General features: G+C 47.3%; 15 non-coding genes across 15 annotated transcripts; all 15 read right to left on the bottom strand.

Annotated features, from left to right (window-relative positions):
* Window positions 1-4,205: 4,205 nt before the first annotated feature.
* TRNAK-CUU (transfer RNA lysine (anticodon CUU)) lies at window positions 4,206-4,278 on the bottom strand. Its single transcript has one exon. It is a non-coding gene; the product is annotated as a tRNA-Lys (tRNA).
* A 1,985-nt stretch (window positions 4,279-6,263) lies between these two features.
* On the bottom strand, window positions 6,264-6,336 carry TRNAT-GGU (transfer RNA threonine (anticodon GGU)). The gene has a single exon. It is a non-coding gene; the product is annotated as a tRNA-Thr (tRNA).
* Window positions 6,337-34,742: 28,406 nt separating this feature from the next.
* On the bottom strand, window positions 34,743-34,815 carry TRNAT-GGU (transfer RNA threonine (anticodon GGU)). The gene has a single exon. It is a non-coding gene; the product is annotated as a tRNA-Thr (tRNA).
* A 3,601-nt stretch (window positions 34,816-38,416) lies between these two features.
* On the bottom strand, window positions 38,417-38,489 carry TRNAT-GGU (transfer RNA threonine (anticodon GGU)). Its single transcript has one exon. It is a non-coding gene; the product is annotated as a tRNA-Thr (tRNA).
* A 956-nt stretch (window positions 38,490-39,445) lies between these two features.
* Window positions 39,446-39,518, bottom strand: TRNAT-GGU (transfer RNA threonine (anticodon GGU)). Its single transcript has one exon. It is a non-coding gene; the product is annotated as a tRNA-Thr (tRNA).
* A 2,573-nt stretch (window positions 39,519-42,091) lies between these two features.
* On the bottom strand, window positions 42,092-42,164 carry TRNAT-GGU (transfer RNA threonine (anticodon GGU)). Its single transcript has one exon. It is a non-coding gene; the product is annotated as a tRNA-Thr (tRNA).
* A 956-nt stretch (window positions 42,165-43,120) lies between these two features.
* On the bottom strand, window positions 43,121-43,193 carry TRNAT-GGU (transfer RNA threonine (anticodon GGU)). The gene has a single exon. It is a non-coding gene; the product is annotated as a tRNA-Thr (tRNA).
* A 10,595-nt stretch (window positions 43,194-53,788) lies between these two features.
* Window positions 53,789-53,861, bottom strand: TRNAK-UUU (transfer RNA lysine (anticodon UUU)). Its single transcript has one exon. It is a non-coding gene; the product is annotated as a tRNA-Lys (tRNA).
* A 529-nt stretch (window positions 53,862-54,390) lies between these two features.
* Window positions 54,391-54,463, bottom strand: TRNAK-UUU (transfer RNA lysine (anticodon UUU)). The gene has a single exon. It is a non-coding gene; the product is annotated as a tRNA-Lys (tRNA).
* A 375-nt stretch (window positions 54,464-54,838) lies between these two features.
* Window positions 54,839-54,911, bottom strand: TRNAH-GUG (transfer RNA histidin (anticodon GUG)). The gene has a single exon. It is a non-coding gene; the product is annotated as a tRNA-His (tRNA).
* A 1,557-nt stretch (window positions 54,912-56,468) lies between these two features.
* On the bottom strand, window positions 56,469-56,541 carry TRNAH-GUG (transfer RNA histidin (anticodon GUG)). The gene has a single exon. It is a non-coding gene; the product is annotated as a tRNA-His (tRNA).
* Window positions 56,542-57,338: 797 nt separating this feature from the next.
* TRNAN-GUU (transfer RNA asparagine (anticodon GUU)) lies at window positions 57,339-57,411 on the bottom strand. The gene has a single exon. It is a non-coding gene; the product is annotated as a tRNA-Asn (tRNA).
* A 1,538-nt stretch (window positions 57,412-58,949) lies between these two features.
* On the bottom strand, window positions 58,950-59,022 carry TRNAK-UUU (transfer RNA lysine (anticodon UUU)). Its single transcript has one exon. It is a non-coding gene; the product is annotated as a tRNA-Lys (tRNA).
* Window positions 59,023-59,397: 375 nt separating this feature from the next.
* Window positions 59,398-59,470, bottom strand: TRNAH-GUG (transfer RNA histidin (anticodon GUG)). The gene has a single exon. It is a non-coding gene; the product is annotated as a tRNA-His (tRNA).
* Window positions 59,471-60,267: 797 nt separating this feature from the next.
* On the bottom strand, window positions 60,268-60,340 carry TRNAN-GUU (transfer RNA asparagine (anticodon GUU)). The gene has a single exon. It is a non-coding gene; the product is annotated as a tRNA-Asn (tRNA).
* Between the last annotated feature and the right edge of the window lie 11,749 nt (window positions 60,341-72,089).

Here is a 72,089-nt window from a genome sequence, read left to right as displayed (position 1 = left end):
CCATTGAGCCACGGAAGCTCAAAATTTGAATGGTTGTCAGGTATTGTGGAAAAGTTATGACATTTCACGCTACATCTGAGACCCCACAACACCTCTCCCGGGTGGGCTCGAACCACCAACCTTTCGGTTAACAGCTGAACGCGCTAAAAAATGCGCCACGGAAGCCCAAAAATTAAATGTTCGTCAGGTATTGTGGAAAAACTCTGACTTTTTACGTTACATTTGAGATCCCATAACACCGCTCCCGGGTGGGCTCGAACCACCAACCTTTCGGTTAACAGCTGAACGCGCTAAACATTGCGCCACGGAAGCCCAAAAATTAAATGTTCGTCAGGTATTGTGGAAAAACTCTGACTTTTTACGTTACATTTTAGATCCCATAACACCGCTTCCGGGTGGGCTCGAACCACCAACCTTTCGGTTAACAGCTGAACGCGCTAACCATTGCGCCACGGAAGCCCAAAAATTAAATGTTCGTCAGGTATTGTGGAAAAACTCTGACTTTTTACGTTACATTTTAGATCCCATAACACCGCTTCCGGGTGGGCTCGAACCACCAACCTTTCGGTTAACAGCTGAACGCGCTAACCATTGCGCCACGGAAGCCCAAAAATTAAATGTTCGTCAGGTATTGTGGAAAAACTCTGACTTTTTACGTTACATTTGAGATCCCATAACACCGCTCCCGGGTGGGCTCGAACCACCAACCTATTGGTTAACAGCCTTACGCGCTAACCATTGAGCCACGGAACCTCAGAAATTGAATGGTTGTCAGGTATTGTGGAAAAGTTATGACATTTCACGCTACATTTGAGACCCCACAACACCTCTCCCGGGCGGGCTCGAACCACCAACCTTTCGGTTAACAGCTGAACGCGCTAACCATTGAGCCACGGAAGCTCAGAAATTGAATCGTTGTCAGGTATTGTGGAAAAACTCTGACTTTTTACGTTACATTTGAGATCCCATAACACCGCTTCCGGGTGGGCTCGAACCACCAACCTTTCGGTTAACAGCTGAATGCGCTAACCATTGCGCCACGGAAGCCCAAAAATTAAATGTTCGTCAGGTATTGTGGAAAAACTCTGACTTTTTACGTTACATTTGAGATCCCATAACACCGCTCCCGGGTGGGCTCGAACCACCAACCTATTGGTTAACAGCTTAACGCGCTAACCATTGAGCCACGGAAGCTCAGAAATTGAATGGTTGTCAGGTATTGTGGAAAAGTTATGACATTTCACGCTACATCTGAGACCCCACAACACCTCTCCTGGGTGGGCTCGAACCACCAACCTTTCGGTTAACAGCTGAACGCGCTAACCATTGCGCCACGGAAGCCCAAAAATTAAATGTTCGTCAGGTATTGTGGAAAAACTCTGACTTTTTACGTTACATTTGAGATCCCATAACACCGCTCCCGGGTGGGCTCGAACCACCAACCTATTGGTTAACAGCCTAACGCGCTAACCATTGAGCCACGGAAGCTCAGAAATTGAATGGTTGTCAGGTATTGTGGAAAAGTTATGACATTTCACGCTACATCTGAGACCCCACAACACCTCTCCTGGGTGGGCTCGAACCACCAACCTTTCGGTTAACAGCTGAACGCGCTAACCATTGCGCCACGGAAGCCCAAAAATTAAATGTTCGTCAGGTATTGTGGAAAAACTCTGACTTTTTACGTTACATTTGAGATCCCATAACACCGCTCCCGGGTGGGCTCGAACCACCAACCTATTGGTTAACAGCCTAACGCGCTAACCATTGAGCCACGGAAGCTCAGAAATTGAATGGTTGTCAGGTATTGTGGAAAAGTTATGACATTTCACGCTACATCTGAGACCCCACAACACCTCTCCCGGGTGGGCTCGAACCACCAACCTACGGTTAACAGCTGAACGCGCTAACCATTGCGCCACGGAAGCCCAAAAATTAAATGTTCGTCAGGTATTGTGGAAAAACTCTGACTTTTTACGTTACATTTGAGATCCCATACCACCGCTTCCGGGTGGGCTCGAACCACCAACCTTTCGGTTAACAGCTGAACGCGCTAAACATTGCGCCACGGAAGCCCAAAAATTAAATGTTCGTCAGGTATTGTGGAAAAACTCTGACTTTTTACGTTACATTTTAGATCCCATAACACCGCTTCCGGGTGGGCTCGAACCACCAACCTTTCGGTTAACAGCTGAACGCGCTAACCATTGCGCCACGGAAGCCCAAAAATTAAATGTTCGTCAGGTATTGTGGAAAAACTCTGACTTTTTACGTTACATTTGAGATCCCATAACACCGCTCCCGGGTGGGCTCGAACCACCAACCTATTGGTTAACAGCCTTACGCGCTAACCATTGAGCCACGGAAGCTCAGAAATTGAATGGTTGTCAGGTATTGTGGAAAAGTTATGACATTTCACGCTACATCTGAGACCCCACAACACCTCTCCCGGGTGGGCTCGAACCACCAACCTACGGTTAACAGCTGAACGCGCTAACCATTGCGCCACGGAAGCCCAAAAATTAAATGTTCGTCAGGTATTGTGGAAAAACTCTGACTTTTTACGTTACATTTGAGATCCCATACCACCGCTTCCGGGTGGGCTCGAACCACCAACCTTTCGGTTAACAGCTGAACGCGCTAAACATTGCGCCACGGAAGCCCAAAAATTAAATGTTCGTCAGGTATTGTGGAAAAACTCTGACTTTTTACGTTACATTTTAGATCCCATAACACCGCTTCCGGGTGGGCTCGAACCACCAACCTTTCGGTTAACAGCTGAACGCGCTAACCATTGCGCCACGGAAGCCCAAAAATTAAATGTTCGTCAGGTATTGTGGAAAAACTCTGACTTTTTACGTTACATTTGAGATCCCATAACACCGCTCCCGGGTGGGCTCGAACCACCAACCTATTGGTTAACAGCCTAACGCGCTAACCATTGAGCCACGGAAGCTCAGAAATTGAATGGTTGTCAGGTATTGTGGAAAAGTTATGACATTTCACGCTACATTTGAGACCCCACAACACCTCTCCCGGGCGGGCTCGAACCACCAACCTTTCGGTTAACAGCTGAACGCGCTAACCATTGCGCCACGGAAGCCCAAAAATTAAATGTTCGTCAGGTATTGTGGAAAAACTCTGACTTTTTACGTTACATTTGAGATCCCATAACACCGCTCCCGGGTGGGCTCGAACCACCAACCTATTGGTTAACAGCCTTACGCGCTAACCATTGAGCCACGGAAGCTCAGAAATTGAATGGTTGTCAGGTATTGTGGAAAAGTTATGACATTTCACGCTACATCTGAGACCCCACAACACCTCTCCCGGGTGGGCTCGAACCACCAACCTACGGTTAACAGCTGAACGCGCTAACCATTGCGCCACGGAAGCCCAAAAATTAAATGTTCGTCAGGTATTGTGGAAAAACTCTGACTTTTTACGTTACATTTGAGATCCCATACCACCGCTTCCGGGTGGGCTCGAACCACCAACCTTTCGGTTAACAGCTGAACGCGCTAAACATTGCGCCACGGAAGCCCAAAAATTAAATGTTCGTCAGGTATTGTGGAAAAACTCTGACTTTTTACGTTACATTTTAGATCCCATAACACCGCTTCCGGGTGGGCTCGAACCACCAACCTTTCGGTTAACAGCTGAACGCGCTAACCATTGCGCCACGGAAGCCCAAAAATTAAATGTTCGTCAGGTATTGTGGAAAAACTCTGACTTTTTACGTTACATTTGAGATCCCATAACACCGCTCCCGGGTGGGCTCGAACCACCAACCTATTGGTTAACAGCCTTACGCGCTAACCATTGAGCCACGGAAGCTCAGAAATTGAATGGTTGTCAGGTATTGTGGAAAAGTTATGACATTTCACGCTACATTTGAGACCCCACAACACCTCTCCCGGGCGGGCTCGAACCACCAACCTTTCGGTTAACAGCTGAACGCGCTAACCATTGAGCCACGGAAGCTCAGAAATTGATTGGTTGTCAGGTATTGTGGAAAAGTTATGACATTTCACGCTACATCTGAGACCCCACAACACCTCTCCTGGGTGGGCTCGAACCACCAACCTTTCGGTTAACAGCTGAACGCGCTAAAAAATGCGCCACGGAAGCCCCAAAATTAAATGTTCGTCAGGTATTGTGGAAAAACTCTGACTTTTTACGTTACATTTGAGACCCCGCAACACCTCTCCCGGGTGGGCTCGAACCACCAACCTTTCGGTTAAGAGCTGAACGCGCTAACCATTGCGCCACGGAAGCCCAAAAATTAAATGTTCGTCAGGTATTGTGGAAAAACTCTGACTTTTTACGTTACATTTGAGATCCCATAACACCGCTCCCGGGTGGGCTCGAACCACCAACCTATTGGTTAACAGCCTAACGCGCTAACCATTGAGCCACGGAAGCTCAAAATTTGAATGGTTGTCAGGTATTGTGGAAAAGTTATGACATTTCACGCTACATCTGAGACCCCACAACACCTCTCCCGGGTGGGCTCGAACCACCAACCTTTCGGTTAACAGCTGAACGCGCTAAAAAATGCGCCACGGAAGCCCAAAAATTAAATGTTCGTCAGGTATTGTGGAAAAACTCTGACTTTTTACGTTACATTTGAGATCCCATAACACCGCTCCCGGGTGGGCTCGAACCACCAACCTATTGGATAACAGCCGAACGCGCTAACCATTTAGCCACGGAAGCTCAGAAATTGAATGGTTGTCAGGTATTGTGGAAAAAATCTGACTTTTTACGTTACATTTGAGATCCCATAACACCGCTTCCGGGTGGGCTCGAACCACCAACCTTTCGGTTAACAGCTGAACGCGCTAACCATTGCGCCACGGAAGCCCAAAAATTAAATGTTCGTTAGGTATTGTGGAAAAACTCAGACTTTTTACGTTACATTTGAGATCCCATAACACCGCTCCCGGGTGGGCTCAAACCACCAACCTTTCGGTTAACAGCTGAACGCGCTAACCATTGCGCCACGGAAGCCCAAAAATTAAATGTTCGTCAGGTATTGTGGAAAAACTCTGACTTTTTACGTTACATTTGAGATCCCATAACGCTGCTCCCGGGTGGGCTCGAACCACCAACCTGTCGGTTAACAGCCGAACGCGCTAACCATTGCGCCACGGAAGCCCAAAAAATAAATGTTCGTCAGGTATTGTGGAAAAACTTTGCCTTTTTACGTTACATTTGAGACTTCACAACACCGCTCCCGGGTGGGCTCGAACCACCAGCCTTTCGGTTAACAGCCGAACGCTCTAACCATTGCGCCGCGGAAGCCCAAAAATTAAATGTTCTTCAGGTATTGTGGAAAAACTCTGACTTTTTACGTTACATATGAGATCCCATAACACCGCTACCGGGTGGGTTCGAACCACCAACCTATTGGTTAACAGCCTAACGCGCTAACCATTGAGCCACGGAAGCTCAGAAATTGAATGGTTGTCAGGTATTGTGGAAAAACTCTGACTTTTTATGTTACATTTGAGACCCCACAACACCTCTCCCGGGCGGGCTCGAACCACCAACCTTTCGGTTAACAGCTGAACGCGCTAACCATTGAGCCACGGAAGCTCAGATATTGAATTGTTGTCAGGTATTGTGGAAAAACTCTGACTTTTTACGTTACATTTGAGATCCCATAACACCGCTTCCGGGTGGGCTCGAACCACCAACCTTTCGGTTAACAGCTGAATGCGCTAACCATTGCGCCACGGAAGCCCAAAAATAAAATGTTCGTTAGGTATTGTGGAAAAACTCTGACTTTTTACGTTACATTTGAGATCCGATAACACCGCTCCCGGGTGGGCTCGAACCACCAACCTTTCGGTTAACAGCCGAACGCGCTAACCATTGCGCCACGGAAGCTCAGAAATTAAATGGTTGTCAGGTATTGTGGAAAAGTTATGACTTTTCACGCTACATCTGAGACCCCACAACACCTCTCCCGGGTGGGCTCGAACCACCAACCTTTCGGTTAACAGCTGAACGCGCTAAAAAATGCGCCACGGAAGCCCAAAAATTAAATGTTCGTCAGGTATTGTGGAAAAACTCTGACTTTTTACGTTACATTTGAGACCCCACAACACCTCTCCCGGGCGGGCTCGAACCACCAACCTTTCGGTTAACAGCTGAACGCGCTAACCATTGAGCCACGGAAGCTCAGAAATTGAATTGTTGTCAGGTATTGTGGAAAAACTCTGACTTTTTACGTTACATTTGAGATCCCATAACACCGCTCCCGGGTGGGCTCGAACCACCAACCTTTCGGTTACCAGCCGAACGCGCTAACCATTGCGCCACGGAAGCCCAAAAAATAAATGTTCGTCAGGTATTGTGGAAAAACTTTGCCTTTTTACGTAACATTCGAGACTTCACAACACCGCTCCCGGGTGGGCTCGAACCACCAACCTTTCGGTTAACAGCCGAACGCGCTAACCATTGCGCCACGGAAGCCCAAAAATTAAATGTTCGTCAGGTATTGTGTAAAAACTCTGACTTTTTACGATACATTTGAGATCCCATAACACCGCTCCCGGGTGGGCTCGAACCACCAACCTATTGGTTAACAGCCGAACGCGCTAACCATTGAGCCACGGAAGCTCAGAAATTAAATGGTTGTCAGGTATTGTGGAAAAGTTATGACTTTTCACGCTACATCAGAGACCCCACAACACCTCTCCCGGGTGGGCTCGAACCACCAACCTTTCGGTTAACAGCTGAACGCGCTGCGCGCTAACCATTGCGCCACGGAAGCCCAAAAATTAAATGTTCGTCAGGTATTGTGGAAAAACTCTGACTTTCTACGTTACATTTGAGATCCCATAACACCGCTCCCGGGTGGGCTCGAACCACCAACCTTTCGGTTAACAGCTGAACGAGCTAACCATTGCGCCACGGAAGCCCAAAAATTAAATGTTCGTCAGGTATTGTGGAAAAACTCTGACTTTTTACGTTACATTTGAGATCCCATACCACCGCTCCCGGGTGGGCTCGAACCACCAACCCTTTTGGTTAACAGCCTAACGCGCTAACCATTGAGCCACGGAAGCTCAGAAATTGAATGGTTGTCATATATTGTGGAAAAGTTATGACTTTTCACGCTACATCTGAGACCCCACAACACCTCTCCCGGGTGGGCTCGAACCACCAACCTTTCGGTTAACAGCTGAACGCGCTAAAAAATGCGCCACGGAAGCCCAAAAATTAAATGTTCGTCAGGTATTGTGGAAAAACTCTGACTTTTTACGTTACATTTGAGACCCCACAACACCTCTCCCGGGTGGTCTCGAACCACCAACCTTTCGGTTAACAGCTGAACGCGCTAACCATTGCGCCACGGAAGCCCAAAAATTAAATGTTCGTCAGGTATTGTGGAGAGACTCTGACTTTTTACGTTACATTTGAGATCCCATAACACCGCTTCCGGGTGGGCTCGAACCACCAACCTTTCGGTTAACAGCTGAACGCGCTAACCATTGCGCCACGGAAGCCCAAAAATTAAATGTTCGTCAGGTAATGTGGAAAAACTCTGACTTTTTACGTTACATTTGAGATCCCATAACACCGCTCCCGGGTGGGCTCGAACCACCAACCTATTGGTTAACAGCCTAACGCGCTAACCATTGAGCCACGGAAGCTCAGAAATTGATTGGTTGTCAGGTATTGTGGAAAAGTTATGACATTTCACGCTACATCTGAGACAACACAACACCTCTCCTGGGTGGGCTCGAACCACCAACCTTTCGGTTAACAGCTGAACGCGCTAAAAATGCGCCACGGAAGCCCCAAAATTAAATGTTCGTCAGGTATTGTGGAAAAACTCTGACTTTTTACGTTACATTTGAGACCCCGCAACACCTCTCCCGGGTGGGCTCGAACCACCAACCTTTCGGTTAACAGCTGAACGCGCTAACCATTGCGCCACGGAAGCCCAAAAATTAAATGTTCGTCAGGTATTGTGGAAAAACTCTGACTTTTTACGTTACATTTGAGATCCCATAACACCGCTCCCGGGTGGGCTCGAACCACCAACCTATTGGTTAACAGCCTAACGCGCTAACCATTGAGCCACGGAAGCTCAAAAATTGAATGGTTGTCAGGTATTGTGGAAAAGTTATGACATTTCACGCTACATCTGAGACCCCACAACACCTCTCCCGGGTGGGCTCGAACCACAAACCTTTCGGTTAACAGCTGAACGCGCTAAAAAATGCGCCACGGAAGCCCCAAAATTAAATGTTCGTCAGGTATTGTGGAAAAACTCTGACTTTTTACGTTACATTTGAGACCCCACAACACCTCTCCCGGGTGGGCTCGAACCACCAACCTTTCGGTTAACAGCTGAACGCGCTAACCATTGCGCCACGGAAGCCCAAAAATTAAATGTTCGTCAGGTATTGTGGAAAAACTCTGACTTTTTACGTTACATTTGAGATCCCATAACACCGCTCCCGGGTGGGCTCGAACCACCAACCTATTGGATAACAGCCGAACGCGCTAACCATTTAGCCACGGTAGCTCAGAAATTGAATGGTTGTCAGGTATTGTGGAAAAAATCTGACTTTTTACTTTACATTTGAGATCCCATAACACCGCTTCCGGGTGGGCTCGAACCACCAACCTTTCGGTTAACAGCTGAACGCGCTAACCATTGCGCCACGGAAGCCCAAAAATTAAATGTTCGTTAGGTATTGTGGAAAAACTCTGACTTTTTACGTTACATTTGAGATCCCATAACACCGCTCCCGGGTGGGCTCGAACCACCAACCTTTCGGTTAACAGCTGAATGCGCTAACCATTGCGCCACGGAAGCCCAAAAATTAAATGTTCGTCAGGTATTGTGGAAAAACTCTGACTTTTTACGTTACATTTGAGATCCCATAACACCGCTCCCGGGTGGGCTCGAACCAACAACCTATTGGATAACAGCCGAACGCGCTAACCATTGCGCCACGGAAGCCAAAAAATTAAATGTTCGTCAGGTATTGTGGAAAAACCCTGACTTTTTACGTTACATTTGAGATCCCATAACACCGCTCCCGGGTGGGCTCGAACCACCAACCTATTGGTTAACAGCCTAACGCGCTAACCATTGAGCCACGGAAGCTCAGAAATTGAATGGTTGTCAGGTATTGTGGAAAAGTTATGACATTTCACGCTACATCTGAGACCCCACAACACCTCTCCCGAGTGGGCTCGAACCACCAACCTTTCGGTTAACACCTGAACGCGCTAAAAAATGCGCCACGGAAGCCCCAAAATTAAATGTTCGTCAGGTATTGTGGAAAAACTCTGACTTTTTACGTTACATTTGAGACCCCGCAACACCTCTCCCGGGTGGGCTCGAACCACCAACCTTTCGGTTAACAGCTGAACGCGCTAACCATTGCGCCACGGAAGCCCAAAAATTAAATGTTCGTCAGGTATTGTGGAAAAACTCTGACTTTTTACGTTACATTTGAGATCCCATAACACCGCTCCCGGGTGGGCTCGAACCACCAACCTATTGGTTAACAGCCTAACGCGCTAACCATTGAGCCACGGAAGCTCAGAAATTGAATGGTTGTCAGGTATTGTGGAAAAGTTATGACATTTCACGCTACATCTGAGACCCCACAACACCTCTCCCGGGTGGGCTCGAACCACCAACCTTTCGGTTAACAGCTGAACGCGCTAAAAAATGCGCCACGGAAGCCCCAAAATTAAATGTTCGTCAGGTATTGTGGAAAAACTCTGACTTTCTATGTTACATTTGAGACCCCGCAACACCTCTCCCGGGTGGGCTCGAACCACCAACCTTTCGGTTAACAGCTGAACGCGCTAACCATTGCGCCACGGAAGCCCAAAAATTAAATGTTCGTCAGGTATTGTGGAAAAACTCTGACTTTTTACGTAACATTTGAGATCCCATAACACCGCTCCCGGGTGGGCTCGAACCACCAACCTATTGGATAACAGCCGAACGCGCTAACCATATAGCCACGGAACTTCAGAAATTGAATGGTTGTCAGGTATTGTGGAAAAACTCTGACTTTTTACGTTACATTTGAGATCCCATAACACCGCTCCCGGGTGGGCTCGAACCACCAACCTTTCGGTTAACAGCTGAACGCGCTAACCATTGCGCCACGGAAGCGCAAAAATTAAATGTTCGTCAGGTATTGTGGAAAAACTCTGACTTTTTACGTTACATTTGAGATCCCATAACACCGCTCCCGGGTGGGCTCGAACCACCAACCTATTGGATAACAGCCGAACGCGCTAACCATTTAGCCACGGAAGCTCAGAAATTGAATGGTTGTCAGGTATTGTGGAAAAAATCTGACTTTTTACGTTACATTTGAGATCCCATAACACCGCTTCCGGGTGGGCTCGAACCACCAACCTTTCGGTTAACAGCTGAACGCGCTAACCATTGCGCTACGGAAGCCCAAAAATTAAATGTTCGTTAGGTATTGTGGAAAAACTCTGACTTTTTACGTTACATTTGAGATCCCATAACACCGCTCCCGGGTGGGCTCGAACCACCAACCTTTCGGTTAACAGCTGAACGCGCTAACCATTGCGCCACGGAAGCCCAAAAATTAAATGTTCGTCAGGTATTGTGGAAAAACTCTGACTTTTTACGTTACATTTGAGATCCCATAACACCGCTTCCGGGTGGGCTCGAACCAACAACCTATTGGATAACAGCCGAACGCGCTAACCATTGCGCCACGGAAGCCCAAAAATTAAATGTTCGTCAGGTATTGTGGAAAAACTCTGACTTTTTACGTTACATTTGAGATCCCATAACACCGCTCCCGGGTGGGCTCGAACCACCAACCTATTGGTTAACAGCCTAACGCGCTAACCATTGAGCCACGGAAGCTCAGAAATTGAATGGTTGTCAGGTATTGTGGAAAAGTTATGACATTTCACGCTACATCTGAGACCCCACAACACCTCTCCCGGGTGGGCTCGAACCACCAACCTTTCGGTTAACACCTGAACGCGCTAAAAAATGCGCCACGGAAGCCCCAAAATTAAATGTTCGTCAGGTATTGTGGAAAAACTCTGACTTTTTACGTTACATTTGAGACCCCACAACACCTCTCCCGGGTGGGCTCGAACCACCAACCTTTCGGTTAACAGTTGAAAGCGCTAACCATTGCGTCACGGAAGCCCAAAAATTAAATGTTCGTCAGGTATTGTGGAAAAACTCTGACTTTTTACGTTACATTTGAGCTCCCATAACACCGCTCCCGGGTGGGCTCGAACCACCAACCTATTGGATAACAGCCGAACGCGCTAACCATTTAGCCACGGAAGCTCAGAAATTGAATGGTTGTCAGGTATTGTTGAAAAAATCTGACTTTTTACGTTACATTTGAGATCCCATAACACCGCTTCCGGGTGGGCTCGAACCACCAACCTTTCGGTTAACAGCTGAACGCGCTAACCATTGCGCCACGGAAGCCCAAAAATTAAATGTGCGTTAGGTATTGTGGAAAAACTCTGACTTTTTACGTTACATTTGAGATCCCATAACACCGCTCCCGGGTGGGCTCGAACCACCAACCTTTCGGTTAACAGCTGAACGCGCTAACCATTGCGCCACGGAAGCCCAAAAATTAAATGTTCGTCAGGTATTGTGGAAAAACTCTGACTTTTTACGTTACATTTGAGATCCCATAACACCGCTCCCGGGTGGGCTCGAACCACCAACCTATTGGATAACAGCCGAACGCGCTAACCATATAGCCACGGAACTTCAGAAATTGAATGGTTGTCAGGTATTGTGGAAAAACTCTGACTTTTTACGTTACATTTGAGATCCCATAACACCGCTTCCGGGTAGGCTCGAACCACCAACCTTTCGGTTAACAGCTGAACGCGCTAACCATTGCGCCACGGAAGCTCAGAAATTGAATGGTTGTCAGGTATTGTGGAAAAAGTTATGACTTTTTACGTTACATTTGAGATCCCATAACACCGCTCCCGGGTGGCCTCGAACCACCAACCTTTCGGTTAACAGCCGAACGCGCTAACCATTGCGCCACGGAAGACCAAAAAATAAATGTTCGTCAGGTATTGTGGAAAAACTTTGCCTTTTTACGTTACATTCGAGACTTCACAACACCGCTCCCGGGTGGGCTCGAACCGCCAACCTTTCGGTTAACAGTCGAACGCGCTAACCATTGCGCCACGGAAGCCCAAAAATTAAATCTTCGTCAGGTATTGTGCAAAACTCTGACTTTTTACGTTACATTTGAGATCCCATAACACCGCTCCCGGGTGGGCTCGAACCACCAATCTATTGGTTAACAGCCTAACGCGCTAACCATTGAGCCACGGAAGCTCAGATATTAAATGGTTGTCAGGTATTGTGGAAAAGTTATGACATTTCACGCTACATCTGAGATCCCACAACACCTCTCCCGGGTGGGCTCGAACCACCAACCTTTCGGTTAACAGCTGAACGCGCTAAAAAATGCGCCACGGAAGCCACAAAATTAAATGTTCGTTAGGTATTGTGGAAAAACTCTGACTGTTTACGTTACATTTGAGATCCCACAACACCGCTCCCGGGTGGGCTCGAACCGCCAACCTTTCGGTTAACAGCCGAACGCGCTAACCATTGCGCCACGGAAGCCCAAAAATTAAATGTTCGTCAGGTATTGTGGAAAAACTCTGACTTTTTACGTTACATTTGAGACCCCACAACACCTCTCCCGGGTGGGCTCGAACCACCAACCTTTCGGTTAACAGCTGAACGCGCTAACCATTGCGCCACGGAAGCCCAAAAATTAAATGTTCGTCAGGTATTGTGGAAAAGTTATGACATTTCACGCTACATCTGAGATCCCACAACACCTCTCCCGGGTGGGCTCGAACCACCAACCTTTCGGTTAACAGCTGAACGCGCTAAAAAATGCGCCACGGAAGCCCAAAAATTAAATGTTCGTCAGGTATTGTGGAGAAACTCTGACTTTTTACGTTACATTTGAGATCCCATAACACCGCTCCCGGGTGGGCTCGAACCACCAACCTATTGGATAACAGCCGAACGCGCTAACCATTTAGCCACGGAACTTCAGAAATTGAATGGTTGTCAGGTATTGTGGAAAAAATCTGACTTTTTACGTTACATTTGAGATCCCATAACACCGCTTCCGGGTGGGCTCGAACCACCAACCTTTCGGTTAACAGCTGAACGCGCTAACCATTGCGCCACGGAAGCCCAAAAATTAAATGTTCGTTAGGTATTGTGGAAAAACTCTGACTTTTTACGTTACATTTGAGATCCCATAACACCGCTCCCGGGTGGGCTCGAACCACCAACCTTTCGGTTAACAGCTGAACGCGCCAACCATTGCGCCACGGAAGCCCAAAAATTAAATGTTCGTCAGGTATTGTGGAAAAACTCTGACTTTTTACGTTACATTTGAGATCCCATAACACCACTTCCGGTAGGGCTCGAACCACCAACCTTTCGGTTAACAGCTGAACGCGCTAACCATTGCGCCACGGAAGCTCAGAAATTGAATGGTTGTCAGGTATTGTGGAAAAGTTATGACATTTCACGCTACATCTGAGACCCCACAACACCTCTCCCGGGTGGGCTCGAACCACCAACCTTTCGGTTAACAGCTGAACGCGCTAAAAAATGCGCCACGGAAGCCCCAAAATTAAATGTTCGTCAGGTATTGTGGAAAAACTCTGACTTTTTACGTTACATTTGAGACCCCACAACACCTCTCCCGGGTGGGCTCGAACCACCAACCTTTCGGTTAACAGCTGAACGCGCTAACCATTGCGCCACGGAAGCCCAAAAATTAAATGTTCGTCAGGTATTGTGGAAAAACTCTGACTTTTTACGTTACATTTGAGATCCCATAACACCGCTCCCGGGTGGGCTCGAACCACCAACCTTTCGGTTAACAGCTGAACGCGCTAACCATTGCGCCACGGAAGCCCAAAAATTAAATGTTCGTCAGGTATTGTGGAAAAACTCTGACTTTTTACGTTACATTTGAGATCCCATAACACCGCTCCCGGGTGGGCTCGAACCAACAACCTATTGGATAACAGCCGAACGCGCTAACCACTGCGCCACGGAAGCCCAAAAATCAAATGTTCGTCAGGTATTGTGGAAAAACTCTGACTTTTTACGTTACATTTGAGATCCCATAACACCGCTCCCGGGTGGGCTCGAACCACCAACCTATTGGTTAACAGCCTAACGCGCTAACCATTGAGCCACGGAAGCTCAGAAATTGAATGGTTGTCAGGTATTGTGGAAAAGTTATGACATTTCACAATACATCTGAGATCCCACAACACCTCTCCCGGGTGGGCTCGAACCACCAACCTTTCGGTTAACAGCTGAACGCGCTAAAAAATGCGCCACGGAAGCCCCAAAATTAAATGTTCGTCAGGTATTGTGGAAAAACTCTGACTTTTTACGTTACATTTGAGACCCCACAACACCTCTCCCGGGTGGGCTCGAACCACCAACCTTTCGGTTAACAGCTGAACGCGCTAACCATTGCGCCACGGAAGCCCAAAAATTAAATGTTCGTCAGGTATTGTGGAAAAACTCTGACTTTTTACGTTACATTTGAGATCCCATAACACCGCTCCCGGGTGGGCTCGAACCACCAACCTATTGGATAACAGCCGAACGCGCTAACCATTTAGCCACGGAAGCTCAGAAATTGAATGGTTGTCAGGTATTGTGGAAAAAATCTGACTTTTTACGTTACATTTGAGATCCCATAACACCGCTTCCGGGTGGGCTCGAACCACCAACCTATTGGTTAACAGCCTAACGCGCTAACCATTGAGCCACGGAAGCTCAGAAATTGAATGGTTGTCAGGTATTGTGGAAAAGTTATGACTTTTTACGTTACATTTGAGATCCCATAACACCGCTCCCGGGTGGGCTCGAACCAACAACCTATTGGATAACAGCCGAACGCGCTAACCATTGCGCCACGGAAGCCCAAAAATTAAATGTTCGTCAGGTATTGTGGAAAAACTCTGACTTTTTACGTTACATTTGAGATCCCATAACACCGCTCCCGGGTGGGCTCGAACCACCAACCTATTGGTTAACAGCCTAACGCGCTAACCATTGAGCCACGGAAGCTCAGAAATTGAATGGTTGTCAGGTATTGTGGAAAAGTTATGACATTTCACGCTACATCTGAGACCCCACAACACCTCTCCCGGGTGGGCTCGAACCACCAACCTTTCGGTTAACAGCTGAACGCGCTAAAAAATGCGCCACGGAAGCCCCAAAATTAAATGTTCGTCAGGTATTGTGGAAACACTCTGACTTTTTACGTTACATTTGAGACCCCACAACACCTCTCCCGGGTGGGCTCGAACCACCAACCTTTCGGTTAACAGCTGAACGCGCTAACCATTGCGCCACGGAAGCCCAAAAATTAAATGTTCGTCAGGTATTGTGGAAAAACTCTGACTTTTTACGTTACATTTGAGATCCCATAACACCGCTCCCGGGTGGGCTCGAACCACCAACCTATTGGATAACAGCCGAACGCGCTAACCATTTAGCCACGGAAGCTCAGAAATTGAATGGTTGTCAGGTATTGTGGAAAAAATCTGACTTTTTACGTTACATTTGAGATCCCATAACACCGCTTCCGGGTGGGCTCGAACCACCAACCTTTCGGTTAACAGCTGAACGCGCTAACCATTGCGCCACGGAAGCCCAAAAATTAAATGTTCGTTAGGTATTGTGGAAAAACTCTGACTTTTTACGTTACATTTGAGATCCCATAACACCGCTCCCGGGTGGGCTCGAACCACCAACCTTTCGGTTAACAGCTGAACGCGCTAACCATTGCGCCACGGAAGCCCAAAAATTAAATGTTCGTCAGGTATTGTGGAAAAACTCTGACTTTTTACGTTACATTTGAGATCCCATAACACCGCTCCCGGGTGGGCTCGAACCAACAACCTATTGGATAACAGCCGAACGCGCTAACCATTGCGCCACGGAAGCCCAAAAATTAAATGTTCGTCAGGTATTGTGGAAAAACTCTGACTTTTTACGTTACATTTGAGATCCCATAACACCGCTCCCGGGTGGGCTCGAACCACCAACCTATTGGTTAACAGCCTAACGCGCTAACCATTGAGCCACGGAAGCTCAGAAATTGAATGGTTGTCAGGTATTGTGGAAAAGTTATGACATTTCACGCTACATCTGAGATCCCACAACACCTCTCCCGGGTGGGCTCGAACCACCAACCTTTCGGTTATCAGCTGAACGCGCTAAAAAATGCGCCACGGAAGCCCCAAAATTAAATGTTCGTCAGGTATTGTGGTAAAACTCTGACTTTTTACGTTACATTTGAGACCCCACAACACCTCTCCAACCACCAACCTTTCGGTTAACAGCTGAACGTGCTAACCATTGCGCCACGGAAGCCCAAAAATTAAATGTTCGTCAGGTATTGTGGAAAAACTCTGACTTTTTACGTTACATTTGAGATCCCATAACACCGCTCCCGGGTGGGCTCGAACCACCAACCTATTGGATAACAGCCGAACGCGCTAACCATTGAGCCACGGAAGCTCAGAAATTGAATGGTTGTCAGGTATTGTGGAAAAACTCTGACTTTTTACGTTACATTTGAGATCCCATAACACCGCTTCCGGGTGGGCTCGAACCACCAACTTTTCGGTTAACAGCTAAACGCGCTAACCATTGCGCCACGGAAGCCCAAAAATTAAATGTTCGTTAGGTATTGTAGAAAACCTCTGACTTTTTACGTTACATTTGAGACCCCACAACACCTCTCCCGGGTGGGCTCGAACCACCAACCTTTCGGTTAACAGCTGAACGCGCTAACCATTGCGCCACGGAAGCCCAAAAATTAAATGTTCGTCAGGTATTGTGGAAAAACTGTGACTTTTTACGTTACATTTGAGATCCCATAACACCGCTCCCGGGTGGGCTCGAACCACCAACCTATTGGATAACAGCCGAACGCGCTAACCATTTAGCCACGGAAGCTCAGAAATTGAATGGTTGTCAGGTATTGTGGAAAAAATCTGACTTTTTACGTTACATTTGAGATCCCATAACACCGCTTCCGGGTGGGCTCGAACCACCAACCTTTCGGTTAACAGCTGAACGCGCTAACCATTGCGCCACGGAAGCCCAAAAATTAAATGTTCGTTAGGTATTGTGGAAAAACTCTGACTTTTTACGTTACATTTGAGATCCCATAACACCGCTCCCGGGTGGGCTCGAACCACCAACCTTTCGGTTAACAGCTGAACGCGCTAACCATTGCACCACGGAAGCCCAAAAATTAAATGTTCGTCAGGTATTGTGGAAAAACTCTGACTTTTTACGTTACATTTGAGATCCCATAACACCGCTCCCGGGTGGGCTCGAACCAACAACCTATTGGATAACAGCCGAACGCGCTAACCATTGCGCCACGGAAGCCCAAAAATTAAATGTTCGTCAGGTATTGTGGAAAAACTCTGACTTTTTACGTTACATTTGAGATCCCATAACACCGCTCCCGGGTGGGCTCGAACCACCAACCTATTGGTTAACAGCCTAACGCGCTAACCATTGAGCCACGGAAGCTCAGAAATTGAATGGTTGTCAGGTATTGTGGAAAAGTTATGACATTTCACGCTACATCTCAGATCCCACAACACCTCTCCCGGGTGGGCTCGAACCACCAACCTTTCGGTTATCAGCTGAACGCGCTAAAAAATGCGCCACGGAAGCCCAAAAATTAAATGTTCGTCAGGTATTGTGGAAAAACTCTGACTTTTTACGTTACATTTGAGATCCCATAACACCGCTCCCGGGTGGGCTCGAACCAACAACCTATTGGATAACAGCCGAACGCGCTAACCATTGCGCCACGGAAGCCCAAAAATTAAATGTTCGTCAGGTATTGTGGAAAAACTCTGACTTTTTACGTTACATTTGAGATCCCATAACACCGCTCCCGGGTGGGCTCGAACCACCAACCTATTGGTTAACAGCCTAACGCGCTAACCATTGAGCCACGGAAGCTCAGAAATTGAATGGTTGTCAGGTATTGTGGAAAAGTTATGACATTTCACGCTACATCTCAGATCCCACAACACCTCTCCCGGGTGGGCTCGAACCACCAACCTTTCGGTTATCAGCTGAACGCGCTAAAAAATGCGCCACGGAAGCCCCAAAATTAAATGTTCGTCAGGTATTGTGGTAAAACTCTGACTTTTTACGTTACATTTGAGACCCCACAACACCTCTCCAACCACCAACCTTTCGGTTAACAGCTGAACGTGCTAACCATTGCGCCACGGAAGCCCAAAAATTAAATGTTCGTCAGGTATTGTGGAAAAACTCTGACTTTTTACGTTACATTTGAGATCCCATAACACCGCTCCCGGGTGGGCTCGAACCACCAACCTATTGGATAACAGCCGAACGCGCTAACCATTGAGCCACGGAAGCTCAGAAATTGAATGGTTGTCAGGTATTGTGGAAAAACTCTGACTTTTTACGTTACATTTGAGATCCCATAACACCGCTTCCGGGTGGGCTCGAACCACCAACTTTTCGGTTAACAGCTAAACGCGCTAACCATTGCGCCACGGAAGCCCAAAAATTAAATGTTCGTTAGGTATTGTAGAAAACCTCTGACTTTTTACGTTACATTTGAGACCCCACAACACCTCTCCCGGGTGGGCTCGAACCACCAACCTTTCGGTTAACAGCTGAACGCGCTAACCATTGCGCCACGGAAGCCCAAAAATTAAATGGTCGTCAGGTATTGTGGAAAAACTCTGACTTTTTACGTTACATTTGAGATCCCATAACACCGCTCCCGGGTGGGCTCGAACCACCAACCTATTGGATAACAGCCGAACGCGCTAACCATTTAGCCACGGAAGCTCAGAAATTGAATGGTTGTCAGGTATTGTGGAAAAAATCTGACTTTTTACGTTACATTTGAGATCCCATAACACCGCTTCCGGGTGGGCTCGAACCACCAACCTTTCGGTTAACAGCTGAACGCGCTAACCATTGCGCCACGGAAGCCCAAAAATTAAATGTTCGTTAGGTATTGTGGAAAAACTCTGACTTTTTACGTTACATTTGAGATCCCATAACACCGCTCCCGGGTGGGCTCGAACCACCAACCTTTCGGTTAACAGCTGAACGCGCTAACCATTGCGCCACGGAAGCCCAAAAATTAAATGTTCGTCAGGTATTGTGGAAAAACTCTGACTTTTTACGTTACATTTGAGATCCCATAACACCGCTCCCGGGTGGGCTCGAACCAACAACCTATTGGATAACAGCCGAACGCGCTAACCATTGCGCCACGGAAGCCCAAAAATTAAATGTTCGTCAGGTATTGTGGAAAAACTCTGACTTTTTACGTTACATTTGAGATCCCATAACACCGCTCCCGGGTGGGCTCGAACCACCAACCTATTGGTTAACAGCCTAACGCGCTAACCATTGAGCCACGGAAGCTCAGAAATTGAATGGTTGTCAGGTATTGTGGAAAAGTTATGACATTTCACGCTACATCTCAGATCCCACAACACCTCTCCCGGGTGGGCTCGAACCACCAACCTTTCGGTTATCAGCTGAACGCGCTAAAAAATGCGCCACGGAAGCCCCAAAATTAAATGTTCGTCAGGTATTGTGGTAAAACTCTGACTTTTTACGTTACATTTGAGACCCCACAACACCTCTCCAACCACCAACCTTTCGGTTAACAGCTGAACGTGCTAACCATTGCGCCACGGAAGCCCAAAAATTAAATGTTCGTCAGGTATTGTGGAAAAACTCTGACTTTTTACGTTACATTTGAGATCCCATAACACCGCTCCCGGGTGGGCTCGAACCACCAACCTATTGGATAACAGCCGAACGCGCTAACCATTTAGCCACGGAAGCTCAGAAATTGAATGGTTGTCAGGTATTGTGGAAAAAATCTGACTTTTTACGTTACATTTGAGATCCCATAACACCGCTTCCGGGTGGGCTCGAACCACCAACCTTTCGGTTAACAGCTGAACGCGCTAACCATTGCGCCACGGAAGCCCAAAAATTAAATGTTCGTTAGGTATTGTGGAAAAACTCTGACTTTTTACGTTACATTTGAGATCCCATAACACCGCTCCCGGGTGGGCTCGAACCACCAACCTTTCGGTTAACAGCTGAACGCGCTAACCATTGCGCCACGGAAGCCCAAAAATTAAATGTTCGTCAGGTATTGTGGAAAAACTCTGACTTTTTACGTTACATTTGAGATCCCATAACACCGCTCCCGGGTGGGCTCGAACCAACAACCTATTGGATAACAGCCGAACGCGCTAACCATTGCGCCACGGAAGCCCAAAAATTAAATGTTCGTCAGGTATTGTGGAAAAACTCTGACTTTTTACGTTACATTTGAGATCCCATAACACCGCTCCCGGGTGGGCTCGAACCACCAACCTATTGGTTAACAGCCTAACGCGCTAACCATTGAGCCACGGAAGCTCAGAAATTGAATGGTTGTCAGGTATTGTGGAAAAGTTATGACATTTCACGCTACATCTCAGATCCCACAACACCTCTCCCGGGTGGGCTCGAACCACCAACCTTTCGGTTATCAGCTGAACGCGCTAAAAAATGCGCCACGGAAGCCCCAAAATTAAATGTTCGTCAGGTATTGTGGTAAAACTCTGACTTTTTACGTTACATTTGAGACCCCACAACACCTCTCCAACCACCAACCTTTCGGTTAACAGCTGAACGTGCTAACCATTGCGCCACGGAAGCCCAAAAATTAAATGTTCGTCAGGTATTGTGGAAAAACTCTGACTTTTTACGTTACATTTGAGATCCCATAACACCGCTCCCGGGTGGGCTCGAACCACCAACCTATTGGATAACAGCCGAACGCGCTAACCATTGAGCCACGGAAGCTCAGAAATTGAATGGTTGTCAGGTATTGTGGAAAAACTCTGACTTTTTACGTTACATTTGAGATCCCATAACACCGCTTCCGGGTGGGCTCGAACCACCAACTTTTCGGTTAACAGCTAAACGCGCTAACCATTGCGCCACGGAAGCCCAAAAATTAAATGTTCGTTAGGTATTGTAGAAAACCTCTGACTTTTTACGTTACATTTGAGACCCCACAACACCTCTCCCGGGTGGGCTCGAACCACCAACCTTTCGGTTAACAGCTGAACGCGCTATCCATTGCGCCACGGAAGCCCAAAAATTAAATGTTCGTCAGGTATTGTGGAAAAACTCTGACTTTTTACGTTACATTTGAGATCCCATAACACCGCTCCCGGGTGGGCTCGAACCACCAACCTATTGGATAACAGCCGAACGCGCTAACCATTTAGCCACGGAAGCTCAGAAATTGAATGGTTGTCAGGTATTGTGGAAAAAATCTGACTTTTTACGTTACATTTGAGATCCCATAACACCGCTTCCGGGTGGGCTCGAACCACCAACCTTTCGGTTAACAGCTGAACGCGCTAACCATTGCGCCACGGAAGCCCAAAAATTAAATGTTCGTTAGGTATTGTGGAAAAACTCTGACTTTTTACGTTACATTTGAGATCCCATAACACCGCTCCCGGGTGGGCTCGAACCACCGACCTTTCGGTTAACAGCTGAACGCGCTAACCATTGCGCCACGGAAGCCCAAAAATTAAATGTTCGTCAGGTATTGTGGAAAAACTCTGACTTTTTACGTTACATTTGAGATCCCATAACACCGCTCCCGGGTGGGCTCGAACCAACAACCTATTGGATAACAGCCGAACGCGCTAACCATTGCGCCACGGAAGCCCAAAAATTAAATGTTCGTCAGGTATTGTGGAAAAACTCTGACTTTTTACGTTACATTTGAGATCCCATAACACCGCTCCCGGGTGGGCTCGAACCACCAACCTATTGGTTAACAGCCTAACGCGCTAACCATTGAGCCACGGAAGCTCAGAAATTGAATGGTTGTCAGGTATTGTGGAAAAGTTATGACATTTCACGCTACATCTCAGATCCCACAACACCTCTCCCGGGTGGGCTCGAACCACCAACCTTTCGGTTATCAGCTGAACGCGCTAAAAAATGCGCCACGGAAGCCCCAAAATTAAATGTTCGTCAGGTATTGTGGTAAAACTCTGACTTTTTACGTTACATTTGAGACCCCACAACACCTCTCCAACCACCAACCTTTCGGTTAACAGCTGAACGTGCTAACCATTGCGCCACGGAAGCCCAAAAATTAAATGTTCGTCAGGTATTGTGGAAAAACTCTGACTTTTTACGTTACATTTGAGATCCCATAACACCGCTCCCGGGTGGGCTCGAACCACCAACCTATTGTATAACAGCCGAACGCGCTAACCATTGAGCCACGGAAGCTCAGAAATTGAATGGTTGTCAGGTATTGTGGAAAAACTCTGACTTTTTACGTTACATTTGAGATCCCATAACACCGCTTCCGGGTGGGCTCGAACCACCAACTTTTCGGTTAACAGCTAAACGCGCTAACCATTGCGCCACGGAAGCCCAAAAATTAAATGTTCGTTAGGTATTGTAGAAAACCTCTGACTTTTTACGTTACATTTGAGACCCCACAACACCTCTCCCGGGTGGGCTCGAACCACCAACCTTTCGGTTAACAGCTGAACGCGCTAACCATTGCGCCACGGAAGCCCAAAAATTAAATGTTCGTCAGGTATTGTGGAAAAACTCTGACTTTTTACGTTACATTTGAGATCCCATAACACCGCTCCCGGGTGGGCTCGAACCACCAACCTATTGGATAACAGCCGAACGCGCTAACCATTTAGCCACGGAAGCTCAGAAATTGAATGGTTGTCAGGTATTGTGGAAAAAATCTGACTTTTTACGTTACATTTGAGATCCCATAACACCGCTTCCGGGTGGGCTCGAACCACCAACCTTTCGGTTAACAGCTGAACGCGCTAACCATTGCGCCACGGAAGCCCAAAAATTAAATGTTCGTTAGGTATTGTGGAAAAACTCTGACTTTTTACGTTACATTTGAGATCCCATAACACCGCTCCCGGGTGGGCTCGAACCACCAACCTTTCGGTTAACAGCTGAACGCGCTAACCATTGCGCCACGGAAGCCCAAAAATTAAATGTTCGTCAGGTATTGTGGAAAAACTCTGACTTTTTACGTTACATTTGAGATCCCATAACACCGCTCCCGGGTGGGCTCGAACCAACAACCTATTGGATAACAGCCGAACGCGCTAACCATTGCGCCACGGAAGCCCAAAAATTAAATGTTCGTCAGGTATTGTGGAAAAACTCTGACTTTTTACGTTACATTTGAGATCCCATAACACCGCTCCCGGGTGGGCTCGAACCACCAACCTATTGGTTAACAGCCTAACGCGCTAACCATTGAGCCACGGAAGCTCAGAAATTGAATGGTTGTCAGGTATTGTGGAAAAGTTATGACATTTCACGCTACATCTCAGATCCCACAACACCTCTCCCGGGTGGGCTCGAACCACCAACCTTTCGGTTATCAGCTGAACGCGCTAAAAAATGCGCCACGGAAGCCCCAAAATTAAATGTTCGTCAGGTATTGTGGTAAAACTCTGATTTTTACGTTACATTTGAGACCCCACAACACCTCTCCAACCACCAACCTTTCGGTTAACAGCTGAACGTGCTAACCATTGCGCCACGGAAGCCCAAAAATTAAATGTTCGTCAGGTATTGTGGAAAAACTCTGACTTTTTACGTTACATTTGAGATCCCATAACACCGCTCCCGGGTGGGCTCGAACCACCAACCTATTGGATAACAGCCGAACGCGCTAACCATTTAGCCACGGAAGCTCAGAAATTGAATGGTTGTCAGGTATTGTGGAAAAAATCTGACTTTTTACGTTACATTTGAGATCCCATAACACCGCTTCCGGGTGGGCTCGAACCACCAACCTTTCGGTTAACAGCTGAACGCGCTAACCATTGCGCCACGGAAGCCCAAAAATTAAATGTTCGTTAGGTATTGTGGAAAAACTCTGACTTTTTACGTTACATTTGAGATCCCATAACACCGCTCCCGGGTGGGCTCGAACCACCAACCTTTCGGTTAACAGCTGAACGCGCTAACCATTGCGCCACGGAAGCCCAAAAATTAAATGTTCGTCAGGTATTGTGGAAAAACTCTGACTTTTTACGTTACATTTGAGATCCCATAACACCGCTCCCGGGTGGGCTCGAACCAACAACCTATTGGATAACAGCCGAACGCGCTAACCATTGCGCCACGGAAGCCCAAAAATTAAATGTTCGTCAGGTATTGTGGAAAAACTCTGACTTTTTACGTTACATTTGAGATCCCATAACACCGCTCCCGGGTGGGCTCGAACCACCAACCTATTGGTTAACAGCCTAACGCGCTAACCATTGAGCCACGGAAGCTCAGAAATTGAATGGTTGTCAGGTATTGTGGAAAAGTTATGACATTTCACGCTACATCTCAGATCCCACAACACCTCTCCCGGGTGGGCTCGAACCACCAACCTTTCGGTTATCAGCTGAACGCGCTAAAAAATGCGCCACGGAAGCCCCAAAATTAAATGTTCGTCAGGTATTGTGGTAAAACTCTGACTTTTTACGTTACATTTGAGACCCCACAACACCTCTCCAACCACCAACCTTTCGGTTAACAGCTGAACGTGCTAACCATTGCGCCACGGAAGCCCAAAAATTAAATGTTCGTCAGGTATTGTGGAAAAACTCTGACTTTTTACGTTACATTTGAGATCCCATAACACCGCTCCCGGGTGGGCTCGAACCACCAACCTATTGGATAACAGCCGAACGCGCTAACCATTGAGCCACGGAAGCTCAGAAATTGAATGGTTGTCAGGTATTGTGGAAAAACTCTGACTTTTTACGTTACATTTGAGATCCCATAACACCGCTTCCGGGTGGGCTCGAACCACCAACTTTCGGTTAACAGCTAAACGCGCTAACCATTGCGCCACGGAAGCCCAAAAATTAAATGTTCGTTAGGTATTGTAGAAAACCTCTGACTTTTTACGTTACATTTGAGACCCCACAACACCTCTCCCGGGTGGGCTCGAACCACCAACCTTTCGGTTAACAGCTGAACGCGCTAACCATTGCGCCACGGAAGCCCAAAAATTAAATGTTCGTCAGGTATTGTGGAAAAACTCTGACTTTTTACGTTACATTTGAGATCCCATAACACCGCTCCCGGGTGGGCTCGAACCACCAACCTATTGGATAACAGCCGAACGCGCTAACCATTTAGCCACGGAAGCTCAGAAATTGAATGGTTGTCAGGTATTGTGGAAAAAATCTGACTTTTTACGTTACATTTGAGATCCCATAACACCGCTTCCGGGTGGGCTCGAACCACCAACCTTTCGGTTAACAGCTGAACGCGCTAACCATTGCGCCACGGAAGCCCAAAAATTAAATGTTCGTTAGGTATTGTGGAAAAACTCTGACTTTTTACGTTACATTTGAGATCCCATAACACCGCTCCCGGGTGGGCTCGAACCACCAACCTTTCGGTTAACAGCTGAACGCGCTAACCATTGCGCCACGGAAGCCCAAAAATTAAATGTTCGTCAGGTATTGTGGAAAAACTCTGACTTTTTACGTTACATTTGAGATCCCATAACACCGCTCCCGGGTGGGCTCGAACCAACAACCTATTGGATAACAGCCGAACGCGCTAACCATTGCGCCACGGAAGCCCAAAAATTAAATGTTCGTCAGGTATTGTGGAAAAACTCTGACTTTTTACGTTACATTTGAGATCCCATAACACCGCTCCCGGGTGGGCTCGAACCACCAACCTATTGGTTAACAGCCTAACGCGCTAACCATTGAGCCACGGAAGCTCAGAAATTGAATGGTTGTCAGGTATTGTGGAAAAGTTATGACATTTCACGCTACATCTCAGATCCCACAACACCTCTCCCGGGTGGGCTCGAACCACCAACCTTTCGGTTATCAGCTGAACGCGCTAAAAAATGCGCCACGGAAGCCCCAAAATTAAATGTTCGTCAGGTATTGTGGTAAAACTCTGACTTTTTACGTTACATTTGAGACCCCACAACACCTCTCCAACCACCAACCTTTCGGTTAACAGCTGAACGTTCTAACCATTGCGCCACGGAAGCCCAAAAATTAAATGTTCGTCAGGTATTGTGGAAAAACTCTGACTTTTTACGTTACATTTGAGATCCCATAACACCGCTCCCGGGTGGGCTCGAACCACCAACCTATTGGATAACAGCCGAACGCGCTAACCATTTAGCCACGGAAGCTCAGAAATTGAATGGTTGTCAGGTATTGTGGAAAAAATCTGACTTTTTACGTTACATTTGAGATCCCATAACACCGCTTCCGGGTGGGCTCGAACCACCAACCTTTCGGTTAACAGCTGAACGCGCTAACCATTGCGCCACGGAAGCCCAAAAATTAAATGTTCGTTAGGTATTGTGGAAAAACTCTGACTTTTTACGTTACATTTGAGATCCCATAACACCGCTCCCGGGTGGGCTCGAACCACCAACCTTTCGGTTAACAGCTGAACGCGCTAACCATTGCGCCACGGAAGCCCAAAAATTAAATGCTCGTCAGGTATTGTGGAAAAACTCTGACTTTTTACGTTACATTTGAGATCCCATAACACCGCTCCCGGGTGGGCTCGAACCAACAACCTATTGGATAACAGCCGAACGCGCTAACCATTGCGCCACGGAAGCTCAGAAATTGAATGGTTGTCAGGTATTGTGGAAAAGTTATGACATTTCACGCTACATCTGAGATCCCACAACACCTCTCCCGGGTGGGCTCGAACCACCAACCTTTCGGTTATCAGCTGAACGCGCTAAAAAATGCGCCACGGAAGCCCCAAAATTAAATGTTCGTCAGGTATTGTGGTAAAACTCTGACTTTTTACGTTACATTTGAGACCCCACAACACCTCTCCAACCACCAACCTTTCGGTTAACAGCTGAACGTGCTAACCATTGCGCCACGGAAGCCCAAAAATTAAATGTTCGTCAGGTATTGTGGAAAAACTCTGACTTTTTACGTTACATTTGAGATCCCATAACACCGCTCCCTGGTGGGCTCGAACCACCAACCTATTGGATAACAGCCGAACGCGCTAACCATTGAGCCACGGAAGCTCAGAAATTGAATGGTTGTCAGGTATTGTGGAAAAACTCTGACTTTTTACGTTACATTTGAGATCCCATAACACCGCTTCCGGGTGGGCTCGAACCACCAACTTTTCGGTTAACAGCTAAACGCGCTAACCATTGCGCCACGGAAGCCCAAAAATTAAATGTTCGTTAGGTATTGTAGAAAACCTCTGACTTTTTACGTTACATTTGAGACCCCACAACACCTCTCCCGGGTGGGCTCGAACCACCAACCTTTCGGTTAACAGCTGAACGCGCTAACCATTGCGCCACGGAAGCCCAAAAATTAAATGTTCGTCAGGTATTGTGGAAAAACTCTGACTTTTTACGTTACATTTGAGATCCCATAACACCGCTCCCGGGTGGGTTCGAACCACCAACCTATTGGATAACAGCCGAACGCGCTAACCATTTAGCCACGGAAGCTCAGAAATTGAATGGTTGTCAGGTATTGTGGAAAAAATCTGACTTTTTACGTTACATTTGAGATCCCATAACACCGCTTCCGGGTGGGCTCGAACCACCAACCTTTCGGTTAACAGCTGAACGCGCTAACCATTGCGCCACGGAAGCCCAAAAATTAAATGTTCGTTAGGTATTGTGGAAAAACTCTGACTTTTTACGTTTCATTTGAGATCCCATAACACCGCTCCCGGGTGGGCTCGAACCACCAACCTTTCGGTTAACAGCTGAACGCGCTAACCATTGCGCCACGGAAGCCCAAAAATTAAATGTTCGTCAGGTATTGTGGAAAAACTCTGACTTTTTACGTTACATTTGAGATCCCATAACACCGCTCCCGGGTGGGCTCGAACCAACAACCTATTGGATAACAGCCGAACGCGCTAACCATTGCGCCACGGAAGCCCAAAAATTAAATGTTCGTCAGGTATTGTGGAAAAACTCTGACTTTTTACGTTACATTTGAGATCCCATAACACCGCTTCCGGGTGGGCTCGAACCACCAACTTTTCGGTTAACAGCTAAACGCGCTAACCATTGCGCCACGGAAGCCCAAAAATTAAATGTTCGTTAGGTATTGTAGAAAACCTCTGACTTTTTACGTTACATTTGAGACCCCACAACACCTCTCCCGGGTGGGCTCGAACCACCAACCTTTCGGTTAACAGCTGAACGCGCTAACCATTGCGCCACGAAATCCCAAAAATTAAATGTTCGTCAGGTATTGTGGAAAAACTCTGACTTTTTACGTTACATTTGAGATCCCATAACACCGCTCCCGGGTGGGCTCGAACCACCAACCTATTGGATAACAGCCGAACGCGCTAACCATTTAGCCACGGAAGCTCAGAAATTGAATGGTTGTCAGGTATTGTGGAGAAACTCTGACTTTTTACGTTACATTTGAGATCCCATAACACCGCTCCCGGGTGGGCTCGAACCACCAACCTATTGGATAACAGCCGAACGCGCTAACCATTTAGCCACGGAACTTCAGAAATTGAATGGTTGTCAGGTATTGTGGAAAAAATCTGACTTTTTACGTTACATTTGAGATCCCACAACACCGCTTCCGGGTGGGCTCGAACCACCAACCTTTCGGTTAACAGCTGAACGCGCTAACCATTGCGCCACGAAATCCCAAAAATTAAATGTTCGTCAGGTATTGTGGAAAAAATCTGACTTTTTACGTTACATTTGAGATCCCATAACACCGCTCCCGGGTGGGCTCGAACCACCAACCTATTGGATAACAGCCGAACGCGCTAACCATTTAGCCACGGAAGCTCAGAAATTGAATGGTTGTCAGGTATTGTGGAGAAACTCTGACTTTTTACGTTACATTTGAGATCCCATAACACCGCTCCCGGGTGGGCTCGAACCACCAACCTATTGGATAACAGCCGAACGCGCTAACCATTTAGCCACGGAACTTCAGAAATTGAATGGTTGTCAGGTATTGTGGAAAAACTCTGACTTTTTACGTTACATTTGAGATCCCATAACACCACTTCCGGTAGGGCTCGAACCACCAACCTTTCGGTTAACAGCTGAACGCGCTAACCATTGCGCCACGGAAGCTCAGAAATTGAATGGTTGTCAGGTATTGTGGAAAAGGTTATGACTTTTTACGTTACATTTGAGATCCCATAACACCGCTCCCGGGTGGCCTCGAACCACCAACCTTTCGGTTAACAGCCGAACGCGCTAACCATTGCGCCACGGAAGCTCAGAAATTGAATGGTTGTCAGGTGTTGTGGAAAAGTTATGACATTTCACGCTACATCTGAGACCCCACAACACCTCTCCTGGGTGGGCTCGAACCACCAACCTTTCGGTTAACAGCTGAACGCGCTAAAAAATGCGCCACGGAAGCCCCAAAATTAAATGTTCGTTAGGTATTGTGGAAAAACTCTGACTTTTTACGTTACATTTGAGATCCCATAACACCGCTCCCGTGTGGGCTCGAACCACCAACCTTTCGGTTAACAGCCGAACGCGCTAACCATTGCGCCACGGAAGCCCAAAAAATAAATGTTCGTCAGGTATTGTGGAAAAACTTTGCCTTTTTACGTTACATTCGAGACTTCACAACACCGCTCCCGGGTGGGCTCGAACCGCCAACCTTTCGGTTAACAGCCGAACGCGCTAACCATTGCGCCACGGAAGCCCAAAAATTAAATGTTCGTCAGGTATTGTGGAAAAACTCTGACTTTTTACGTTACATTTGAGATCCCATAACACCGCTCCCGGGTGGGCTCGAACCACCAACCTATTGGTTAACAGCCGAACGCTCCCATAACACCGCTCCCGGGTGGGCTCGAACCACCAACCTATTGGTTAACAGCCGAACGCGCTAACCACTGAGCCACGGAAGCTCAGAAATTAAATGGTTGTCAGGTACTGTGGAAAAGTTATGACTTTTCACGCTACATCAGAGACCCCACAACACCTCTCCCGGGTGGGCTCGAACCACCAACCTTTCGGTTAACAGCTGAACGCGCTGCGCGCTAACCATTGCGCCACGGAAGCCCAAAAATTAAATGTTCGTCAGGTATTGTGGAAAAACTCTGACTTTCTACGTTACATTTGAGATCCCATAACACCGCTCCCGGGTGGGCTCGAACCACCAACCTTTCGGTTAACAGCTGAACGCGCTAACCATTGCGCCACGGAAGCTCAGAAATTGAATGGTTGTCAGGTATTGTGGAAAAGTTATGACTTTTCACGCTACATCTGAGACCCCACAACACCTCTCCCGGGTGGGCTCGAACCACCAACCTTTCGGTTAACAGCTGAACGCGCTAAAAAATGCGCCACGGAAGCCAAAAATTAACTGTTCGTCAGGTATTGTGGTAAAACTCTGACTTTTTACGTTACATTTGAGACCCCACAACACCTCTCCCGGGTGGGCTCGAACTACCAACCTTTCGGTTAACAGCTGAACGTGCTAACCATTGCGCCACGGAAGCCCAAAAATTAAATTTTCGTCAGGTATTGTGGAAAAACTCTGACTTTTTACGTTACATTTGAGATCCCATAACACCGCTCCCGGGTGGGCACGAACCAACAACCTATTGGATAACAGCCGAACGCGCTAACCATTGAGCCACGGAAGCTCAGAAATTGAATGGTTGTCAGGTATTGTGGAAAAGTTATGACTTTTCACGCTACATCTGAGACCCCACAACACCTCTCCCGGGTGGGCTCGAACCACCAACCTTTCGGTTAACAGCTGAACGCGCTAAAAAATGCGTCACGGAAGCCAAAAATTAACTGTTCGTCAGGTATTGTGGTAAAACTCTGACTTTTTACGTTACATTTGAGACCCCACAACACCTCTCCCGGGTGGGCTCGAACCACCAACCTTTCGGTTAACAGCTGAACGTGCTAACCATTGCGCCACGGAAGCCCAAAAATTAAATTTTCGTCAGGTATTGTGGAAAAACTCTGACTTTTTACGTTACATTTGAGATCCCATAACACCGCTCCCGGGTGGGCACGAACCAACAACCTATTGGATAACAGCCGAACGCGCTAACCATTGAGCCACGGAAGCTCAGAAATTGAATGGTTGTCAGGTATTGTGGAAAAGTGATGACTTTTCACGCTACATCTGAGACCCCACAACACCTCTCCCGGGTGGTCTCGAACCACCAACCTTTCGGTTAACAGCTGAACGCGCTAACCATTGCGCCACGGAAGCCCAAAAATTAAATGTTCGTCAGGTATTGTGGAAAAACTCTGACTTTTTACGTTACATTTGAGATCCCATAACACCGCTCCCGGGTGCGCTCGAACCACCAACCTATTGGTTAACAGCCGAACGCGCTAACCATTGAGCCACGGAAGCTCAGAAATTGAATGCTTGTCAGGTATTGTGGAAAAGTTATGACTTTTCACGCTACATCTGAGACCCCACAACACCTCTCCCGGGTGGTCTCGAACCACCAACCTTTCGGTTAACAGCTGAACGCGCTAACCATTGCGCCACGGAAGCCCAAAAATTAAATGTTCGTCAGGTATTGTGGAAAAACTCTGACTTTTCACGTTACATTTGAGATCCTATAACACCGCTCCCGGGTGGGCTCGAACCACCAACCTTTCGGTTAACAGCTAAACGCGCTAACCAAGCGCCACGGAAGCCCAAAAATTAAATGTTCGTCAGGTATTGTGGAAAAACTCTGACTTTTTACGTTACATTTGAGATCCCATAACACCGCTCCCGGGTGGGCACGAACCAACAACCTATTGGATAACAGCCGAACGCGCTAACCATTGAGCCACGGAAGCTCAGAAATTGAATGGTTGTCAGGTATTGTGGAAAAACTCTGACTTTTTACATTACATTTGAGATCCCATAACACCGCTTCCGGGTGGGCTCGAACCACCAACCTTTCGGTTAACAGCTAAACGCGCTAACCAAGCGCCACGGAAGCCCAAAAATTAAATGTTCGTCAGGTATTGTGGAAAAACTCTGACTTTTTACGTTACATTTGAGATCCCATAACACCGCTCCCGGGTGGGCACGAACCAACAACCTATTGGATAACAGCCGAACGCGCTAACCATTGAGCCACGGAAGCTCAGAAATTGAATGGTTGTCAAGAATTGTGGAAAAGTTATGACTTTTCACGCTACATCTGAGACCCCACAACACCTCTCCCGGGTGGTCTCGAACCTACAGCCTTTCGGTTAACAGCTGAACGCGCTAACCATTGCGCCACGGAAGCCCAAAAATTAAATAATCGTCAGGTACTGTGGAAAAACTCTGACTTTTTACGTTACATTTGAGATCCCATAACACCGCTCCCGGGTGGGCTCGAACCACCAACCTATTGGATAACAGCCGAACGCGCTAACCATTGAGCCACGGAAGCTCAGAAATTGAATGGTTGTCAGTTATTGTGGAAAAGTGATGACTTTTTACGTTACATTTGAGATCCCATAACACCGCTTCCGGGTGGGCTCGAACCACCAACCTTTCGGTTAACAGCTAAACGCGCTAACCAAGCGCCACGGAAGCCCAAAAATTAAATGTTCGTCAGGTATTGTGGAAAAACTCTGACTTTTTACGTTACATTTGAGATCCCATAACACCGCTCCCGGGTGGGCACGAACCAACAACCTATTGGATAACAGCCGAACGCGCTAACCATTGAGCCACGGAAGCTCAGAAATTGAATGGTTGTCAAGAATTGTGGAAAAGTTATGACTTTTCACGCTACATCTGAGACCCCACAACACCTCTCCCGGGTGGTCTCGAACCTACAGCCTTTCGGTTAACAGCTGAACGCGCTAACCATTGCGCCACGGAAGCCCAAAAATTAAATGTTCGTCAGGTACTGTGGAAAAACTCTGACTTTTTACGTTACATTTGAGATCCCATAACACCGCTCCCGGGTGGGCTCGAACCACCAACCTATTGGATAACAGCCGAACGCGCTAACCATTGAGCCACGGAAGCTCAGAAATTGAATGGTTGTCAGGTATTGTGGAAAAACTCTGACTTTTTACATTACATTTGAGATCCCATAACACCGCTTCCGGGTGGGCTCGAACCACCAACCTATTGCTTAACAGCCTAACGCGCTAATCATTGAGCCACGGAAGCTCAGAAATTGAATGGTTGTCAGGTATTGTGGAAAAGTTATTACTTTTCACGCTACATCTGAGACCCCACAACACCTCTCCCGGGTGGGCTCGAACCACCAACCTTTCGGTTAACAGCTGAACGCGCTAAAAAATGCGCCACGGAAGCCCAAAAATTAAATGTTCGTCAGGTATTGTGGAAAAACTCTGACTTTTTACGTTACATTTGAGACCCCACAACACCGCTTCCGGGTGGGCTCGAACCACCAACCTTTCGGTTAACAGCTGAACGCGCTAACCATTGCGCCACGGAAGCCTAAAAATTAAATGTTCGTCAGGTATTGTGGAAAAACTTTGCCTTTTTACGTTACATTTGAGACTTCACAACACCGCTCCCGGGTTGGCTCGAACCACCAACCTATTGGTGAACAGCCGAACGCGCTAACCATTGAGCCACGGAAGCTCAGGAAATGAATGGCTGTCAGGTATTGTGGAAAAACTCTGACTTTTTACGTTACATTTGAGATCCCATAACACCGCTTCCGGGTGGGCTCGAACCACCAACCTTTCGGTTAACAGCTAAACGCGCTAACCATTGCGCCACGGAAGCCCAAAATTTAAATGTTCGTTAGGTATTGTGGAAAAACTCTGACTTTTTACGTTACATTTGAGAACCCATAACACCGCTCCCGGGTGGGCTCGAACCACCAACCTATTAGATAACAGCCGAACGCGCTAAGCATTGAGCCACGGAAGCTCAGAAATTAAATGGTTGTCAGGTATTGTGGAAAAGTTATGACTTTTCACGCTACATCAGAGACCCCACAACACCTCTCCCGGGTAAACTCGAACCACCAACCTTTCGGTTAACAGCTGAACGCGCTAAAAAATGCGCCACGGAAGCCCAAAAATTAAATGTTCGTCAGGTATTGTGGAAAAACTCTGACTTTTTACGTTACATTTGAGATCCCATAACACCGCTTCCGGGTGGGCTCGAACCACCAACCTTTCGGTTAACAGCTGCACGCGCTAACCATTGCGCCACGGAAGCCCAAACAATAAATGTTCGTCAGGTATTGTGGAAAAACTCTGACTTTTTACGTTACATTTGAGATCCCATAACACCGCTCCCGGGTGGGCTCGAACCACCACCCTATTGGATAACAGCCGAACGCGCTAACCATTGAGCCACGGACGCTCAGAAATTGATTGGTTGTCAGGTATTGTGGAAAAACTCTGACTTTTTACGTTACATTTGAGATTCCATAACACCGCTTCCGGGTGGGCACGAACCACCAGCCTTTCGGCTAACAGCTGAACGCGCTAACCATTGCGCCACGGAAGCCCAAAAATTAAATGTTCGTTAGGTATTGTGGAAAAACTTTGCCTTTTTACGTTACATTCGAGACTTCACAACACTGCTCCCGGGTGGGCACGAACCACCAACCTTTCGGTTACCAGCCGAACGCGCTAACCATTGCGCCACGGAAGCTCAGAAATTAAATGGTTGTCAGGTATTGTGGAAAAGTTATGACTTTTCACGCTACATCAGAGACCCCACAACACCTCTCCCGGGTGGGCTCGAACCACCAACCTATTGGATAACAGCCGAACGCGCTAAACATTGAGCCACGGAAGCTCAGAAATTGAATGGTTGTCAGGTATTGTGGAAAAACTCTGACTTTTTACGTTACATTTGAGATCCCACAACACCTCTCCCGGGTGGGCTCGAACCACCAACTTTTCGGTTAACAGCTGAACGCGCTAACCATTGAGCCACGGAAGCTCGGAAATTGAATGGTTGTCAGGTATTGTGGAAAAACTCTGACTTTTTACGTTACATTTGAGATCCCATAACACCGCTCCCGGGTGGGCTCGAACCACCAACCTGTCGGTTAACAGCCGAACGCGCTAACCATTGCGCCACGGAAGCCCAAAAAATAAATGTTCGTCAGGTATTGTGGAAAAACTTTGCCTTTTTACGTTACATTTGAGACTTCACAACACCGCTCCCGTGTGGGCTCGAACCACCAGCCTTTCGGTTAACAGCTGAACGCGCTAAAAAATGCGCCACGGAAGCCCAAAAATTAAATGTTCGTCAGGTATTGTGGAAAAACTCTGACTTTTTACGTTACATTTGAGACCCCACAACACCTCTCCCGGGTGGGCTCGAAATACCAAACTTTCGGTTAACAGCTGAACGCGCTAACCATTGAGCCACGGAAGCTCAGAAATTAAATGGTTGTCAGGTATTGTGGAAAAGTTATGACTTTTCACGCTACATCAGAGACCCCACAACACCTCTCCCGGGTGGGCTCGAACCACCAACCTATTGGATAACAGCCGAACGCGCTAACCATTGAGCCACGGAAGCTCAGAAATTGAATGGTTGTCAAGAATTGTGGAAAAGTTATGACTTTTCACGCTACATCTGAGACCCCACAACACCTCTCCCGGGTGGTCTCGAACCTACAGCCTTTCGGTTAACAGCTGAACGCGCTAACCATTGCGCCACGGAAGCCCAAAAATTAAATGTTCGTCAGGTACTGTGGAAAAACTCTGACTTTTTACGTTACATTTGAGATCACATAACACCGCTCCTGGGTGGGCTCGAACCACCAACCTATTGGATAACAGCCGAACGCGCTAACCATTGAGCCACGGAAGCTCAGAAATTGAATGGTTGTCAGTTATTGTGGAAAAGTGATGACTTTTTACGTTACATTTGAGATCCCATAACACCGCTTCCGGGTGGGCTCGAACCACCAACCTTTCGGTTAACAGCTAAACGCGCTAACCAAGCGCCACGGAAGCCCAAAAATTAAATGTTCGTCAGGTATTGTGGAAAAACTCTGACTTTTTACGTTACATTTGAGATCCCATAACACCGCTCCCGGGTGGGCACGAACCAACAACCTATTGGATAACAGCCGAACGCGCTAACCATTGAGCCACGGAAGCTCAGAAATTGAATGGTTGTCAAGAATTGTGGAAAAGTTATGACTTTTCACGCTACATCTGAGACCCCACAACACCTCTCCCGGGTGGTCTCGAACCTACAGCCTTTCGGTTAACAGCTGAACGCGCTAACCATTGCGCCACGGAAGCCCAAAAATTAAATGTTCGTCAGGTACTGTGGAAAAACTCTGACTTTTTACGTTACATTTGAGATCCCATAACACCGCTCCCGGGTGGGCTCGAACCACCAACCTATTGGATAACAGCCGAACGCGCTAACCATTGAGCCACGGAAGCTCAGAAATTGAATGGTTGTCAGGTATTGTGGAAAAACTCTGACTTTTTACATTACATTTGAGATCCCATAACACCGCTTCCGGGTGGGCTCGAACCACCAACCTTTCGGTTAACAGCTAAACGCGCTAACCATTGCGCCACGGAAGCCCAAAAATTAAATGTTCGTTAGGTATTGTGGAAAAACTCTGACTTTTTACGTTACATTTGAGATCCCATAACACCGCTCCCGGGTGGGCTCGAACCACCAACCTATTGCTTAACAGCCTAACGCGCTAATCATTGAGCCACGGAAGCTCAGAAATTGAATGGTTGTCAGGTATTGTGGAAAAGTTATTACTTTTCACGCTACATCTGAGACCCCACAACACCTCTCCCGGGTGGGCTCGAACCACCAACCTTTCGGTTAACAGCTGAACGCGCTAAAAAATGCGCCACGGAAGCCCAAAAATTAAATGTTCGTCAGGTATTGTGGAAAAACTCTGACTTTTTACGTTACATTTGAGACCCCACAACACCGCTTCCGGGTGGGCTCGAACCACCAACCTTTCGGTTAACAGCTGAACGCGCTAACCATTGCGCCACGGAAGCCTAAAAATTAAATGTTCGTCAGGTATTGTGGAAAAACTTTGCCTTTTTACGTTACATTTGAGACTTCACAACACCGCTCCCGGGTTGGCTCGAACCACCAACCTATTGGTGAACAGCCGAACGCGCTAACCATTGAGCCACGGAAGCTCAGGAAATGAATGGCTGTCAGGTATTGTGGAAAAACTCTGACTTTTTACGTTACATTTGAGATCCCATAACACCGCTTCCGGGTGGGCTCGAACCACCAACCTTTCGGTTAACAGCTAAACGCGCTAACCATTGCGCCACGGAAGCCCAAAATTTAAATGTTCGTAAGGTATTGTGGAAAAACTCTGACTTTTTACGTTACATTTGAGAACCCATAACACCGCTCCCGGGTGGGCTCGAACCACCAACCTATTAGATAACAGCCGAACGCGCTAAGCATTGAGCCACGGAAGCTCAGAAATTAAATGGTTGTCAGGTATTGTGGAAAAGTTATGACTTTTCACGCTACATCAGAGACCCCACAACACCTCTCCCGGGTAAACTCGAGCCACCAACCTTTCGGTTAACAGCTGAACGCGCTAAAAAATGCGCCACGGAAGCCCAAAAATTAAATGTTCGTCAGGTATTGTGGAAAAACTCTGACTTTTTACGTTACATTTGAGATCCCATAACACCGCTTCCGGGTGGGCTCGAACCACCAACCTTTCGGTTAACAGCTGAACGCGCTAACCATTGCGCCACGGAAGCCCAAACAATAAATGTTCGTCAGGTATTGTGGAAAAACTCTGACTTTTTACGTTACATTTGAGATCCCATAACACCGCTCCCGGGTGGGCTCGAACCACCACCCTATTGGATAACAGCCGAACGCGCTAACCATTGAGCCACGGACGCTCAGAAATTGATTGGTTGTCAGGTATTGTGGAAAAACTCTGACTTTTTACGTTACATTTGAGATTCCATAACACCGCTCCCGGGTGGGCTCGAACCACCAACCTATTGCATAACAGCCGAAGGCGCTAACCATTGAGCCACGGAAGCTCAGAAATTAAATGGTTGTCAGGTATTGTGGAAAAACTCTGACTTTTTACGTTACATTTGAGATCCCATAACACCGCTTCCGGGTGGGCACGAACCACCAACCTTTCGGCTAACAGCTGAACGCGCTAACCATTGCGCCACGGAAGCCCAAAAATTAAATGTTCGTTAGGTATTGTGGAAAAACTTTGCCTTTTTACGTTACATTCGAGACTTCACAACACTGCTCCCGGGTGGGCACGAACCACCAACCTTTCGGTTACCAGCCGAACGCGCTAACCATTGCGCCACGGAAGCTCAGAAATTAAATGGTTGTCAGGTATTGTGGAAAAGTTATGACTTTTCACGCTACATCAGAGACCCCACAACACCTCTCCCGGGTGGGCTCGAACCACCAACCTATTGGATAACAGCCGAACGCGCTAACCATTGAGCCACGGAAGCTCAGAAATTGAATGGTTGTCAGGTATTGTGGAAAAACTCTGACTTTTTACGTTACATTTGAGATCCCACAACACCTCTCCCGGGTGGGCTCGAACCACCAACTTTTCGGTTAACAGCTGAACGCGCTAACCATTGAGCCACGGAAGCTCGGAAATTGAATGGTTGTCAGGTATTGTGGAAAAACTTTGCCTTTTTACGTTACATTTGAGACTTCACAACACCGCTCCCGTGTGGGCTCGAACCACCAGCCTTTCGGTTAACAGCTGAACGCGCTAAAAAATGCGCCACGGAAGCCCAAAAATTAAATGTTCGTCAGGTATTGTGGAAAAACTCTGACTTTTTACGTTACATTTGAGACCACACAACACTTCTCCCAGGTGGGCTCGAACCACCAAACTTTCGGTTAACAGCTGAACGCGCTAACCATTGAGCCACGGAAGCTCAGAAATTAAATGGTTGTCAGGTATTGTGGAAAAGTTATGACTTTTCACGCTACATCAGAGACCCCACAACACCTCTCCCGGGTGGGCTCGAACCACCAACCTATTGGATAACAGCCGAACGCGCTAACCATTGAGCCACGGAAGCTCAGAAATTGAATGGTTGTCAGGTATCGTGTAAAAACTCTGACTTTTTACGTTACATTTGAGATCCCATAACACCGCTTCCGGGTGGGCTCGAACCACCAACCTTTCGGTTAACAGCTGAATGCGCTAACCATTGCGCCACGGAAGCCCAAAAATTAAAAGTTCGTTAGGTATTGTGGAAAAACTCTGACTTTTTACGTTACATTTGAGATCCCATAACACCGCTCCCGGGTGGGCTCGAACCACCAACCTTTCGGTTACCAGCCGAACGCGCTAACCATTGCGCCACGGAAGCTCAGAAATTAAATGGTTGTCAGGTATTGTGGAAAAGTTATGACTTTTCACGCTACATCAGAGACCCCACAACACCTCTCCCGGGTGGGCTCGAACCACCAACCTATTGGATAACAGCCGAACGCGCTAGCCATTGAGCCACGGAAGCTCAGAAATTGAATGGTTGTCAGGTATTGTGGAAAAACTCTGACTTTTTACGTTACATTTGAGATCCCACAACACCTCTCCCGGGTGGGCTCGAACCACCAACTTTTCGGTTAACAGCTGAACGCGCTAACCATTGAGCCACGGAAGCTCGGAAATTGAATGGTTGTCAGGTATTGTGGAAAAACTCTGACTTTTTACGTTACATTTGAGATCCCATAACACCGCTCCCGGGTGGGCTCGAACCACCAACCTGTCGGTTAACAGCCGAACGCGCTAACCATTGCGCCACGGAAGCCCAAAAAATAAATGTTCGTCAGGTATTGTGGAAAAACTTTGCCTTTTTACGTTACATTTGAGACTTCACAACACCGCTCCCGTGTGGGCTCGAACCACCAGCCTTTCGGTTAACAGCTGAACGCGCTAAAAAATGCGCCACGGAAGCCCAAAAATTAAATGTTCGTCAGGTATTGTGGAAAAACTCTGACTTTTTACGTTACATTTGAGACCCCACAACACCTCTCCCGGGTGGGCTCGAACCACCAAACTTTCGGTTAACAGCTGAACGCGCTAACCATTGAGCCACGGAAGCTCAGAAATTAAATGGTTGTCAGGTATTGTGGAAAAGTTATGACTTTTCACGCTACATCAGAGACCCCACAACACCTCTCCCGGGTGGGCTCGAACCACCAACCTATTGGATAACAGCCGAACGCGCTAACCATTGAGCCACGGAAGCTCAGAAATTGAATGGTTGTCAGGTATCGTGTAAAAACTCTGACTTTTTACGTTACATTTGAGATCCCATAACACCGCTTCCGGGTGGGCTCGAACCACCAACCTTTCGGTTAACAGCTGAATGCGCTAACCATTGCGCCACGGAAGCCCAAAAATTAAAAGTTCGTTAGGTATTGTGGAAAAACTCTGACTTTTTACGTTACATTTGAGATCCCATAACACCGCTCCCGGGTGGGCTCGAACCACCAACCTATTGGTTAACAGCCTAACGCGCTAACCATTGAGCCACGGAAGCTCAGAAATTGACTGGTTGTCAGGTATTGTGGAAAAGTTATGACTTTTCACGCTACATCTGAGACCCCACAACACCTCTCCCGGGTGGGCTCGAACCACCAACCTTTCGGTTAACAGCTGAACACGCTAAAAAATGCGCCACGGAAGCCCAAAAATTAAATGTTCGTCAGGTATTGTGGAAAAACTCTGACTTTTTACGTTACATTTGAGATCCCATAACACCGCTCCCGGGTGGGCTCGAACCAAAAACCTATTGGATAACAGCCGAACGCGCTAACCATTGAGCCACGGAAGCTCAGAAATTGAATGGTTGTCAGGTATTGTGGAGAAACTCTGACTTTTTACGTTACATCTGATACCCCACAACACCTCTCCCGGGTGGGCTCGAACCACCAACTTTTCGGTTAACACCTAAACGCGCTAACCATTGCGCCACGGAAGCCCAAAATTTAAATGTTCGTTAGGTATTGTGGAAAAACTCTGACTTTTTACGTTACATTTGAGAACCCATAACACCGCTCCCGGGTGGGCTCGAACCACCAACCTATTAGATAACAGCCGAACGCGCTAAGCATTGAGCCACGGAAGCTCAGAAATTAAATGGTTGTCAGGTATTGTGGAAAAGTTATGACTTTTCACGCTACATCAGAGACCCCACAACACCTCTCCCGGGTAAACTCGAACCACCAACCTTTCGGTTAACAGCTGAACGCGCTAAAAAATGCGCCACGGAAGCCCAAAAATTAAATGTTCGTCAGGTATTGTGGAAAAACTCTGACTTTTTACGTTACATTTGAGATCCCATAACACCGCTTCCGGGTGGGCTCGAACCACCAACCTTTCGGTTAACAGCTGAACGCGCTAACCATTGCGCCACGGAAGCCCAAACAATAAATGTTCGTCAGGTATTGTGGAAAAACTCTGACTTTTTACGTTACATTTGAGATCCCATAACACCGCTCCCGGGTGGGCTCGAACCACCACCCTATTGGATAACAGCCGAACGCGCTAACCATTGAGCCACGGACGCTCAGAAATTGATTGGTTGTCAGGTATTGTGGAAAAACTCTGACTTTTTACGTTACATTTGAGATTCCATAACACCGCTCCCGGGTGGGCTCGAACCACCAACCTATTGCATAACAGCCGAAGGCGCTAACCATTGAGCCACGGAAGCTCAGAAATTAAATGGTTGTCAGGTATTGTGGAAAAACTCTGACTTTTTACGATACATTTGAGATCCCATAACACCGCTTCCGGGTGGGCACGAACCACCAACCTTTCGGCTAACAGCTGAACGCGCTAACCATTGCGCCACGGAAGCCCAAAAATTAAATGTTCGTTAGGTATTGTGGAAAAACTTTGCCTTTTTACGTTACATTCGAGACTTCACAACACTGCTCCCGGGTGGGCACGAACCACCAACCTTTCGGTTACCAGCCGAACGCGCTAACCATTGCGCCACGGAAGCTCAGAAATTAAATGGTTGTCAGGTATTGTGGAAAAGTTATGACTTTTCACGCTACATCAGAGACCCCACAACACCTCTCCCGGGTGGGCTCGAACCACCAACCTATTGGATAACAGCCGAACGCGCTAACCATTGAGCCACGGAAGCTCAGAAATTGAATGGTTGTCAGGTATTGTGGAAAAACTCTGACTTTTTACGTTACATTTGAGATCCCACAACACCTCTCCCGGGTGGGCTCGAACCACCAACTTTTCGGTTAACAGCTGAAGGCGCTAACCATTGAGCCACGGAAGCTCGGAAATTGAATGGTTGTCAGGTATTGTGGAAAAACTTTGCCTTTTTACGTTACATTTGAGACTTCACAACACCGTTCCCGTGTGGGCTCGAACCACCAGCCTTTCGGTTAACAGCTGAACGCGCTAAAAAATGCGCCACGGAAGCCCAAAAATTAAATGTTCGTCAGGTATTGTGGAAAAACTCTGACTTTTTACGTTACATTTGAGACCACACAACACCTCTCCCGGGTGGGCTCGAACCACCAAACTTTTGGTTAACAGCTGAACGCGCTAACCATTGAGCCACGGAAGCTCAGAAATTAAAGGGTTGTCAGGTATTGTGGAAAAGTTATGACTTTTCACGCTACATCAGAGACCCCACAACACCTCTCCCGGGTGGGCTCGAACCACCAACCTATTGGATAACAGCCGAACGCGCTAACCATTGAGCCACGGAAGCTCAGAAATTGAATGGTTGTCAGGTATCGTGTAAAAACTCTGACTTTTTACGTTACATTTGAGATCCCATAACACCGCTTCCGGGTGGGCTCGAACCACCAACCTTTCGGTTAACAGCTGAATGCGCTAACCATTGCGCCACGGAAGCCCAAAAATTAAAAGTTCGTTAGGTATTGTGGAAAAACTCTGACTTTTTACGTTACATTTGAGATCCCATAACACCGCTCCCGGGTGGGCTCGAACCACCAACCTTTCGGTTACCAGCCGAACGCGCTAACCATTGCGCCACGGAAGCTCAGAAATTAAATGGTTGTCAGGTATTGTGGAAAAGTTATGACTTTTCACGCTACATCAGAGACCCCACAACACCTCTCCCGGGTGGGCTCGAACCACCAACCTATTGGATAACAGCCGAACGCGCTAGCCATTGAGCCACGGAAGCTCAGAAATTGAATGGTTGTCAGGTATTGTGGAAAAACTCTGACTTTTTACGTTACATTTGAGATCCCACAACACCTCTCCCGGGTGGGCTCGAACCACCAACTTTTCGGTTAACAGCTGAACGCGCTAACCATTGAGCCACGGAAGCTCGGAAATTGAATGGTTGTCAGGTATTGTGGAAAAACTCTGACTTTTTACGTTACATTTGAGATCCCATAACACCGCTCCCGGGTGGGCTCGAACCACCAACCTGTCGGTTAACAGCCGAACGCGCTAACCATTGCGCCACGGAAGCCCAAAAAATAAATGTTCGTCAGGTATTGTGGAAAAACTTTGCCTTTTTACGTTACATTTGAGACTTCACAACACCGCTCCCGCGTGGGCTCGAACCACCAGCCTTTCGGTTAACAGCTGAACGCGCTAAAAAATGCGCCACGGAAGCCCAAAAATTAAATGTTCGTCAGGTATTGTGGAAAAACTCTGACTTTTTACGTTACATTTGAGACCCCACAACACCTCTCCCGGGTGGGCTCGAACCACCAAACTTTCGGTTAACAGCTGAACGCGCTAACCATTGAGCCACGGAAGCTCAGAAATTAAATGGTTGTCAGGTATTGTGGAAAAGTTATGACTTTTCACGCTACATCAGAGACCCCACAACACCTCTCCCGGGTGGGCTCGAACCACCAACCTATTGGATAAAAGCCGAACGCGCTAACCATTGAGCCACGGAAGCTCAGAAATTGAATGGTTGTCAGGTATCGTGTAAAAACTCTGACTTTTTACGTTACATTTGAGATCCCATAACACCGCTTCCGGGTGGGCTCGAACCACCAACCTTTCGGTTAACAGCTGAATGCGCTAACCATTGCGCCACGGAAGCCCAAAAATTAAAAGTTCGTTAGGTATTGTGGAAAAACTCTGACTTTTTACGTTACATTTGAGATCCCATAACACCGCTCCCGGGTGGGCTCGAACCACCAACCTTTCGGTTAACAGCCGAACGCGCTAACCATTGCGCCACGGAAGCCCAAAATATAAATGTTCGCCAGGTATTGTGGAAAAACTTTGCCTTTTTACGTAACATTCGAGACTTCACAACACCGCTCCCGGGTGGGCTCGAACCACCAACCTATTGGTTAACAGCCTAACGCGCTAACCATTGAGCCACGGAAGCTCAGAAATTGACTGGTTGTCAGGTATTGTGGAAAAGTTATGACTTTTCACGCTACATCTGAGACCCCACAACACCTCTCCCGGGTGGGCTCGAACCACCAACCTTTCGGTTAACAGCTGAAGACGCTAAAAAATGCGCCACGGAAGCCCAAAAATTAAATGTTCGTCAGGTATTGTGGAAAAACTCTGACTTTTTACGTTACATTTGAGATCCCATAACACCGCTCCCGGGTGGGCTCGAACCAAAAACCTATTGGATAACAGCCGAACGCGCTAACCATTGAGCCACGGAAGCTCAGAAATTGAATGGTTGTCAGGTATTGTGGAGAAACTCTGACTTTTTACGTTACATCTGATACCCCACAACACCTCTCCCGGGTGGGCTCGAACCACCAACTTTTCGGTTAACACCTAAACGCGCTAACCATTGCGCCACGGAAGCCCAAAAATTTAATGTTCGTTAGGTATTGTGGAAAACCTCTGACTTTTTACGTTACATTTGAGATCCCATAACACCGCTCCCGGGTGGGCTCGAACCACCAACCTATTGGTTAACAGCCTAACGCGCTAACCATTGAGCCACGGAAGCTGAGAAATTGAATGGTTGTCAGGTATTGTGGAAAAGTTATGACTTTTTACGTTACATTTGAGATCCCATAACACCGCTCCCGGGTGGGCTCGAACCACCAACCTTTCGGTTAACAGCCGAACGCGCTAACCATTGCGCCACGGAAGCCCAAAAAATAAATGTTCGTCAGGTATTGTGGAAAAACTTTGCCTTTTTACGTTACATTCGAGACTTCACAACACCGCTCCCGGGTGGGCTCGAACCGCCAACCTTTCGGTTAACAGCCGAACGCGCTAACCATTGCGCCACGGAAGCCCAAAAATTAAATGTTCGTCAGGTATTGTGGAAAAACTTTGGCTTTTTACGTTACATTTGAGAACCCATAACAACGCTCCCGGGTGGGCTCGAACCACCAACCTATTAGATAACAGCCGAACGCGCTAAGCATTGAGCCACGGAAGCTCAGAAATTAAATGGTTGTCAGGTATTGTGGAAAAGCTATGACTTTTCACGCTACATCAGAGACCCCACAACACCTCTCCCGGGTGGGCTCGAACCACCAACCTTTCGGTTAACAGCTGAACGCGCTAAAAAATGCGCCAAGGAAGCCCAAAAATTAAATGTTCGTCAGGTATTGTGGTAAAAACTCTGACTTTTTACGTTACATTTGAGACCCCACAACACCTCTCCAACCACCAACCTTTCGGTTAACAGCTGAACGTGCTAACCATTGCGCCACGGAAGCCCAAAAATTAAATGTTCGTCAGGTATTGTGGAAAAACTCTGACTTTTTACGTTACATTTGAGATCCCATAACACCGCTCCCGGGTGGGCTCGAACCCTCAACCTTTCGGTTAACAGCCGAACGCGCTAACCATTGCGCCACGGAAGCCCAAAAATTAAATGTTCGTCAGGTATTGTGGAAAAACTCTGACTTTTTACGTTACATTTGAGATCCCATAACACCGCTCCCGGGTGGGCTTGAACCACCAACCTATTGGTTAACAGCCGAACGCGCTAACCATTGAGCCACGGAAGCTCAGAAATTAAATGGTAGTCAGGTATTGTGGAAAAGTTATGACTTTTCACGCTACACCAGAGACCCCACAACACCTCTCCCGGGTGGGCTCGAACCACCAACCTTTCGGTTAACAGCTGAACGCGCTGCGCGCTAACCATTGCGCCACGGAAGCCCAAAAATTAAATGTTCGTCAGGTATTGTGGAAAAACTCTGACTTTCTACGTTACATTTGAGATCCCATAACACCGCTTCCGGGTGGGCTCGAACCACCAACCTTTCGGTTAACAGCCGAACGCGCTAACCATTGCGTCACGGAAGCCCAAACCATAAATGGTCGTCAGGTATTTTGGAAAAACTTTGGCTTTTTACGTTACATTTGAGAACCCATAACAACGCTCCCGGGTGGGCTCGAACCACCAACCTATTAGATGACAGCCGAACGCGCTAAGCATTGAGCCACGGAAGCTCAGAAATTAAATGGTTGTCAGGTATTGTGGAAAAGTTATGACTTTTCACGCTACATCAGAGACCCCACAACACCTCTCCCGGGTGGGCTCGAACCACCAACCTTTCGGTTAACAACTGAACGCGCTAAATAATGCGCCGAGGAAGCCCAAAAATTAAATGTTCGTCAGGTATTGTGGTAAAAATCTGACTTTTTACGTTACATTTGAGACCCCACAACACCTCACCAACCACCAACCTTTCGGTTAACAGCTGAACGTGCTAACCATTGCGCCATTGAAGCCCAAAAATTAAATGTTCGTCAGGTATTGTGGAAAAACTCTGACTTTTTACGTTACATTAGAGATCCCATAACACCGCTCCCGGGTGGGCTGGAACCACCAACCTATTGGATAACAGCCGAACGCGCTAACCATTGAGCCACGGAAGCTCAGAAATTGAATGGTTGTCAGGTATTGTGGAAAAACTCTGACTTTTTACGTTACATTTGAGATCCCATAACACCGCTTCCGGGTGGGCTCGAACCACCAACTTTTCGGTTAACACCTAAACGCGCTAACCATTGCGCCACGGAAGCCCAAAAATTAAATGTTCGTTAGGTATTGTGGAAAACCTCTGACTTTTTACGTTACATTTGAGATCCCATAACACCGCTCCCGGGTGGGCTCGAACCACCAACCTATTGGTTAACAGCCTAACGTGCTAACCATTGAGCCACGGAAGCTGAGAAATTGAATGGTTGTCAGGTATTGTGGAAAAGTTATGACTTTTTACGTTACATTTGAGATCCCATAACACCGCTCCCGGGTGGGCTCGAACCACCAACCTTTCGGTTAACAGCCGAACGCGCTAACCATTGCGCCACGGAAGCCCAAAAATTAAATGTTCGTCAGGTATTGTGGAAAAACTCTGACTTTTTACGTTACATTTGAGATCCCATAACACCCTTCCCGGGTGGGCTTGAACCACCAACCTATTGGTTAACAGCCGAACGCGCTAACCATTGAGCCACGGAAGCTCAGAAATTAAATGGTAGTCAGGTATTGTGGAAAAGTTATGACTTTTCACGCTACATCAGAGACCCCACAACACCTCTCCCGGGTGGGCTCGAACCACCAACCTTTCGGTTAACACCTAAACGCGCTAACCATTGCGCCACGGAAGCCCAAAAATTAAATGTTCGTTAGGTATTGTGGAAAACCTCTGACTTTTTACGTTACATTTGAGATCCCATAACACCGCTCCCGGGTGGGCTCGAACCACCAACCTATTGGTTAACAGCCTAACGCGCTAACCATTGAGCCACGGAAGCTGAGAAATTGAATGGTTGTCAGGTATTGTGGAAAAGTTATGACTTTTTACGTTACATTTGAGATCCCATAACACCGCTCCCGGGTGGGCTCGAACCACCAACCTTTCGGTTAACAGCCGAACGCGCTAACCATTGCGCCACGGAAGCCCAAAAAATAAATGTTCGTCAGGTATTGTGGAAAAACTTTGCCTTTTTACGTTACATTCGAGACTTCACAACACCGCTCCCGGGTGGGCTCGAACCGCCAACCTTTCGGTTAACAGCCGAACGCGCTAACCATTGCGCCACGGAAGCCCAAAAATTAAATGTTCGTCAGGTATTGTGGAAAAACTCTGACTTTTTACGTTACATTTGAGACCCCACAACACCTCTCCAACCACCAACCTTTCGGTTAACAGCTGAACGTGCTAACCATTGCGCCACGGAAGCCCAAAAATTAAATGTTCGTCAGGTATTGTGGAAAAACTTTGCCTTTTTACGCTACATCAGAGACCCCACAACACCTCTCCCGGGTGGGCTCGAACCACCAACCTTTCGGTTAACAGCTGAACGCGCTAAAAATGCGCCACGGAAGCCCAAAAATTAAATGTTCGTCAGGTATTGTGGAAAAACTCTGACTTTTTACGCTACATCAGAGATCCCATAACACCGCTCCCGGCTGGGCTTGAACCACCAACCTATTGGTTAACAGCCGAACGCGCTAACCATTGAGCCACGGAAGCTCAGAAATTAAATGGTTGTCAGGTATTGTGGAAAAGCTATGACTTTTCACGCTACATCAGAGACCCCACAACACCTCTCCCGGGTGGGCTCGAACCACCAACCTTTCGGTTAACAGCTGAACGCGCTAAAAAATGCGCCAAGGAAGCCCAAAAATTAAATGTTCGTCAGGTATTGTGGTAAAAACTCTGACTTTTTACGTTACATTTGAGACCCCACAACACCTCTCCAACCACCAACCTTTCGGTTAACAGCTGAACGTGCTAACCATTGCGCCACGGAAGCCCAAAAATTAAATGTTCGTCAGGTATTGTGGAAAAACTCTGACTTTTTACGTTACATTTGAGATCCCATAACACCGCTCCCGGGTGGGCTCGAACCCTCAACCTTTCGGTTAACAGCCGAACGCGCTAACCATTGCGCCACGGAAGCCCAAAAATTAAATGTTCGTCAGGTATTGTGGAAAAACTCTGACTTTTTACGTTACATTTGAGATCCCATAACACCGCTCCCGGGTGGGCTTGAACCACCAACCTATTGGTTAACAGCCGAACGCGCTAACCATTGAGCCACGGAAGCTCAGAAATTAAATGGTAGTCAGGTATTGTGGAAAAGTTATGACTTTTCACGCTACATCAGAGACCCCACAACACCTCTCCCGGGTGGGCTCGAACCACCAACCTTTCGGTTAACAGCTGAACGCGCTGCGCGCTAACCATTGCGCCACGGAAGCCCAAAAATTAAATGTTCGTCAGGTATTGTGGAAAAACTCTGACTTTCTACGTTACATTTGAGATCCCATAACACCGCTTCCGGGTGGGCTCGAACCACCAACCTTTCGGTTAACAGCCGAACGCGCTAACCATTGTGTCACGGAAGCCCAAACAATAAATGGTCGTCAGGTATTTTGGAAAAACTTTGGCTTTTTACGTTACATTTGAGAACCCATAACAACGCTCCCGGGTGGGCTCGAACCACCAACCTATTAGATGACAGCCGAACGCGCTAAGCATTGAGCCACGGAAGCTCAGAAATTAAATGGTTGTCAGGTATTGTGGAAAAGTTATGACTTTTCACGCTACATCAGAGACCCCACAACACCTCTCCCGGGTGGGCTCGAACCACCAACCTTTCGGTTAACAACTGAACGCGCTAAATAATGCGCCAAGGAAGCCCAAAAATTAAATGTTCGTCAGGTATTGTGGTAAAAATCTGACTTTTTACGTTACATTTGAGACCCCACAACACCTCTCCAACCACCAACCTTTCGGTTAACAGCTGAACGTGCTAACCATTGCGCCACGGAAGCCCAAAAATTAAATGTTCGTCAGGTATTGTGGAAAAACTCTGACTTTTTACGTTACATTTGAGATCCCATAACACCGCTCCCGGGTGGGCTGGAACCACCAACCTATTGGATAACAGCCGAACGCGCTAACCATTGAGCCACGGAAGCTCAGAAATTGAATGGTTGTCAGGTATTGTGGAAAAACTCTGACTTTTTACGTTACATTTGAGATCCCATAACACCGCTTCCGGGTGGGCTCGAACCACCAACTTTTCGGTTAACACCTAAACGCGCTAACCATTGCGCCACGGAAGCCCAAAAATTAAATGTTCGTTAGGTATTGTGGAAAACCTCTGACTTTTTACGTTACATTTGAGATCCCATAACACCGCTCCCGGGTGGGCTCGAACCACCAACCTATTGGTTAACAGCCTAACGCGCTAACCATTGAGCCACGGAAGCTGAGAAATTGAATGGTTATCAGGTATTGTGGAAAAGTTATGACTTTTTACGTTACATTTGAGATCCCATAACACCGCTCCCGGGTGGGCTCGAACCACCAACCTTTCGGTTAACAGCCGAACGCGCTAACCATTGCGCCACGGAAGCCCAAAAATTAAATGTTCGTCAGGTATTGTGGAAAAACTCTGACTATTTACGTTACATTTGAGATCCCATAACACCGCTCCCGGGTGGGCTTGAACCACCAACCTATTGGTTAACAGCCGAACGCGCTAACCATTGAGCCACGGAAGCTCAGAAATTAAATGTTCGTTAGGTATTGTGGAAAACCTCTGACTTTTTACGTTACATTTGAGATCCCATAACACCGCTCCCGGGTGGGCTCGAACCACCAACCTATTGGTTAACAGCCTAACGCGCTAACCATTGAGCCACGGAAGCTGAGAAATTGAATGGTTATCAGGTATTGTGGAAAAGTTATGACTTTTTACGTTACATTTGAGATCCCATAACACCGCTCCCGGGTGGGCTCGAACCACCAACCTTTCGGTTAACAGCCGAACGCGCTAACCATTGCGCCACGGAAGCCCAAAAATTAAATGTTCGTCAGGTATTGTGGAAAAACTCTGACTTTTTACGTTACATTTGAGATCCCATAACACCGCTCCCGGGTGGGCTTGAACCACCAACCTATTGGTTAACAGCCGAACGCGCTAACCATTGAGCCACGGAAGCTCAGAAATTAAATGGTAGTCAGGTATTGTGGAAAAGTTATGACTTTTCACGCTACATCAGAGACCCCACAACACCTCTCCCGGGTGGGTTCGAACCACCAACCTTTCGGTTAACACCTAAACGCGCTAACCATTGCGCCACGGAAGCCCAAAAATTAAATGTTCGTTAGGTATTGTGGAAAACCTCTGACTTTTTACGTTACATTTGAGATCCCATAACACCGCTCCCGGGTGGGCTCGAACCACCAACCTATTGGTTAACAGCCTAACGCGGTAACCATTGAGCCACGGAAGCTGAGAAATTGAATGGTTGTCAGGTATTGTGGAAAAGTTATGACTTTTTACGTTACATTTGAGATCCCATAACACCGCTCCCGGGTGGGCTCGAACCACCAACCTTTCGGTTAACAGCCGAACGCGCTAACCATTGCGCCACGGAAGCCCAAAAAATAAATGTTCGTCAGGTATTGTGGAAAAACTTTGCCTTTTTACGTTACATTCGAGACTTCACAACACCGCTCCCGGGTGGGCTCGAACCGCCAACCTTTCGGTTAACAGCCGAACGCGCTAACCATTGCGCCACGGAAGCCCAAAAATTAAATGTTCGTCAGGTATTGTGGAAAAACTCTGACTTTTTACGTTACATTTGAGACCCCACAACACCTCTCCAACCACCAACCTTTCGGTTAACAGCTGAACGTGCTAACCATTGCGCCACGGAAGCCCAAAAATTAAATGTTCGTCAGGTATTGTGGAAAAACTCTGACTTTTTACGTTACATTTGAGATCCCATAACACCGCTCCCGGGTGGGCTTGAACCACCAACCTATTGGTTAACAGCCGAACGCGCTAACCATTGAGCCACGGAAGCTCAGAAATTAAATGGTTGTCAGGTATTGTGGAAAAGTTATGACTTTTCACGCTACATCAGAGACCCCACAACACCTCTCCCGGGTGAACTCGAACCACCAACCTTTCGGTTAACAGCTGAACGCGCTGCGCGCTAACCATTGCGCCACGGAAGCCCAAAAATTAAATGTTCGTCAGGTATTGTGGAAAAACTCTGACTTTCTACGTTACATTTGAGATCCCATAACACCGCTTCCGGGTGGGCTCGAACCACCAACCTTTCGGTTAACAGCCGAACGCGCTAACCATTGCGTCACGGAAGCCCAAACAATAAATGGTCGTCAGGTATTTTGGAAAAACTTTGGCTTTTTACGTTACATTTGAGAACCCATAACAACGCTCCCGGGTGGGCTCGAACCACCAACCTATTAGGTAACAGCCGAACGCGCTAAGCATTGAGCCACGGAAGCTCAGAAATTAAATGGTTGTCAGGTATTGTGGAAAAGTTATGACTTTTCACGCTACATCAGAGACCCCACAACACCTCTCCCGGGTGGGCTCGAACCACCAACCTTTCGGTTAACAGCTGAACGCGCTAAAAAATGCGCCAAGGAAGCCCAAAAATTAAATGTTCGTCAGGTATTGTGGTAAAACTCTGACTTTTTACGTTACATTTGAGACCCCACAACACCTCTCCAACCACCAACCTTTCGGTTAACAGCTGAACGTGCTAACCATTGCGCCACGGAAGCCCAAAAATTAAATGTTCGTCAGGTATTGTGGAAAAACTCTGACTTTTTACGTTACATTTGAGATCCCATAACACCGCTCCCGGGTGGGCTCGAACCACCAACCTATTGGATAACAGCCGAACGCGCTAACCATTGAGCCACGGAAGCTCAGAAATTGAATGGTTGTCAGGTATTGTGGAAAAACTCTGACTTTTTACGTTACATTTGAGATCCCATAACACCGCTTCCGGGTGGGCTCGAACCACCAACTTTTCGGTTAACAGCTAAACGCGCTAACCATTGCGCCACGGAAGCCCAAAAATTAAATGTTCGTTAGGTATTGTAGAAAACCTCTGACTTTTTACGTTACATTTGAGATCACATAACACCGCTCCCGGGTGGGCTCGAACCACCAACCTATTGGTTAACAGCTCAACGCGCTAACCATTGAGCCACGGAAGCTCAGAAATTGAATGGTTGTCAGGTATTGTGGAAAAGTTTTGACTTTTTACGTTACATTTGAGATCCCATAACACCGCTCCCGGGTGGGCTCGAATAACCAACCTTTCGGTTAACAGCCGAACGCGCTAACCATTGCGCCACGGAAGCCCAAAAAATAAATGTTCGTCAGGTATTGTGGAAAAACTTTGCCTTTTTACGTTACATTCGAGACTTCACAACACCGCTCCCGGATGGGCTCGAACCGCCAACCTTTCGGTTAACAGCCGAACGCGCTAACCATTGCGCCACGGAAGCCCAAAAATTAAATGTTCGTCAGGTATTGTGGAAAAACTCTGACTTTTTACGCTACATCAGAGACCCCACAACAACTCTCCCGGGTGGGCTCGAACCACCAACCTTTCGGTTAACAGCTGAACGCGCTAAAAATGCGCCACGGAAGCCCAAAAATTAAATGTTCGTCAGGTATTGTGGAAAAACTCTGACTTTTTACTCTACATCAGAGATCCCATAACACCGCTCCCGGCTGGGCTTGAACCACCAACCTATTGGTTATCAGCCGAACGCGCTAACCATTGAGCCACGGAAGCTCAGAAATTGAATGGTTGTCAGGTATTGTGGAAAAGTTATGACTTTTCACGCTACATTTGAGATCCCATAACACCGCTTCCGGGTGGGCTCGAACCACCAACCTTTCGGTTAAAAGCTGAACGCGCTAACCATTGCGCCACGGAAGCCCAAAAATTAAATGTTCGTCAGGTATTGTGGAAAAACTCTGACTTTTTACGTTACATTTGAGATCCCATTACACCGCTCCCGGGTGGGCTCGAACCACCAACCTATTGGTTAACAGCCGAACGCGCTAACCATTGAGCCACGGAAGCTCAGAAATTAAATGGTTGTCAGGTATTGTGGAAAAGTTATGACTTTTCACGCTACATCAGAGACCCCACAACACCTCTCCCGGGTGGGCTCGAACCACCAACCTTTCGGTTAACAGCTGAACGCGCTGCGCGCTAACCATTGCGCCACGGAAGCCCAAAAATTAAATGTTCGTCAGGTATTGTGGAAAAACTCTGACTTTCTACGTTACATTTGAGATCCCATAACACCGCTCCCGGGTGGGCTCGAACCACCAACCTTTCGGTTAACAGCTGAACGCGCTGCGCGCTAACCATTGCGCCACGGAAGCCCAAAAATTAAATGTTCGTCAGGTATTGTGGAAAAACTCTGACTTTTTACGTTACATTTGAGATCCCATAACACCGCTTCCGGGTGGGCTCGAACCACCAACCTTTCGGTTAAAAGCTGAACGCGCTAACCATTGCGCCACGGAAGCCCAAAAATTAAATGTTCGTCAGGTATTGTGGAAAAACTCTGACTTTTTACGTTACATTTGAGATCCCATTACACCGCTCCCGGGTGGGCTCGAACCACCAACCTATTGGTTAACAGCCGAACGCGCTAACCATTGAGCCACGGAAGCTCAGAAATTAAATGGTTGTCAGGTATTGTGGAAAAGTTATGACTTTTCACGCTACATCAGAGACCCCACAACACCTCTCCCGGGTGGGCTCGAACCACCAACCTTTCGGTTAACAGCTGAACGCGCTGCGCGCTAACCATTGCGCCACGGAAGCCCAAAAATTAAATGTTCGTCAGGTATTGTGGAAAAACTCTGACTTTCTACGTTACATTTGAGATCCCATAACACCGCTCCCGGGTGGGCTGGAACCACCAACTTTTCGGTTCACAGCTGAACGCGCTAACCATTGCGCCACGGAAGCTCAGAAATTGAATGGTTGTCAGGTATTGTGGAAAAGTTATGACTTTTCACGCTACATCTGAGACCCCACAACACCTCTCCCGGGTGGGCTCGAACCACCAACCTTTCGGTTAACAGCTGAACGCGCTAAAAAATGCGCCAAGGAAGCCCAAAAATTAAATGTTCGTCAGGTATTGTGGTAAAACTCTGACTTTTACGTTACATTTGAGATCCCATAACACCGCTTCCGGGTGGGCTCGAACCACCAACTTTTCGGTTAACAGCTAAACGCGCTAACCATTGCGCCACGGAAGCCCAAAAATTAAATGTTCGTTAGGTATTGTAGAAAACCTCTGACTTTTTACGTTACATTTGAGATCCCATAACACCGCTCCCGGGTGGGCTCGAACCACCAACCTATTGGTTAACAGCCTAACACGCTAACCATTGAGCCACGGAAGCTCAGAAATTGAATGGTTGTCAGGTATTGTGGAAAAGTTATGACTTTTTACGTTACATTTGAGATCCCATAACACCGCTCCCGGGTGGGCTCGAATAACCAACCTTTCGGTTAACAGCCGAACGCGCTAACCATTGCGCCACGGAAGCCCAAAAAATAAATGTTCGTCAGGTATTGTGGAAAAACTTTGCCTTTTTACGTTACATTCGAGACTTCACAACACCGCTCCCGGATGGGCTCGAACCGCCAACCTTTCGGTTAACAGCCGAACGCGCTAACCATTGCGCCACGGAAGCCCAAAAATTAAATGTTCGTCAGGTATTGTGGAAAAACTCTGACTTTTTACGCTACATCAGAGACCCCACAACACCTCTCCCGGCTGGGCTTGAACCACCAACCTATTGGTTAACAGCCGAACGCGCTAACCATTGAGCCACGGAAGCTCAGAAATTGAATGGTTGTCAGGTATTGTGGAAAAGTTATGACTTTTCACGCTACATCAGAGACCCCACAACACCTCTCCCGGGTGGGCTCGAACCACCAACCTTTCGGTTAACAGCTGAACGCGCTGCGCGCTAACCATTGCGCCACGGAAGCCCAAAAATTAAATGTTCGTCAGGTATTGTGGAAAAACTCTGACTTTTTACGTTACATTTGAGATCCCATAACACCGCTTCCGGGTGGGCTCGAAAAACCAACCTTTCGGTTAAAAGCTGAACGCGCTAACCATTGCGCCACGGAAGCCCAAAAATTAAATGTTCGTCAGGTATTGTGGAAAAACTCTGACTTTTTACGTTACATTTGAGATCCCATAACACCGCTCCCGGGTGGGCTCGAACCACCAACCTATTGGTTAACAGCCGAACGCGCTAACCATTGAGCCACGGAAGCTCAGAAATTAAATGGTTGTCAGGTATTGTGGAAAAGTTATGACTTTTCACGCTACATCAGAGACCCCACAACACCTCTCCCGGGTGGGCTCGAACCACCAACCTTTCGGTTAACAGCTGAACGCGCTGCGCGCTAACCATTGCGCCACGGAAGCCCAAAAATTAAATGTTCGTCAGGTATTGTGGAAAAACTCTGACTTTCTACGTTACATTTGAGATCCCATAACACCGCTCCCGGGTGGGCTGGAACCACCAACTTTTCGGTTCACAGCTGAACGCGCTAACCATTGCGCCACGGAAGCTCAGAAATTGAATGGTTGTCAGGTATTGTGGAAAAGTTATGACTTTTCACGCTACATCTGAGACCCCACAACACCTCTCCCGAGTGGGCTCGAACCACCAACCTTTCGGTTAACAGCTGAACGCGCTAAAAAATGCGCCAAGGAAGCCCAAAAATTAAATGTTCGTCAGGTATTGTGGTAAAACTCTGACTTTTTACGTTACATTTGAGACCCCACCACACCTCTCCAACCACCAACCTTTCGGTTAACAGCTGAACGTGCTAACCATTGCGCCACGGAAGCCCAAAAATTAAATGTTCGTTAGGTATTGTGGAAAAACTTTGCCTTTTTACGTTACATTCGAGACTTCACAACACCGCTCCCGGGTGGGCTCGAACCACCAACCTTTCGGTTAACAGCCGAACGCGCTAACCATTGCGCCACGGAAGCTCAGAAATTAAATGGTTGTCAGGTATTGTGGAAAAGTTATGACTTTTCACGCTACATCAGAGACCCCACAACACCTCTCCCGGGTAAACTCGAACCACCAACCTTTCGGTTAACAGCTGAACGCGCTAAAAAATGCGCCACGGAAGCCCAAAAATTAAATGTTCGTCAGGTATTGTGGAAAAACTCTGACTTTTTACGTTACATTTGAGATCCCATAACACCGCTCCCGGGTGGGCTCGAACCAACAACCTATTGGTTAACAGCCGAACGCGCTAACCATTGAGCCACGGAAGCTCAGAAAATGAATGGTTGTCAGGTATTGTGGAAAAACACTGTCTTTTTACGTTCCATTTGAGATCCCATAACACCGCTTCCGGGTGGGCTCGAACCACCAACCTTTCGGTTAACAGCCGAACGCGCTAACCATTGCGCCACGGAAGCCCAAAAATTAAATGTTCGTCAGGTATTGTGGTAAAACTCTGACTTTTTACGTTACATTTGAGACCCCACCACACCTCTCCAACCACCAACCTTTCGGTTAACAGCTGAACGTGCTAACCATTGCGCCACGGAAGCCCAAAAATTAAATGTTCGTCAGGTATTGTGGAAAAACTCTGACTTTTTACGTTACATTTGAGATCCCATAACACCGCTCCCGGGTGGGCTCGAACCAACAATCTATTGGATAACAGCCGAATGCGCTAACCATTGAGCCACGGAAGCTCAGAAATTGAATGGTTGTCAGGTATTGTGGAAAAACTTTGCCTTTTTACGTTACATTCGAGACTTCACAACACCGCTCCCGGGTGGGCTCGAACCACCAACCTTTCGGTTAACAGCCGAACGCGCTAAAAAATGCGCCAAGGAAGCCCAAAAATTAAATGTTCGTCAGGTATTGTGGTAAAACTCTGACTTTTACGTTACATTTGAGATACCATAACACCGCTTCCGGGTGGGCTCGAACCACCAACTTTTCGGTTAACAGCTAAACGCGCTAACCATTGCGCCACGGAAGCCCAAAAATTAAATGTTCGTTAGGTATTGTAGAAAACCTCTGACTTTTTACGTTACATTTGAGATCCCATAACACCGCTCCCGGGTGGGCTCGAACCACCAACCTATTGGTTAACAGCCTAACACGCTAACCATTGAGCCACGGAAGCTCAGAAATTGAATGGTTGTCAGGTATTGTGGAAAAGTTATGACTTTTTACGTTACATTTGAGATCCCATAACACCGCTCCCGGGTGGGCTCGAATAACCAACCTTTCGGTTAACAGCCGAACGCGCTAACCATTGCGCCACGGAAGCCCAAAAAATAAATGTTCGTCAGGTATTGTGGAAAAACTTTGCCTTTTTACGTTACATTCGAGACTTCACAACACCGCTCCCGGATGGGCTCGAACCGCCAACCTTTCGGTTAACAGCCGAACGCGCTAACCATTGCGCCACGGAAGCCCAAAAATTAAATGTTCGTCAGGTATTGTGGAAAAACTCTGACTTTTTACGCTACATCAGAGACCCCACAACACCTCTCCCGGGTGGGCTCGAACCACCAACCTTTCGGTTAACAGCTGAACGCGCTAAAAAATGCGCCACGGAAGCCCAAAAATTAAATGTTCGTCAGGTATTGTGGAAAAACTCTGACCTTTTACGCTACATCAGAGATCCCATAACACCGCTCCCGGCTGGGCTTGAACCACCAACCTATTGGTTAACAGCCGAACGCGCTAACCATTGAGCCACGGAAGCTCAGAAATTGAATGGTTGTCAGGTATTGTGGAAAAGTTATGACTTTTCACGCTACATCAGAGACCCCACAACACCTCTCCCGGGTGGGCTCGAACCACCAACCTTTCGGTTAACAGCTGAACGCGCTGCGCGCTAACCATTGCGCCACGGAAGCCCAAAAATTAAATGTTCGTCAGGTATTGTGGAAAAACTCTGACTTTTTACGTTACATTTGAGATCCCATAACACCGCTTCCGGGTGGGCTCGAACCACCAACCTTTCGGTTAAAAGCTGAACGCGCTAACCATTGCGCCACGGAAGCCCAAAAATTAAATGTTCGTCAGGTATTGTGGAAAAACTCTGACTTTTTACGTTACATTTGAGATCCCATAACACCGCTCCCGGGTGGGCTCGAACCACCAACCTATTGGTTAACAGCCGAACGCGCTAACCATTGAGCCACGGAAGCTCAGAAATTAAATGGTTGTCAGGTATTGTGGAAAAGTTATGACTTTTCACGCTACATCAGAGACCCCACAACACCTCTCCCGGGTGGGCTCGAACCACCAACCTTTCGGTTAACAGCTGAACGCGCTGCGCGCTAACCATTGCGCCACGGAAGCCCAAAAATTAAATGTTCGTCAGGTATTGTGGAAAAACTCTGACTTTCTACGTTACATTTGAGATCCCATAACACCGCTCCCGGGTGGGCTGGAACCACCAACTTTTCGGTTCACAGCTGAACGCGCTAACCATTGCGCCACGGAAGCTCAGAAATTGAATGGTTGTCAGGTATTGTGGAAAAGTTATGACTTTTCACGCTACATCTGAGACCCCACAACACCTCTCCCGAGTGGGCTCGAACCACCAACCTTTCGGTTAACAGCTGAACGCGCTAAAAAATGCGCCAAGGAAGCCCAAAAATTAAATGTTCGTCAGGTATTGTGGTAAAACTCTGACTTTTTACGTTACATTTGAGACCCCACCACACCTCTCCAACCACCAACCTTTCGGTTAACAGCTGAACGTGCTAACCATTGCGCCACGGAAGCCCAAAAATTAAATGTTCGTTAGGTATTGTGGAAAAACTTTGCCTTTTTACGTTACATTCGAGACTTCACAACACCGCTCCCGGGTGGGCTCGAACCACCAACCTTTCGGTTAACAGCCGAACGCGCTAACCATTGCGCCACGGAAGCTCAGAAATTAAATGGTTGTCAGGTATTGTGGAAAAGTTATGACTTTTCACGCTACATCAGAGACCCCACAACACCTCTCCCGGGTAAACTCGAACCACCAACCTTTCGGTTAACAGCTGAACGCGCTAAAAAATGCGCCACGGAAGCCCAAAAATTAAATGTTCGTCAGGTATTGTGGAAAAACTCTGACTTTTTACGTTACATTTGAGATCCCATAACACCGCTCCCGGGTGGGCTCGAACCAACAACCTATTGGTTAACAGCCGAACGCGCTAACCATTGAGCCACGGAAGCTCAGAAAATGAATGGTTGTCAGGTATTGTGGAAAAACACTGACTTTTTACGTTCCATTTGAGATCCCATAACACCGCTTCCGGGTGGGCTCGAACCACCAACCTTTCGGTTAACAGCCGAACGCGCTAACCATTGCGCCACGGAAGCTCAGAAATTAAATGGTTGTCAGGTATTGTGGAAAAGTTATGACTTTTCACGCTACATCAGAGACCCCACAACACCTCTCCTGGGTGGGCTCGAACCACCAACCTTTCGGTTAACAGCTGAACGCGCTAAAAAATGCGCCACGGAAGCCCAAAAATTAAATGTTCGTCAGGTATTGTGGAAAAACTCTGACTTTTTACGTTACATTTGAGACCCCACCACACCTCTCCAACCACCAACCTTTCGGTTAACAGCTGAACGTGCTAACCATTGCGCCACGGAAGCCCAAAAATTAAATGTTCGTCAGGTATTGTGGAAAAACTCTGACTTTTTACGTTACATTTGAGATCCCATAACACCGCTCCCGGGTGGGCTCGAACCAACAATCTATTGGATAACAGCCGAACGCGCTAACCATTGAGCCACGGAAGCTCAGAAATTGAATGGTTGTCAGGTATTGTGGAAAAACTTTGCCTTTTTACGTTACATTCGAAACTTCACAACACCGCTCCCGGGTGGGCTCGAACCACCAACCTTTCGGTTAACAGCCGAACGCGCTAACCATTGCGCCACGGAAGCTCAGAAATTAAATGGTTGTCAGGTATTGTGGAAAAGTTATGACTTTTCACGCTACATCAGAGACCCCACAACACCTCTCCTGGGTGGGCTCGAACCACCAACCTTTCGGTTAACAGCTGAACGCGCTAAAAAATGCGCCACGGAAGCCCAAAAATTAAATGTTCGTCAGGTATTGTGGAAAAACTCTGACTTTTTACGTTACATTTGAGACCCCACAACACCGCTTCCGGGTGGGCTCGAACCACCAACCTTTCGGTTAACAGCTGAACGCGCTAACCATTGCGCCACGGAAGCCCAAACAATAAATGGTCGTCAGGTATTTTGGAAAAACTTTGGCTTTTTACGTTACATTTGAGAACCCATAACACCGCTCCCGGGTGGGCTCGAACCACCAACCTATTAGATAACAGCCGAACGCGCTAAGCATTGAGCCACGGAAGCTCAGAAATTAAATGGTTGTCAGGTATTGTGGAAAAGTTATGACTTTTCACGCTACATCAGAGACCCCACAACACCTCTCCCGGGTGGGCTCGAACCACCAACCTTTCGGTTAAAGCTAGATTCCCACTCGACGGAAAACACGACGGAAACCCGACAGAAAGGGGTTCGACCGAAAAATCTTTACGTTGAGCCCGACGGAATTACCGTTCGGCCGGGCGTAAGTTGTGTTCTATTTTTTCGGTCGTGTTCGGCGTTACGCCGGTGTCTCAGCCAATGAAATTATCCCACTGACTTCGTCATAAATTTCAAGTGCGCACGCATACGCGAGATAGATTTTATAGCCGCCATTTTTTGTGGTTGACCAAGGCTTAGCTTAAACTTGCCACCAAGAAAGAAAAATGAGACCTAATGGAAGTAAAAAGAGATTAGATGTTAATAGGAAAGAATTTAGTGAGGAGGCTAGAAAATATCCCTTCTAGTACGATCGAAGCGACCAGGGGACAAAGATACCAATTCAGAGTGCGAAAGAGATGTTGTGGAAACCACTTAAATCTGTCACGTGACCCAAAAATATCTACCGCCAAACTAAAAATTCAGTCGTAGTGAGAACGGTCTACCGTCGGACGCTGGCGTAAGTTAAAATTTCTACCGTCGGCTGCGTGATTTCCGCCGGGTATTTTCGGTCAAGTGGGAATCTAGCTTAACAGCTGAACGCGCTAAAAAATGCGCCACGGAAGCCCAAAAATTAAATGTTCGTCAGGTATTGTGGAAAAACTCTGTCTTTTTACGTTACATTTGAGACCCCACAACACCGCTTCCGGGTGGGCTCGAACCACCAACCTTTCGGTTAACAGCTGAACGCGCTAACCATTGCGCCACGGAAGCCTAAAAAAAAATTTTCGTCAGGTATTGTGGAAAAACTATGCCTTTTTACGTTACATTTGAGACTTCACAACACCGCTCCCGTTTGGGCTCGAACCACCAGCCTTTCGGTTAACAGCTGAACGCGCTAAAAAATGCGCCACGGAAGCCCAAAAATTAAATGTTCGTCAGGTATTGTGGAAAAACTCTGACTTTTTACGTTACATTTGAGACCCCACAACACCTCTCCCGGGTGGGCTCGAACCACCAAACTTTCGGTTAACAGCTGAACACGCTAAAAAATGCGCCACGGAAGCCCAAAAATTAAATGTTCGTCAGGTATTGTGGAAAAACTCTGACTTTTTACGTTACATTTGAGACCCCACAACACCGCTTCCGGGTGGGCTCGAACCACCAACCTTTCGGTTAACAGCTGAACGCGCTAACCATTGCGCCACGGAAGCCCAAACAATAAATGGTCGTCAGGTATTTTGGAAAAACTTTGGCTTTTTACGTTACATTTGAGAACCCATAACACCGCTCCCGGGTGGGCTCGAACCACCAACCTATTAGATAACAGCCGAACGCGCTAAGCATTGAGCCACGGAAGCTCAGAAATTAAATGGTTGTCAGGTATTGTGGAAAAGTTATGACTTTTCACGCTACATCAGAGACCCCACAACACCTCTCCCGGGTGGGCTCGAACCACCAACCTTTCGGTTAACAGCTGAACGCGCTACAAAATGCGCCACGGAAGCCCAAAAATTAAATGTTCGTCAGGTATTGTGGAAAAACTCTGTCTTTTTACGTTACATTTGAGACCCCACAACACCGCTTCCGGGTGGGCTCGAACCACCAACCTTTCGGTTAACAGCTGAACGCGCTAACCATTGCGCCACGGAAGCCTAAAAAAAAATGTTCGTCAGGTATTGTGGAAAAACTTTGCCTTTTTACGTTACATTTGAGACTTCACAACACCTCTCCGGGTGGGCTCGAACCACCAACCTATTGGTTAACAGCCGAACGCGCTAACCATTGAGCCACGGAAGCTCAGAAAATGAATGGTAGTCAGGTATTGTGGAAAAACTCTGACTTTTTACGTTACATTTGAGATCCCATAACACCGCTTCCGGGTGGGCTCGAACAACCAACCTTTCGGTTAACAGCCGAACGCGCTAACCATTGCGCCACGGAAGCCCAAACAATAAATGGTCGTCAGGTATTTTGGAAAAACTTAGGCTTTTTACGTTACATTTGAGAACCCATAACACCGCTCCCGGGTGGGCTCGAACCACCAACCTATTAGATAACAGCCGAACGCGCTAAGCATTGAGCCACGGAAGCTCAGAAATTAAATGGTTGTCAGGTATTGTGGAAAAGTTATGACTTTTCACGCTACATCAGAGACCCCACAACACCTCTCCCGGGTAAACTCGAACCACCAACCTTTCGGTTAACAGCTGAACGCGCTAAAAAATGCGCCACGGAAGCCCAAAAATTAAATGTTCGTCAGGTATTGTGGAAAAACTCTGACTTTTTACGTTACATTTGAGATCCCATAACACCGCTTCCGGGTGGGCTCGAACCACCAACCTTTCGGTTAACAGCTGAACGCGCTAACCATTGCGCCACGGAAGCCCAAACAATAAATGTTCGTCAGGTATTGTGGAAAAACTCTGACTTTTTACGTTACATTTGAGATTCCATAACACCGCTCCCGGGTGGGCTCGAACCACCAACCTATTGCATAACAGCCGAAGGCGCTAACCATTGAGCCACGGAAGCTCAGAAATTAAATGGTTGTCAGGTATTGTGGAAAAACTCTGACTTTTTACGTTACATTTGAGATCCCATAACACCGCTTCCGGGTGGGCACGAACCACCAACCTTTCGGCTAACAGCTGAACGCGCTAACCATTGCGTAACGGAAGCCCAAAAATTAAATGTTCGTTAGGTATTGTGGAAAAACTTTGCCTTTTTACGTTACATTCGAGACTTCACAACACCAATCCCGGGTGGGCACGAACCACCAACCTTTCGGTTAACAGCCGAACGCGCTAACCATTGCGCCACGGAAGCTCAGAAATTAAATGGTTGTCAGGTATTGTGGAAAAGTTATGACTTTTCACGCTACATCAGAGACCCCACAACACCTCTCCCGGGTGGGCTCGAACCACCAACCTATTGGATAACAGCCGAACGCGCTAACCATTGAGCCACGGAAGCTCAGAAATTGAATGGTTGTCAGGTATTGTGGAAAAACTCTGACTTTTTACGTTACATTTGAGATCCCACAACATCTCTCCCGGGTGGGCTCGAACCACCAACCTTTCGGTTAACAGCTGAACGCGCTAACCATTGAGCCACGGAAGCTCGAAAATTGAATGGTTGTCAGGTATTGTGGAAAAACTCTGACTTTTTACGTTACATTTGAGATCCCATAACACCGCTCCCGGGTGGGCTCGAACCACCAACCTCTCGGTTAACAGCCGAACGCGCTAACCATTGCGCCACGGAAGCCCAAAAAATAAATGTTCGTCAGGTATTGTGGAAAAACTTTGCCTTTTTACGTTACATTTGAGACTTCACAACACCGCTCCCGTTTGGGCTCGAACCACCAGCCTTTCGGTTAACAGCTGAACGCGCTAAAAAATGCGCCACGGAAGCCCAAAAATTAAATGTTCGTCAGGTATTGTGGAAAAACTCTGACTTTTTACGTTACATTTGAGACCCCACAACACCTCTCCCGGGTGGGCTCGAACCACCAAACTTTCGGTTAACAGCTGAACGGGCTAAAAAATGCGCCACGGAAGCCCAAAAATTAAATGTTCGTCAGGTATTGTGGAAAAACTCTGACTTTTTACGTTACATTTGAGACCCCACAACACCTCTCCCGGGTGGGCTCGAACCACCAAACTTTCGGTTAACAGCTGAACGCGCTAACCATTGAGCCACGGAAGCTCAGAAATTAAATGGTTGTCAGGTATTGTGGAAAAGTTATGACTTTTCACGCTACATCAGAGACCCCACAACACCTCTCCCGGGTGGGCTCGAACCACCAACCTATTGGATAACAGCCGAACGCGCTAACCATTGAGCCACGGAAGCTCAGAAATTGAATGGTTGTCAGGTATTGTGGAAAAACTCTGACTTTTTACGTTACATTTGAGATCCCACAACACCTCTCCCGGGTGGGCTCGAACCACCAAACTTTCGGTTAACAGCTGAACGCGCTAAAAAATGCGCCACGGAAGCCCAAAAATTAAATGTTCGTCAGGTATTGTGGAAAAACTCTGACTTTTTACGTTACATTTGAGACCCCACAACACCTCTCCCGGGTGGGCTCGAACCACCAAACTTTCGGTTAACAGCTGAACGCGCTAAAAAATGCGCCACGGAAGCCCAAAAATTAAATGTTCGTCAGGTATTGTGGAAAAACTCTGACTTTTTACGTTACATTTGAGACCCCACAACACCTCTCCCGGGTGGGCTCGAACCACCAAACTTTCGGTTAACAGCTGAACGCGCTAACCATTGCACCACGGAAGCCCAAAAATTAAATGTTCGTCAGGTATTGTGGAAAAACTCCGACTTTTTACGTTACATTTGAGACCCCACAACACCTCTCCTGGGTGGGCTCGAACCACCAAACTTTCGGTTAACAGCTGAACGCGCTAAAAAATGCGCCACGGAAGCCCAAAAATTAAATGTTCGTCAGGTACTGTGGAAAAACTCTGACATTTTACGTTACATTTGAGATCCCATAACACCGCTTCCGGGTGGGCTCGAACCACCAACCTATTGGATAACAGCCGAACGCGCTAACCATTGAGCCACTGAAGCTCGGAAATTGAATGGTTGTCAGGTATTGTGGAACAACTCTGACTTTTTACGTTACATTTGAGATACCATAACACCGCTTCCGGGTGGGCTCGAACCACCAACCGTTCGGTTAACAGCTGAGCGCGCTAACCATTGCGCCACGGAAGCCCAAAAATTAAATGTTCGTTAGGTATTGTGGAAAAACTCTGACTTTTTACGTTACATTTGAGATCCCATAACACCGCTCCCGGGTGGGCTCGAACCACCAACCTTTCGGTTAACAGCTGAACGCGCTAACAATTGCGCCACGGAAGCCCAAAAATTAAATGTTCGTCAGGTATTGTGGAAAAATTCTGACTTTTTACGTTATATTTGAGACCCCACAACACCTCTCCCGGGTGGGCTCGAACCACCAACCTTTCGGTTAACAGCTGAACGCGCTAACCATTGAGCCACGGAGGCTCAGAAATTGAATTGTTGTCAGGTATTGTGGAAAAACTCTGACTTTTTACGTTACATTTGAGATCCCATAACACCGCTTCCGGGTGGGCTCGAACCACCAACCTGTCGGTTAACAGCTGAATGCGCTAACCATTGCGCCACGGAAGCCCAAAAATTAAATGTTCGTTAGGTATTGTGGAAAAACTCTGACTTTTTACGTTACATTTGAGATCCCATAACACCGCTCCCGGGTGGGCTCGAACCACCAACCTTTCGGTTAACAGCCGAACGCGCTAACCATTGCGCCACGGAAGCCCAAAAATTAAATGTTCGTCAGGTATTGTGGAAAAACTTTGCCTTTTTACGTAACATTCGAGACTTCACAACACCGCTCCCGGGTGGGCTCGAACCACCAACCTATTGGTTAACAGCCTAACGCGCTAACCATTGAGCCACGGAAGCTCAGAAATTGAATGGTTGTCAGGTTTTGTGGAAAAGTTATGACTTTTCACGCTACATCTGAGACCCCACAACACCTCTCCCAGGTGGGCTCGAACCACCAACCTTTCGGTTAACAGCTGAACACGCTAAAAATGCGCCACGGAAGCCCAAAAATTAAATGTTCGTCAGGTATTGTGGAAAAACTCTGACTTTTTACGTTACATTTGAGATCCCATAACACCGCTCCCGGGTGGGCTCGAACCAAAAACCTATTGGATAACAGCCGAACGCGCTAACCATTGAGCCACGGCAGCTCAGAAATTGAATTGTTGTCAGGTATTGTGGAGAAACTCTGACTTTTTACGTTACATTTGAGATCCCATAACACCGCTTCCGGGTGGGCTCGAACTACCAACCTTTCGGTTAACAGCTGAACGCGCTAACCATTGCGCCACGGAAGCCCAAAAATTAAATGTTCGTCAGGTATTGTGGAAAAACTCTGACTTTTCACGTTACATCTGAGACCCCACAACACCTCTCCCGGGTGGGCTCGAACCACCAACCTTTCGGTTAACAGCTGAACGCGCTAACCATTGAGCCACGGAAGCTCAGAAATTGAATTGTTGTCAGGTATTGTGGAAAAACTCTGACTTTTTACGTTACATTTGAGACCCCACAACACCTCTCCCGGGTGGGCTCGAACCACCAAACTTTCGGTTAACAGCTGAACGCGCTAACCATTGAGCCACGGAAGCTCAGAAATTAAATGGTTGTCAGGTATTGTGGAAAAGTTATGACTTTTCACGCTACATCAGAGACCCCACAACACCTCTCCCGGGTGGGCTCGAACCACCAACCTATTGGATAACAGCCGAACGCGCTAACCATTGAGCCACGGAAGCTCAGAAATTGAATGGTTGTCAGGTATTGTGGAAAAACTCTGACTTTTTACGTTACATTTGAGATCCCACAACACCTCTCCCGGGTGGACTCGAACCACCAACTTTTCGGTTAACAGCTGAACGCGCTAACCATTGAGCCACGGAAGCTCGGAAATTGAATGGTTGTCAGGTATTGTGGAAAAACTCTGACTTTTTACGTTACATTTGAGATCCCATAACACCGCTCCCGGGTGGGCTCGAACCACCAACCTGTCGGTTAACAGCCGAACGCGCTAACCATTGCGCCACGGAAGCACAAAAAATAAATGTTCGTCAGGTATTGTGGAAAAACTTTGCCTTTTTACGTTACATTTGAGACTTCACAACACCGCTCCCGTGTGGGCTCGAACCACCAGCCTTTCGGTTAACAGCTGAACGCGCTAAAAAATGCGCCACGGAAGCCCAAAAATTAAATGTTCGTCAGGTATTGTGGAAAAACTCTGACTTTTTACGTTACATTTGAGACCCCACAACACCTCTCCCGGGTGGGCTCGAACCACCAAACTTTCGGTTAACAGCTGAAGGCGCTAAAAAATGCGCCACGGAAGCCCAAAAATTAAATGTTCGTCAGGTATTGTGGAAAAACTCTGACTTTTTACGTTACATTTGAGACCCCACAACACCTCTCCCGGGTGGGCTCGAACCACCAAACTTTCGGTTAACAGCTGAACGCGCTAACCATTGCGCCACGGAAGCCCAAAAATTAAATGTTCGTCAGGTATTGTGGAAAAACTCCGACTTTTTACGTTACATTTGAGACCCCACAACACCTCTCCCGGGTGGGCTCGAACCACCAAACTTTCGGTTAACAGCTGAACGCGCTAAAAAATGCGCCACGGAAGCCCAAAAATTAAATGTTCGTCAGGTATTGTGGAAACACTCTGACTTTTTACGTTACATTTGAGATCCCATAACACCGCTTCCGGGTGGGCTCGAACCACCAACCTATTGGATAACAGCCGAACGCGCTAACCATTGAGCCACGGAAGCTCAGAAATTGACTGGTTGTCAGGTATTGTGGAAAAGTTATGACTTTTCACGCTACATCTGAGACCCCACAACACCTCTCCCGGGTGGGCTCGAACCACCAACCTTTCGGTTAACAGCTGAACACGCTAAAAATGTGCCACGGAAGCCCAAAAATTAAATGTTCGTCAGGTATTGTGGAAAAACTCTGACTTTTTACGTTACATTTGAGATCCCATAACACCGCTCCCGGGTGGGCTCGAACCAAAAACCTATTGGATAAAAGCCGAACGCGCTAACCATTGCGCCACGGAAGCCCCAAAATTAAATGTTCGTCAGGTATTGTGGAAAAACTCTGACTTTTTGCGTTACATTTGAGATCCCATAACACCGCTTCCGGGTGGGCTCGAACCACCAACCTTTCGGTTAACAGCTGAATGCGCTAACCATTGCGCCACGGAAGCCCAAAAATTAAAAGTTCGTTAGGTATTGTGGAAAAACTCTGACTTTTTACGTTACATTTGAGATCCCATAACACCGCTCCCGGGTGGGCTCGAACCACCAACCTTTCGGTTAACAGCCGAACGCGCTAACCATTGCGCCACGGAAGCCCAAGATATAAATGTTCGTCAGGTATTGTGGAAAAACTTTGCCTTTTTACGTAACATTCGAGACTTCACAACACCGCTCCCGGGTGGGCTCGAACCACCAACCTATTGGTTAACAGCCTAACGCGCTAACCATTGAGCCACGGAAGCTCAGAAATTGAATGGTTGTCAGGTTTTGTGGAAAAGTTATGACTTTTCACGCTACATCTGAGACCCCACAACACCTCTCCCAGGTGGGCTCGAACCACCAACCTTTCGGTTAACAGCTGAACACGCTAAAAAATGCGCCACGGAAGCCCAAAAATTAAATGTTCGTCAGGTATTGTGGAAAAACTCTGACTTTTCACGTTACATCTGAGACCCCACAACACCTCTCCCGGGTGGGCTCGAACCACCAACCTTTCGGTTAACAGCTGAACGCGCTAACCATTGAGCCACGGAAGCTCAGAAATTGAATTGTTGTCAGGTATTGTGGAAAAACTCTGACTTTTTACGTTACATTTGAGATCCCATAACACCGCTTCCGGGTGGGCTCGAACCACCAACCTTTCGGTTAACAGCTGAATGCGCTAACCATTGCGCCACGGAAGCCCAAAAATTAAAAGTTCGTTAGGTATTGTGGAAAAACTCTGACTTTTTACGTTACATTTGAGATCCCATAACACCGCTCCCGGGTGGGCTCGAACCACCAACCTTTCGGTTAACAGCCGAACGCGCTAACCATTGCGCCACGGAAGCCCAAAATATCAATGTTCGCCAGATATTGTGGAAAAACTTTGCCTTTTTACGTAACATTCGAGACTTCACAACACCGCTCCCGGGTGGGCTCGAACCACCAACCTTTCGGTTAACAGCTGAACACGCTAAAAATGCGCCACGGAAGCCCAAAAATTAAATGTTCGTCAGGTATTGTGGAAAAACTCTGACTTTTTACGTTACATTTGAGATCCCATAACACCGCTCCCGGGTGGGCTCGAACCACCAACCTGTCGGTTAACAGCCGAACGCGCTAACCATTGCGCCACGGAAGCACAAAAAATAAATGTTCGTCAGGTATTGTGGAAAAACTTTGCCTTTTTACGTTACATTTGAGACTTCACAACACCGCTCCCGTGTGGGCTCGAACCACCAGCCTTTCGGTTAACAGCTGAACGCGCTAACCATTGCGCCACGGAAGCCCAAAAATTAAATGTTCGTCAGGTATTGTGGAAAACTCTGACTTTTTACGTTACATTTGAGATCCCATAACACCGCTCCCGGGTGGGCTCGAACCACCAACCTATTGGATAACAGCCGAACGCGCTAACCATTGAGCCACGGAAGCTCAGAAATTGAATGGCTGTCAGGTATTGTGGAAAAACTCTGACTTTTTACGTTACATTTGAGATACCATAACACCGCTTACGGGTGGGCTCGAACCACCAACCTTTCGGTTAACAGCTGAGCGCGCTAACCATTGCGCCACGGAAGCCCAAATATTAAATGTTCGTTAGGTATTGTGGAAAAACTCTGACTTTTTACGTTACATTTGAGATCCCATAACACCGCTCCCGGGTGGGCTCGAACCACCAACCTTTCGGTTAACAGCTGAACGCGCTAACAATTGCGCCACGGAAGCCCAAAAATTAAATGTTCGTCAGGTATTGTGGAAAAACTCGGACTTTTTACGTTATATTTGAGACCCCACAACACCTCTCCCGGGTGGGCTCGAACCACCAACCTTTCGGTTAACAGCTGAACGCGCTAACCATTGAGCCACGGAAGCTCAGAAATTGAATTGTTGTCAGGTATTGTGGAAAAACTCTGACTTTTTACGTTACATTTGAGATCCCATAACACCGCTTCCGGGTGGGCTCGAACCACCAACCTGTCGGTTAACAGCTGAATGCGCTAACCATTGCGCCACGGAAGCCCAAAAATTAAAAGTTCGTTAGGGATTGTGGAAAAACTCTGACTTTTTACGTTACATTTGAGATCCCATAACACCGCTCCCGGGTGGGCTCGAACCACCAACCTTTCGGTTAACAGCCGAACGCGCTAACCATTGCTCCACGGAAGCCCAAAATATAAATGTTCGCCAGATATTGTGGAAAAACTTTGCCTTTTTACGTAACATTCGAGACTTCACAACACCGCTCCCGGGTGGGCTCGAACCACCAACCTATTGGTTAACAGCCTAACGCGCTAACCATTGAGCCACGGAAGCTCAGAAATTGACTGGTTGTCAGGTATTGTGGAAAAGTTATGACTTTTCACGCTACATCTGAGACCCCACAACACCTCTCCCGGGTGGGCTCGAACCACCAACCTTTCGGTTAACAGCTGAACACGCTAAAAATGCGCCACGGAAGCCCAAAAATTAAATGTTCGTCAGGTATTGTGGAAAAACTCTGACTTTTTACGTTACATTTGAGATCCCATAACACCGCTCCCGGGTGGGCTCGAACCAAAAACCTATTGGATAAAAGCCGAACGCGCTAACCATTGCGCCACGGAAGCCCCAAAATTAAATGTTCGTCAGGTATTGTGGAAAAACTCTGACTTTTTGCGTTACATTTGAGATCCCATAACACCGCTTCCGGGTGGGCTCGAACCACCAACCTTTCGGTTAACAGCTGAATGCGCTAACCATTGCGCCACGGAAGCCCAAAA

The sequence above is a fragment of the Phalangium opilio genome, unplaced genomic scaffold (assembly GCF_054372755.1).
Source record: "Phalangium opilio isolate 3A_F unplaced genomic scaffold, DU_Popi_V2 ptg000505l_1, whole genome shotgun sequence".
In the NCBI taxonomy this organism is placed as follows: Eukaryota; Metazoa; Arthropoda; class Arachnida; order Opiliones; family Phalangiidae; genus Phalangium; species Phalangium opilio.
Note: the sequence above shows the minus strand (reverse complement) of the source record. Positions and strands in the feature narration are given on the sequence as shown.